Source organism: Abrus precatorius, unplaced genomic scaffold, assembly GCF_003935025.1.
Source record: "Abrus precatorius isolate BTA unplaced genomic scaffold, Abrus_2018 Scaffold8, whole genome shotgun sequence".
NCBI classification, from domain to species: Eukaryota; Viridiplantae; Streptophyta; class Magnoliopsida; order Fabales; family Fabaceae; genus Abrus; species Abrus precatorius.
In genome coordinates, this window is record NW_020874428.1 from 23116623 (window position 1) to 23188711 (window position 72089).

Consider the following 72089-nt stretch of genomic DNA (forward strand, 5'->3'; position numbering starts at 1 on the left):
GTAGCCTACGAAGAAAATGAGAAAGCGGTAGCAGATTGGCACAGAAAACTATAGTAAAAGGAAAATTATGTGCTGCAAGCAAGCTGTTTCCTGTTCTGAACTCACAATTTTATTTTAATGGAGGTATAATACTTAATTTTAAAGCTTTGCATAAAAAAGAAAATTCAAAAGTTTGCCACTGTGCCGTGCTGGAGAATGTGGTTCAGACCCTATTGTTATTAATTAAGCTCATGCCAAATTTACAATAAGGCTTAAGCAAGAAAGTATAATTAAGCTGGCACGTGATACTCTATGGATTTAATGGATATTTAAACAAAGCAACTTCAGAATCTGATACTGTTTTGTTATGTTACCTTTAAAAAATCATTAAACAGTGTTATCCACTGCGTGCATCTAATGAAGACATGAAACAGACACCGACACGACACACGGTTGCACAAGTACCACGATTAAGATAGGAGGAGACTCACAAAGGATAGGGATCCAGCAATCCTATTATATATCAGCTTCAAATATATATTTTAATTTTATTGTTCTTACGAATTAATATTTGTATTTAAAAATATGGTTTATAATTCTTATATAGATAATTTTTTTCACGTTTTAATATCTGTTATTTTAATAAAAAAGTATTATTTATTAAGTTATTCTTGTTAAATTACATCATTTTTTTAATGATGTTACAACTTAAAGAAATTATAAATAAATATCACACACACACGTGTATATATATATATATATAAATATATAATTCACATTTAATTATAATCTTATTACTTAACTTTATGCTGATGCTGCTGGCGTAGTTTTCTTTAGAAGTAAGCTAGTCAACTCTCTCTGCATATACATACATACAGAGAGAGAGAGAAGTATACGAGGCTTGAGGTTCTTCCATTATTATAAATGCAAAGCTTCCTCGAGTTTTGGGTTAATTGTATCATTACGTTGATGTTGATTGCAAAGGGCTACTCTTATCGAAATCCAGTTTATCTGAGGGTTAATTGAGTAAGTATCTTCTTAATTTAAGGGTTCAATGTGTTATTCAAGTAAAATCATATAAATTGTGTTGCATTATACATATATATTTCTATTGATCCTTAATTTTTATAATTTTTTAAATTATAAATAAAACCTTTGTTTTTTATTTAATTCCTTCTCCAACTTAAGTTAGAGTCAAATTATTAATAATAAATAATATATTTTATTTAGCTTGAATATTAGTTATTCATTAATCTTGTAGTTATAATTCATTGTTCTAAATATAAAATTATAATACTTTTTAATTTAATAAAAAACACTAAAAATAATTTTTTGTAAAAGTATATACAATATTTCAGTATTGGTATAGAAACAGTAATAACAACACAATACTAATAATTTTAAGAAAAAAAATTAAGTGAAAGACTAAATAGAAGAAAACTAATCCATTAGTTATATAAAATTTAATTACAATACATTGACTATATAAATATTTTTTTATATTTTCATTTAATTCTATATTATTATATTATATTTCAAACAATTAATAATAATATTCTAGGTTTACAGCGCATCAAATCAAATTCATATATAATACATGTTTATAATGAAATTATTTATTATTGTTTTTTGAATCTTAACAATTTATTATGTTATAATGTTTTGAAAAAATAATAATAACTAAAATAATCAATAAATCAATTAATTTTTTTTATAGTTCCCTTTTTAATTTTCATAAATATTTTTAACCATACGAGAGAAAGCGATAAAAGAGGCAAATTTTAATTAATTGTTTTTTACGGAGGTTAAAAAAATAATAAAATAAGGTTATATTAATAAAAAATTAAAATATATTTGATTGGTAGGTGAAGAATTGTATTTTTTTTAAAAATTAATTTTTATTTTATTTTATCTAGAATATATGTATTTTTAATTTAAGATAATTTTTATTTATATTTTAAGTGATAAAATTATTTTTTTGAGTATTTAATATAGTTATATTTATTAAAATTCTAATATAAAATTATAAATTAAAATAAAATATTTTCATTATATATATATATATATATATATATATATATATAATCTCTTGATGTCGATGTGTATGTAAATTATAGATAGTTTTTATTTAATTAAATTTTTATTAATTTTTATAGAGAATTTTGAAATGTCTTTTATTTAGTTAAATAAAATAATATAAGCATGAGTATATTATTATTAATAATTCTTTTATTATTATAAATATACTTAAAAAATATAACAAAAGATACAATAATTATAAAAGCTTATAATTTTAAATTTTTACTATAACTTAAACCTATTAAGATAATATAAAAAAACAATGTAGTTAATAACTATATAATTGATTTATTATGATTAAGATATTAAAATATAAACGGTAAAAGATACTTTAATTTGAGCTGAAAAAATATTGATTAATTAAAGAAAATCTATATAAATTTATTTATAGAAATTAAAAAAAAACACATATTATAAAATAATGATAGTAATAAATTTATAAATATTATACTAACGCAAATTCTTTTAATAATAAACTCACTTATGTTCGATTTAGGTCAAGTTCAAATTAAACTGAATAAAAAAAAGTTTTAAAATATAATATTTTAATAATTATAATAACAATTTAAAACATTTGATAAAATTAGTAGATAATTGTATTATTGTGATTAAAATAAATAAAATAAAATATAGATTACAACTATATCTTCGATTTGAATAGAAAAAAAAATCCCATACTAGTTTAAAATAAAATATAAAAATATAAATTATAAAAAAAACCATTAAATATAATCAACGGTATAAAAATATTACATTTTCTTAAAATGATAATAAATTTCTTTTAAAGATTTATGCTTAGTCTTTTTTATTTTACGTAAAAAATGTTGGAATTTTTTTTAATAATATTATAAAATTTAAAAATATAAAGAGAAATTGCAAATAATGAATTTCATTTAAAATATAATTTAAATATACAGATAGTGAAAAATTTGTATCCTATCACTTAAATTCAAATTGTTATATTAATAAAAACATTTAATTTTTATAATCGTTAATATGATAATCATATTTATAATATATTTTAATTGGTTCATGAATCGCATTGTTAATATATTCAAATTAAATTCATAAATAATAATATAACACACATTTAAATTTTATTAATTATATAAAAGCGATATCATTATCCACTCGAACAGAATTATTTATCGTAAAGAATATTCATTGATTGAAATGAAATATTGCTAATTAAGGAAGTAAAAACAGTGGAAGATAAAACTAAATCCTTCGTTCTTTTTTCAACCAGAGGAATCCATATCCATGTTAAGCAATGGTTATGGTGGTACTTACTTCTTGTACCTCAGACTCTGAGCTTGAAGCTCAAATGCTGCTGCTAATTCTGCAACAATTGGCGTCGCCCAGAATTCTCCATGTTGTTGTCCCTTTTAAGGTTAAGGCCATGCTTGAATTGTTAATTTAATAACTACAATATGCATGAATAAAAGTAATAACATGATCTTATACAAAAACTTTATAGTATTATTTCAAAGTTTCATGATAAAACAAAAAACAAATTCTATTTGTATTGTTTCAAAATATACAAAACGATGAAATATCTTTATTCAAGTGGTTTTATTAAAACAAAACGACATTTCATTCTATTCCCCAGTTTATTTCTTTTTATTAATCAATCTAAAACAACCTTACCTTCATCAACTTCTGTCTACTTGAAAAAAAGAAACTGTGTTTTTTTTATTCATTTTATTGTCTCATGTTATGAATTGTGATATTTTATTCGTTGGTTTTAAAAATAGTAAATATGTATTTTAAAAACTACATGATCAAAACTATATATAGGAATTGTTTAAATCTCACAATTTTTTTTATTAATACTTGATTTTTACCAGGGACATTAATTAGACAATATAATCTGATTTTCAGGCCCATTTAAGTAAGTAATTCGCAACGAAAAATATTAGACGAGTTTAAATAATTATTAGTAGTAAAAAATTTCTTTTAATGTAAAAATATTTTTTTAATAAAAATTACTGTTTTTAAATGTTTAAAATTAAATTTAAAAAGTTAAAATTGACAAAATTGATAATTAAATTTGACAAAATACAAAAACAATGTATACAAAATATATATAGATATAAAGTGAAATGTATACAAAATATATATAGATATAAAGTGAAGCATCACGCAATTAAATTTTGTAAACATAACCAAAGAAAAATTATTTGAACCTCACAACATCTCCCTTCAAGAAGGAACCAAAGAAAAATCTCCATCCAAATGCACGAACACGGTGCAGCAATTCATTCCAAATAAGGCAAAAACCATGCATTTTTATTTATGGACATTTCATGCCTCCATCCAAAGCAATAACAAAACAACCTTAATCTCTTACACACACACACACACCCCACAAAACAACTTTAGACATGCGACCAGCCCAACAATTATAGCAGAACGCACAAAAGCAAAGTGTCAAAAACCTTTTAACACCGAATATTGAATAAGATTCAATTAGATTTGTTGTTTTTTTATTCTCCCATCCTCCAAGCACAAACGCCAGTGCTTTAATACAAACATAATAAAAACCCTAAGCTGAGTGTAACAACAACAAATCTTGGAACACTCAATCTGCACCGTCAATGCTTGATCCAACGGTCAATAAGAGAGGAAAGCTCGTACTTATCACTCTTCACCATCTTCACACTCGCAGACTCGCCACTGTTTCTGTTTCTCTCCTAACATGGACCAACACATTCTTCATCCTCCACGTTCTTCTACTTCTTAACTATTAACTCCGATCCTCATTTCAATTTCGACCCATCAAACCAATCGCCATACCCATCAATAAAGTTTCAGCTTTTTCTCACTTCAACTTTCAGAACTCGCGTTACTGATTATTCCCGAAACCCCAACAAAAAAATTGAATCTTTTTTGTTTGTTGGTTAAGATTCGAAACTGTTCACAGTGGAATCGCTTTAAACTCGTTCTGTGCTCAAAGTTTCAGTCTTTGTGAGTGTTTGGTTGCGTTGTTGTTTTCGGTTTTGAGTGGGTAGAGTGAAGCTTTTGCGTTTTTATCTAATGGTGAGTGATAGCTACTCGAAGATGATGTCTGATGTGGCGATTCGATCGATGTTGAAGAAGGGTGATTATGGCGAGGATTTGGGGGTTCAGAGAGAGAGAGAACTCGCGAGGTTGCGAAGTGGATCAGCGCCTCCCACCGTGGAGGGGTCGTTAACGGCGGTTGGAGGGTTGTTTGAGGCTTCTCCGGCGGTGGGTGCCGGGGGGTTTGGCGGTGGAAGGGGTTTTGGGAGTGAGGAGGAGCTTCGGGCTGATCCGGCTTATGCGAATTATTACTATTCGAATGTGAATCTGAACCCGCGGTTGCCGCCTCCGACGGGGTCGAAGGAGGATTGGCGGTTTGGCCGGCGGTTGAGGGGTGGTTCTAAGGTGGGTGGAATTGGAGATGGTGATAGCTCTTTGTTTTCTGTGCAGCCTGCTGGGTTTGATGGGAAGGAGGAGGAGAGTGGTGTTAAGCACAGTAAGGGCGGTGCTGCCGCGGAATGGGGTGGTGATGACGGGTTGATCGGCTTGCCGGCATTGGGTCTTGGGAGTAGGCAGAGGAGTATTGCAGAACTGTTTCAGGTGGGAGTTGTGGTAGTTCTTTTAACTTGGTGTTTGTAATTGTAATTCTTTTTGTATGTGTGTTTGTGTAGTTATTTTATTTGTTTTTGTTATTTTGAGCTTCTTTTATGTTTATATGTTTGTTCTTTGCTTTATTTCTGTTCTTTTTGGTGATTAATGGTTTGTTACTTTAATTGAAGAGTCGGTTGTAAGGTATGGCCGTGTGTGAGAGAGTTGTTCTTATAAGATGGAAAGCAATGCACAACACTGTATTTGTGTATATCAATTTTAAATTTTCGTGTTCGTGTATTGTATTGTACCCGAATCTGCGCAAAATAGCATAACTGTATAGTACATTCATCAGCATTGTTTGAACGCCGCGTGCAGGTATTCTTTTTGGATTAAGCTGAGACACAATTGGGCCACAATGAGGGTCTGTAGAATGCAGATTGATTAATTTCGGGATGTTGGTTTCTTTTATTTTCTGTTTTTGACTAGAATCTGTCTCTTAGATGGTGCTGTTGACTTGTCTATGCTGACTAGGCACGAGTTCTAGTGGATTTTTGAGTCACTCAACTTTTCTTGCATATTGTTTGTTTCGCATTTATTATTCGAATTGCCATTTGGCTGACTGGTTTTCACTTTCTAATTGGAGCTCAATTTGAAGAATTTGCAGAATAAATGTGGATAAGGTTTTTTTTGGGTTTTAGGTTTAAAACATCATCTTTACTAATTAATTCTGCAATGAATGTTTGGTGATATTATATTTTTGGTGATCATGAGAAGGAAATTTTGATTTTCAAGAAGTGATGCGTCAAACATTTCTTCTCATTTTATCATTTAGTCAGTGGCATAGTTTCTGATGGTTTGATTGTTGTGTCTCCAAAGCAGGATGAGATAAATGGTGCATCAGCTGCCTCTAAGCACCCTCATAATTTGCCTGGCAGTAATGTATTTGATGATATTGCAGAAAAATCAGAAACACATTTTGCTTATGTGCATCAAGAATTGGATGCCCTGCGGTCTGGCAGAAATAAGCAGGGCATATCTGCTGCCCAGAATTTTGTTGGTTCAGGGCCTCAAACTTATGCTTCAGCTTTGGGAACCTCCCTGTCAAGAAGTAGCACCCCTGACTCTCAACTTCTACCTAGGGCTTCTAGTCCTTGCCTTCCACCCATTGGCGATGGCAGGTCCAGTTCTGCAGATAGACGAAGTTCCAATGGTCAAAACTCACTTAATTCTGTCTCATCTAATTTAAATGAGCCTACAGATCTGGCATCTGCTTTGGCTAGTATGAATCTGTCATCAAATGATAAAATAGACGATGAGAAACATTCCCTGTCACCAAGCCACAATGGATCAGATTATGCTCATAGTGTTAAACAGCACCCCTACTTAAACAAGCCTGAGACCTTGCCTTTTCAGCGTCATTCTGCTGCCCAACCCCATTTGAAAGTGAATAAAAGCAGTGGTTTTGGATTGGATCTGAATAACTCATCAGGATATGCAAACGAACAGCTTGAACCTCATAAAGCTGGTGGAATTTCCGTCAACTCACATTTAAAAGGACCTTCTACACCAACTTTCACTAACAGGGGTAGTTCACCTGCTCGCTATCAGAATGTTGACGATATCTCATACCCTAACTATGGCATGACTGGGTATACTGTTAATCCATCATCACCATCGATGATGGCAAGCCAGCTTGGGAGTGGTAATTTGCCTCCTTTCTTTGAAAATGCTGCTGCTGCATCTGCGCTAGGATTGAATGCTATGGACTCTAGAGCCCTGGGAAGGGGTGCAACCTTAGGACCTTTGTTGGCTGCATCAGAATTACAAAATCCAAGCAGGCTGGGAAATCATGCTGCAGGTGGCACTCATCAGCTGCCCTTGATGGACCCTTTGTATCTTCAGTATTTGAGATCAGGGGAAGTTGCTGCTGCTGCACAGATTGCTGCCCTTAATGAATCGGCAATGAATAGGGAATGCACAAATAATTCATTCACAGATTTACTTGGCCTCCAGAAAGCTTATGTTGAGTCTTTAATTGCCCCCCAAAAATCACACTTAACTTCTCCATACCATGGTAAATCAGCTACCTTGAACCATAATTCTTATGGAAATCCATCATATGGTCTGGGCATATCATATCCAGGCAGCCCCTTGGCTGGTTCCCTTTTCCCAAACTCTATCTATGGACCAGGTAGTCCTATAAGCCAAAGTGAACGGAATATGCATTTGTCTGGGATGAGGAATGGGGTTGGGGGTTTCATGGGAGCTTGGCATTCAGATACTGTTGGTAGCTTGGATGACAATTTTGCATCTACCTTGCTTGACGAATTCAAAAGTAACAAGACCAAATGTTTCGAACTTTCAGAAATTGCTGGCCATGTTGTTGAGTTCAGGTGCATACTGGTGATCACGCTATGTTTTGCTTCTTGACTTCTAATATTTAGCTAACCCATATTTTTGTATTCTTCGCTAAACAGTGCTGACCAGTATGGAAGCCGATTTATCCAACAGAAACTTGAGACGGCCTCGATGGAAGAGAAAAACATGGTTTTCCATGAAATCATGCCACAAGCACTTTCTCTAATGACTGATGTCTTCGGTAATTATGTGATTCAGAAGGTAATTTTGATCATTTCTTAGTATTTATGCTATGAATAAAATCTCATTACATTTTCTCCTTGAACTTGTATAGTATAGTGTTTTTGTTAATTGTTATGTTCAAGTCGGTATCATATTCACTTTATAAAGCAAATTCAATACATGCCTAACTTATTGCGGTTCATGTTTAGTTTTTTGAGCATGGAACAGGAGCCCAAATAAGAGAATTGGCTGATCAGCTTACTGGTCATGTGCTGACCCTAAGTCTTCAAATGTATGGCTGCCGAGTCATTCAGAAGGTCTGCTCATCAATTTATCTACCTTCTGACTGTTTCCTTAATTAAATGCCCTACTGTTTTGTATGTTCTACAAATTCTGCAGTTGATTCTAATGGATTGTGGTTTGTTACGAAGTAGTCAATCACACTTTTGAGGCCTCTAGTGACTACAGCTTAGGCAAGTGTTGCATTTTGCCATTGAAGTGATAGTGACTGTTGCAGCCTCTACAATGAACAGGGGAAAAACCTCCACCCTCTTGTTTGCTCTTGCCTAGAGGGTTTTCCAATCAACCCTACCCTTTTCCCAGCCAAGCCTGCTCTTTTTGTTGCCAAGTCCTGCCATAGGCTTGTGGCTTGGTTTCAACAGCAGCTTCTTGAAGAAGCCTTCTCCCTTTTGTGCTTACTATTCATTTCTGTTTCCTTAATAATTTCAAGTCATTTGTTAGTGATTCCTTTAACTATTTCCCTTTGCGGTAGATCTATTTTAGAAACAAGAAGTCATCACTGTCCTTTTCTTTTGGCTATTGGCATCATTGTCCCACTTTAGCAATAACTGCTATTCCTTTTATTTATTTATTTTGTGCTTCCAAGACTTCTTTTTTTGGTAATCTAAATCGTTCATAACATGAATGGTGATTTTTTTAAAATGAATTGAAACTTCCTTTATTGTTCAATAGTTTATGGTGCAAAATTTTAAAACTATTAGGATTATTAATAGAGTATTATTGATGGATTTCTTAATATTGAGTACTTTTGTTTAGTCATGAACAATTATACTATAATTATTTTTTGTATTGTAACTGCTACCTTTTGTATAGCTGTTGTTTCATGATTTGCTACAATTTTGGGGTTGCTACTTTGGTTTGTATGTCAAAATTTGCTGCATGGTAATGCTTTTCGGTGTTATATTATGTGGAAATGCCAGGAACATGTCATCCCAATGTTACACTAATTGTTACTACTAGAACTGCCATCAAACTGCTCTGTTGTTAATGATATATCATTTTGAATTGTCAAAGCACCCTTGTTGAAATAATCAGAATGGCCTTTTGATCTTATTTGATATAATCATGTATTTTTTTGGATAAACATTTCACATTTTACCAATGGGTGGGGGTGGTTGCTTGGGAGCAATCCAAGTCTTTTATTTAGTGTGTTGCATTTTTCTTGATGTCAGAAAAGATATGGTATCTACTAGTGTTGTTTGACTGATATTTTGACTTTTTATACTGTGAATGTTAAGTGCTGCAGTGTTTTGTATGGGTTGATGGTAAACTCAACAGTTATTCATTTTGTTTTTCTTTTCTTAATTGTCTAGGCTATAGAAGTTGTTGAAATGGATCAGCAGACTAAAATGGTTACCGAGTTGGATGGTCATATAATGCGTTGCGTACGTGATCAAAATGGAAACCATGTCATCCAGAAGTGTATTGAATGTGTACCTGAAGATGCTATCCATTTTATCATTTCAACGTTTTATGACCAAGTTGTGACATTGTCAACTCATCCTTATGGCTGCCGTGTTATACAGGTTACAGATGTATCTTTTGCTTTAGTTTGTGTAAAAATATTGTTCCTGGATTAATAGCTTCAAAGATAGACATTATAGTTCTAAACTGGTTAAGTTTCAATGAGCAGAGAGTCTTGGAGTACTGCCACGATCCCAAAACGCAGCAGATTATGATGGATGAGATTTTGCAGTCTGTCTGTATGTTAGCACAAGACCAATATGGGAATTATGTTGTGCAGGTTTGTTTTAGTTTACTTTGGTTTTTGCATATTATTCAGTTGATTACAACTTGTGATTTTATTTTCTACTTGTTTGCAGCAGTCACATGTTCTTCTGTGTTAATATTATCCGGAACAATATTGACACTTGGTATCAAAAATCAATTTAGTGTAGAAAACATTGAGTGAATTGTGAAATCCTGTTGTTGTAAAAACTCAATGATAGTGTATCCCTTTTCCATGCTGGGATTGTGGAAGTTGTTAATGAAATGCTGGAAGTTTAGTGAGGTTGTCTTTGTGATTTTAATAGCTTAATATTATACAAACTATAGGCAATGCAATTAAGGATTTCCTGGTCAATAATTTATCAATGACATGATTTATTACTCACCCGATGGGAAAGGCCCTGGTGATTGTTCTTGTAATATATAAAATGAAGTGCAAACCTGTGTTTTGATTTTTTTTTTAACTGTTGGCCTTCCAATGTTCTTCTTTATCCTTCATTTTGGCTATCGAGATATTTGTAAGCTAAGGAGATATTCATAATCTTGTTTCCTGCTATGAATTGATGAGTTTTTTTATTGACTCTTTAGATTTAGCTAATTTTCCTTCCATGTCTTTGATTGTTGGTTAAAAATTTCAGCATGTACTGGAGCATGGCAAGCCATATGAACGTTCAGCTATAATCAAAGAATTAACAGGGCAAATTGTGCAGATGAGCCAACAGAAGTTTGCCTCTAATGTTATAGAGAAGTGTCTAACTTTTGGAACACCTACAGAGCGTCAAGTCCTTGTGAATGAGATGCTTGGTTCCACTGATGAAAATGAGCCCCTACAGGTTTGTGCATGAACAATGATCCCCATCAATGAACTGAACCCATTATCTCCTGTCATGTTGCTTTATGCATCATTTAGCCATTTTTTACCAAAAGTAGAGTTTGCAATAGTTTTATGAATATTCTTACCCCTTTTTTCCATTATTTGTCCATGTTATTATTTTATTAAATAATTTTTTCTTAATCAAACTACATGTTACATTTATTTGGATTTCTGAAGCAACACATTTATTTGACGACTTCTGGTTTTTACCGGCTCAGATTGTTCTTATCAACATGCATGTTCTATGAAATTTTTCTTCATGTATATCAGTCAAAAGCAGGCCTTTCTTTATTTTCTACCCTATGAAGGACCCCATTAGTCTCTTAAGCTGAGTTTGAGTTGCTTCATAGCTGCACCCAGTCTAGTCAATGAAAATTTCTTGCTGATTTGAGAGGTCATTTGTACATTTTTCATCCTACACTGAGGGGTATGCAGTGGTGGAGGTTATCTAATTTGCTTATTTTCAAGTGATCCTATGTTTATCTTTTTCCAGTTGGTATTCTATCAGATACTTCATGGTTCTGACCCTAGCATTAGTTTATTTTTATCTTATACTCTGTATGGAGTCTAGTATTACATAATAACTAATGTTGGATGAATGAAAAAAACTAAATATACTATGCGACTGGACAAACAATTAAGAGGATATTTTCTTCTGTTTTGATTATATAACTTTTTTTTGTTAGAAAAAAAATTCAGCTCTTATTTTCAAGAAATTGGTCTGGTTTAAGTTGATATTGTCATTCTTGTTTTAATGTTAATTGACCTTTTGCCATTTTATCACTATTTCAACTTTTCTTATATTTTCTGTATTTTTGTTGGTTTTAGGTTATGATGAAGGATCAATTTGCAAACTATGTTGTACAGAAAGTGCTGGAAACCTGTGATGACCAACAACTTGAGCTAATCCTTAATCGAATAAAGGTTCACCTGAATGCCTTGAAGAAGTATACCTATGGGAAGCACATTGTTGCCCGTGTAGAGAAATTGGTTGCTGCTGGGGGTATTTCCAATCTCATAAACTTTCATTTTTGCTCACATATGACATATATACTATTCTATGTTTGGAAGTTACAAAACTTGCGTGCGTATATAGCAATCTCTCTTTGAAGAAAATGTTTCTTTCCATTCAACTGTGAGGTTTGATGATTTTCTCGAACAATCGTTTTATTCAATAAACCAGGATCATGAAGTAGGGTGATCTATTCATGATATCTGGTAATGTTTTGCGATTCATTAGTTGTTCTCAGTACGGTAATGCCAGATGAATAATTTTCACTTTTTATTCCATGCTAAAAGGATGTCCAAAATAGACTTCCAGGTGCCCCACATGTGTATAAATATTTTGTTGGAAAAGTCATGAATTGACATGAAGTGAATTTGCATGCAGTTTTAATATTTCTTTGGATGTTATTTGATTATGTGTATTTAACTTAGTAAAATATTGTGTTTTGTTTTGTGCAGAGAGGAGGATTAGTGTTCTTACTCTGAATCCTGCACAGATGGTATAGAAAATGTACAGCTAACTGAGGATAATACAAGCACCTGCTCTTTTTTCTTTTAATATCTGGTAATGCTAATGGCCCTGTCTGTATTCAGGTAGACAGAAGCTGATTGGAAGTAATAAATTGTTAGTTGTACTTGAAATTGTACATTTGTTAGTGTGAGGATATACCTAGAATCAGTTTAGCTCAGGCATAGGCTCAGGCTTGGTTGGTAAATGATGCCTGATGCTCATGCGGCAGAGATATATTTATGAGCCATCTAGTTTTAATGTTGTAAAGGGAGTTCTTGACTGTACAAATTTTACTAGGTTATCAGAGTCCTTGTACTCCGGATCCACATATGTTTTTGATGTATGAGGCTTTACTTTCTGCTCTATCTTAAGCTTTCTTTTTTCATCCTAACATTTTTTCCTCTTGCTTGAAAAATACTGATGCTTTTTCCTTCTTGAGCTATAATAATAATTATTGAAACCTTAGTGAAGAGAGTAGATGACATAATTGTGAAAATAGGCAGAGGGAGACTTGGAAAAATTTCAAACAATTTAAAAAATTGACAGATTTAATAATAAGCAATATTTTAAAAAATTTAGTTTTGATCAAGTTCATAAGATAAGACTTGGTTGTTGATTAGGGTGTTAGTTAATATTTGCCTTGTTGCATAATCAATGATCCAGGTATTGTATTCAGTAGTCATACAATGGCTGGCGTGCCCCAGTTGCTACAAATCTTCATTGTTAGCTGAAATTTGCTCAACAACAATAAGATTCTAACGAGAATGTGAATGATTACGGAGGAAAATTCAAAACATGTCTTTTCTATTTTTTTTATTACATCATCTATCACTTTTGTTTCATCCCTTTCATCCCATACTCATTTGACACTTCAAAATAAGGTGCCAAAGTATCATTTTTACTCTTCAAGGACAAAATAGTTTTATCTATAACAATAACCAACCCTTTCTTTTTCATTAGGTATGGTCAACTATACAAGTTAAACGATGCTATTGTATTCTGTTGTGAATCATGACTGTAAACAAGTATTTGACTTGTACGTGTTTGAATTGAATTATTTTAGTTGGTTATTTATTAAAAAGTGTTAAAGATACTATTCAATCTTATTTGGTAACTTCTGAAAAATCAGCTTATAATGTTTGTTTTTCCTTCAAAGGAAACAACTTATTGCAGATAAGCATAATTATGGAGTTTATGATTGAAAGTTGTTGGCTTATTTTCTAGTTAACTTTTATTTTCTCATTTTATCCTTAATAATTAATTATTTTAAACACACAACTATTACATATAATTTCATATATATACATATATATATATACATATATATATATATATATATATATATATATATATATATATATAGTGATTTTAACCCCTCAAAAATTTTTTTTTTATACAATCTAAGCATAATACATCAAAACATAAAACCTTTTTCTTGTATAATCAACTATCACAATATTTGACTATTGAAATAATCTACTTTTCCAACTAATCTAAACTCGCTAAATCATCTTTAATGATTTTGTTTAAGGTTTCAATTATTGGCGCAAGTTTTCATCATTGATATAAATGAGCAGTCTTGACAACTTGTTTATCAAAAAACAAAATATATCAACATGAATTAATTAATCTTAAGCATATAACATTGCTGCTACTTCAAAGCTTCCAAAACTTGCTCCTTTTTTTGAAGGTAACGAATGTTAGCTTTGGGAGAGAAATGCAAGGCAGAAGAGAGAAGTAAATTGGTAAAAGTTTGATGGACATAATGGAATTAGATGGACAAGGAAAGTAGGAGAGTGTTTAGTCTTGCATTTATGTGTTGTTCCGACCGCAAGTGGCTAAAGAGACACGAGTTGGTTCAGCCACTTCAATGCTGATTAAGGTATTTGAGAGGCCTGCGGATCAAGCAACATCCTGTTAAAGAACAAAGCTATAACAAAAAATAACAATGCATTATCCCTGGTTCATTCAAGAGAAAATATATCTATTCACTAGGAATCTAGGATATTTATTTTTCTTCATTTTTAGTTGTATGTTTTCTTAATAATTATAAACATATTATTTTATTTTCGTCACATTTTGTTTTTGTTTTTGCCTTTTCTGTTTAAAAACTTTGAAAATAGTAAATAGTGAAAATATAATATTTTTTTTAATTATTGTTAGCACTAATTCTTCAAGCATAAATATCAAGTGTTCCTATAACAATCTTGAGCATCTCTCTCTCTCTCTCTCTCTCTCTCTCTCTCTATATATATATATATATATATATATATATATCTTTTTTTCTATAATAAAATTTCAATTTTCTCATAATTTAATATAATCCATGATTTGGTGCGCATGACTAAATTACCGAAAAAGATTCCAGAGGGTTCAGAATCAAAATAAATTATTTAGACATTATTTGTCACGATATGATCTCGAAAAGTTAGATATTTTCTTATTTGTTTTTTCATTTTAATATTTTTAAAACGTCCCTTATAAAATGTTATCGTTTTAACCTTTCTTTTATTTTTTTTCATTAATTACTTTACTCTCACCGCAAATCTCAAACTTCTTCTTTTGCTTTTATATCTTGATGATCTAACATTTTATTAAAAAAAAAGTGAAATGTATTTTATGAGGGATTTTTGTGTATGTATATATATATATCATCACTTTAGGAATGTAAGATCATAAAAATTTGAAAACTCCACATTTTTCAACAATTCATGCCGTAATCTTTTAATTGACACTTGCCAAGAGAGTTTCGTATCTATCTTTGAGATGCTCAAGTTTTTTATGTTGCATCTACACTAAAATATAAGTATACGGCATGTCTAATAACTAGCTTTTCTAAAAATTTAACAAGAAATTGATTTTTTTTTCTCCTCTAATCTCTTAGCTGTTAAACGATGGGCTACGTCAATAGCCACCCTTTCATAAAAGCAGAATAACGAACTTGTGACTCCCAAATTAACATGTATAAATAAATCAATGAAAGATCAAAAGGAAAAGGGTCCATAAACCTTGCATGCATGAGGGGGAAAATAAAATAAAATAAAATAAAATAGTAAGAGAAAAGGTAGGTAGAAATTTATTTGTAAAGCGAAATCCATTTGAATATTTACCTCTTTTGTCCATGAATCATTATTATGTGTGGAATTATAGCTGGGAATTGGAACATGTCCAGATTCTATATGCTTAAGGTCCTCCAAAAGGATTTCATAGTGTCTCTTCACTTCTTCAGCTGATTTATCACCAACTACTTTGGCTATGTTTTTCCATCGATCTGGTGTGTCTTTGTCATACAAAGCAAGTGCTCTTTCGAATTGCTTGTTCTGAATGCGTGTCCAAGAAGAAGATTTTTCTTTGTTATTGGTGTGGGAGTTTGAAGCCATGAGTTGGCTGAATCAAGGTGTGCTTGCTTATTGTAGAAATAATAATATTAATGGAAGGTTGTGTTTGCATGCAATTTAGAATTAGAGGGTAAAAAGAGGAGCTGAAAACAGAAAAAGGAATAAGGGAAAATGGGGTTCTATTTTCATGAATAAATGGTTGCTAGAGGGAATGGTATATGCAAGAGATTTAGGAGAGTGATTTGTTTATAAAAGGTGAAAGGGTGGTCATGGTGGATCATGCCTAGATGTGACCCTTAAATGTATAGTGGGACAAGATGCAGCCAGAGTCTTGTGATACACTTACACTTTAAAGACATTATTTCAGAAATAAACCTCCTCAAGCACATAATTTCCCTTCCAAGAGATTATAAATGTGCGTTTTTGTAGTAAAGGCAACTTGTTTATTTGTGAAACATAGCTCGATCTTATAGTATTTATTTAATAAATTTATATTACATTAAATTTTATATTTAAATTTAACTATGTGATTTATTAAAATAAATTTAAAAAATTAATTTATTTTATAAACTCAAATACAATTCTTTAATTTTTTTAATTGCCTCCTAACTTGGTAATAAAAATAATTAAGAATACAAATTTTGATGGTTGCACAATTATAAACTTGAATCGTTCTATAGAGCTATAAGCATTTTCCCTCATTGACTATTTAAAGAAAATAACAGCATAATTTATCGATTTTTTTTCCTGCTTATACAGATGTAGGGTAAAGGATATAAATCACATGCTTTCGATTTTCTTTTGTGGCCTTTTTTGAAAGCTTTTATGTTTTAATTATAACTAATAGTCTATTTTACTTAATTATAGGTTCAAGCAATATAATCTTCTTGCCACAATAATCTTACAGCAAGTGCACGATTACTTGACTGTTGAACATTGAAGAGGCTCATTAAAATAAAGTTAATTTCAACAGCAGGAATCCGATAATACACGCACGATACTGAAAAATGAGTGGGGCCAGATTAGGTGAAGGATAATGATATTTATAATTTTTTTTAATAACGGATTTTATAATTTAGGAGAAAAAAATATAAAAGGAAAAAAATAAAATTGTTGGATAAGATGAATAATATGACAGATAGATACTAAAATATATATGAAAAATAGTGTTAATTATAATTTTTGTGTTTTACAAATACATAAATAGCCGCCATGAAGAGGGTTCCAACCTAACAATTGACGGTGGTCTGCGGGGGCATGAATCACAACAGAGTGTTTCACGATCAGTGTTGTGGAACGTTGTCTTAACGTATAAATCAACATTTCCAATTCCATGTTCAATGCAGTGTTTAGTGAGATGAGGAGTGAAAACAGAGAATATAGGATTGTATTTAGCTGCCATAGGTTATATTCAATGCATGTATAACTTGCATAACAAATTTAAATTCTCATTTTTCAAAATTAAGAAACATTTGTACCCATTTTTATATATGTCATTGTTTTTTATTTTTTGCGTGACATGTTTTAATTTTTATATTAAATTTAAATTATTATTTGTTCATTTAAAAAATTATTTCATTTAATTTTTTAATTTTATTAATAATTGGCCTTTTAGACTATTTAAATAAAATAAAATTATTAAAAACACATTTATTAATATATTATACATAATATTATATAAATTATTAGATATCCAGGGTTTAATATCTTAATTTTTTTCCAAATAATCTAATTTAAAATTTTATTTTAATATCTTATTACCAATGATATAATTTTTGTCAACTAAATTACTTTTAATTTATATTTATAATTTTATCTTTATCTTAAAAATATTTTTGTAATTTAAATATCTGATAATTTATATATATATATATATATATATATATAATCGGATACACATTAAAAATAAATATAAATACGAAAATATATCCCTCAACTTTATTTGAAAATATCTCGTGTAGAAATTCATTATGCTATTTTATGGTGAAACGTTTTTCTCTCAAAACCACACGACTTTGGTATGTGACTTGGCGTGCTTGAGGTTCCTCCATTAAACTCAGTAATTGTTTCGTTTAAAGTTGAATAAAATTAAAATAAATGTACAAATTAATTTAAAATATATATTTTTATTGAAGTATGTGTTGTATAAAATGATATAAGAATTAATTTCTTACCTGAAAAATAAATAAGTCCTTAAAATTATTTAGACTCAAATAAAATTAATTTTAGTATAATTAATGTTAAATTATTAAACTTAATGTATATTTAAAATAATTTTTATTATAAATTTATATTGAAATATGTATTTTTTTTTAAAATGCGAGAAATAGTTTTTTACTATCAAAACAAATATGGACAACAACTTAGAGATTTTTTATATATAAAATTTAAAAATATTATATATCAAAATATAAAATTTTAAAGAAAATTATGAAAATATAAGAAAAATTTTCGTTAATAAAATTAGTTAATTTTAAAAATCATCATTAAATATTTTTAAATTCTTAATTTTATTTAAATAGTCATTTTAAATTTTTATATTTTAATATATATTATTTTAAAATATCATATTGATAAAAATGCCTCAACTTAAAACGTATTTGGTTTTCGATAAACTAGAACCTGACGTGTATCTGATCCCATATAATTGGTTTTTTTTTTCTCTGCTTTTTCCTTGCAGTGTGTACAGTGACTGCAACGCTTACTCCTTCGTAGCTACATGGATCCGGGTTGGGGTGATGGGTCGGATTTTTAGAGCCCTTAAATATTATATACGAGTTCAGTTTAAATTTTTTTTATAAATATTTATAAGAATAAAAATTATATAATAAAATAGATTGATTTTTTTATATATATTAAAATTAAAATTAACTATATTTTTTAAAATTCTTTCATTTGATTTTTAAAAAAAATTTAAAATATAAATTATTTTAAAGAAGTTTGGTCGAATTTGGTGACTGTGAATAAAAACAATGGATGTCCTTCACTATTCTGCTACGGCCCAGAGGAGCAGAAAGAGGTCATATCTATTTCAACATCATTGACACACAACACAATGGGACAAAAGAAACAACAGTAATTTTATTTATGGGTTAATTCACCTAGCGTGGCATACAAAGTTAACAACTACCAAAATACCAAAATATCTTAATATCTTAATTCATTTAAGCCAAAGTCCATTAGCTACTAATACCTTAACGACGGAATTTATATCATACAACAATTATACAACTCTTCTAAACACACACAATAACAGAATTGTTCTGCTAATGAAAAAAAAATATGATTTTTTTACGGCCCTTAATCTTCAATCTCAGAGGATCCTTACTAGTTGCCATTACTGTTAATTGATGTCTACATGACGTTTTCTTTTGCAGAATGATGTGGTGATACTGATCACCTACGTACTTGAGTTGGCTGTGATTGAGGAAATGGGAAGAGGGAAAGGAAGGGAAAGGACCAACTGGGTAATAATGCAATGCAGGTTAATTACTTTATGACTTTAGAGATTTTCATATCTTTGAAATTAATTCTTAAGATCTTGTTTTGAACCACATAATTAGAAATGCTTCTAGCTGCCTACCTGTTTATATGCCTCTGTCTCTTTCCCTTTCTCTGCTCACTTTGTTTGCAGCTCATTGCAGTCTGTCCACTAATTGATGGGCGAACTGAACTATTAAATATTTATAAAAATTAATCTAAACTATATATTTTAGTATTAAAAGTACAAAAACATTCTCTATGTATATTTTAATATAAATTTATAATTAAGATTAATTTAATAAATACTTATTTTAATTATATTTAACCAATTCTGTTTCAATTTCCTATTATAGAAATATGTCCTTTAGTAAGCTTAATTTGACTTGATCTGGTTCCTGTGTAACTTATAGTTTTTTATTTTTTATATGATGCTTCCTTTTAATACATTAGGTTTTTAAATGTCATGCCTTAAATTCTTTTTAATTCACCATATTTTTCGTATCTATGTTATATATGATCCATGTCATATTCTTGCTTTCGGTATTCTTAATTCATATTTTCAGGGAGAAAATGTCTTATGGTGTTGGCACTTTTCTGGGAATAAGTAAAGATTGGTTGTCATTTTATTTGTACATTTGATATGAAAGCTACCAAACAGGGAAGAATGGATATGATGCTGACAAAGAGAGGCAACGTGACCAAGTCTAGACATGCCCTATTTAATTGTTTTGCGGAATAAGCACTTTCATATTAACTAACATATTAATGCTTCTGCATTGTTGGCAAACTGTTCAGAAACGTATCCCAGATTGCGTGTCAAATGCAAATGCCGTGAAACTAAGGTAGCCATATTTCGTTTGCTTCAGTGTTCTCACCGCCCTTCATGACATTTAATGGAAACTTGTAAAAAGACTTGAGCCAAATGTACCAGGATATTGGGTCAGGCTAGAAATTAAGAGTGAAGAGACTGCTCCAATATCCCAACGTTAGCTAAATGTGGGGTTAGTTACAAAACCATGCCAGTATTCTTAATGATAAGAAAAGGAAGTTAGTGGTTATGCAAATGTATAGCCATTAGGAAGTATTATATATATGGACTTCTCATTCATTTTCCCTTTCAGAAAAAGTTTATCGTAGCCCAGTGGTCCTTCCTCATATGTTGGAGTGGCATCATAAAAGTTAAGATGTTGGATAACAATTGTGGGCGTGCAAGGAATTCCAACACACTATGTTGTGCAATTAGGGCCCATGTCCTTGCTGCCTCTGGTTTTCCAAGTGCCCCAGAAATCGACCACACATGGAATTTTTTTGCAATAGCTTCAATATCCAAATACAAGTTGGACATCGATGCTTTAACGTTTTAAGAGAGATAACAAATTATAGGCCTAAAACTAAGCACTAAAAATTTCCATGTGATTTATAAAGTATCTATCTGTGGCTTGAATTAGCCTTGAAGCAATTTCATAGATAAGATGGGTCACTGTGTCACATATATGATAGTGTGTACGTTCATCCCACTTAAAATTCGATCTGTTATATTTGGCACTTTGGATACTAACGATTCATATGACTTGGACTAATACGCTTAGCATTTGAACATGCTGCAGGGACCTTTTGAACGTTTGTTTGTATTACAAGCTTTTCTTAAATGGTGGATTCCAAAATTCAATGAAATATTAATAAGAGGATATATGATAAATTACAATAATGAAGTTCACTTTATATCTTAGCCAATAGCCACATATCATGAGTTACAGGTATTCTCACTTGTATGATCATTATTTAACTCATTTGCCACCAAGACTACATGTCTACGTGTCTCGCACACTTGGTCTTCCAACACATAAAAACAAAAAACAATTCTTCAATATGTATGCACAAAACCGGCATCAGAGTAGGACCACCACATAGAACTTTCGAGCGTTCCACAATTTGCTGAAATCTGAATGGCACAATGGAAGCAAAAGTAGTCAAGGAAAGTGTAAAAGAACTCAACGTGCTTGCATGTGAGTGCTACTAGGTTGTGTGAATTATTAGAATTCCTTTCGGACACTTTTCATACACATTTTCTACATTTTTAGCTTGCTATTTTGCATGAATAGTTCTAATTCGAATTTTTACTAAATTTCAAAACTACCCAATGAAAAAGTTTTTGATTAAAGTAAATGTACTTCTCAGTATCCCTAATTAGAGACTTGATGGGCAGATTTTTATCACTGACGTGGCTAGAAGCTCTTTGACTTGATCAAGAAGTCCCCAGGACCAAAAAAAATAAAAATTAAGTCCTTAGACCATCTCACATGCTCTCTTTTGTTATTCTCGTGTGTTTCCTGTTACTTTATTTAATTAAATTTTGTTTAAAATATTTTTATTATTAATTTGGTTATAATAAAAAATAATATAAATAAAAAAACACTTAAATAAAATTGACAATAAATGCTTAGAGATAGTAATGGATATGTCAAAAATATTAACAATGTATTTTTTTACACTTTTTTCAACTTTTTTTATGAATGCATGAAGCTTTATGTTGGTCATATAATATCAGAAAGGCCAATGTAAAATTTCATTTTATAACTAAATTATATTTAAAATAGCACAGAAAATGTATCACATTTCTCTTGCGTGGATTGTTTGAAATGGGTCTTTTGGGCCTCATATTAATCTCCTGTGTAACCATCATATGCTAAATTGGGCTTAAAACTAACAAGGCAAATAAGAGAAACTAATGATCGACCAAAAACCATTGAGACAGCTAATGACAATACCATCTCCCAGAGTTTTCACACACCACTACAAAAAATCCCATGTGTAACTTTATCAAACCAAGAGAAATTTCTCCTTTTCTCCTTTATCTCTTTTTAAGGAACGTTGTCTCACATTTCGCAATTTAATATTCTACGTTACTACTTTTGCTTTTAGAACATGGTAAACAAACATTAAACATATACACTGTAATACTCCATAATAAATTCAACTTAAGAGGATCAAATATCTATCTATCGAACAATATAATTGTACAATAATATCCATTTCCAGTCATCAAATTGCCAGAACAAAAAGAAAAGAGAATCACAACAATCAAATTAAATAACATAAAATCAATAAAAATACGGGTCTTCATCACACACTCCTTCCCAATTGAACTGCCAACAGTGCCATCAATTAGGGGGGCAAAATGTGATCACATACCGAGGTGCTTTGCAAGTCTTAAGCCCAGCTGAATCATCATAAGCATAGCTATAAGCCTGAGGGCAAATGGTCTTAAAAAGACGAGCAAAAGCACTTGGCTTACAACTTTTTGGGCTTGAAAACTCCCCAGTGCAACAATATCTATCTGATTTTGCAGCCAAACAAGCACTCTTGCACCCCACAACCTTCCCTTGACTCTTCACAACAAGTGCAGAAGGACAACAAACATTCAAGTTAGCCTCACAAGCTGCAACACCACAACCAACTCCACCTCCTACAGGCTTCATGGACAACGGAATGTTAAACCCATCAACCAAACTAACATCATAGAAATGCAAAGATGATTGAGAGGTTCCAAGTGTCATTTCCACAAGGGTAGCTGGAGGAACTCCACCAATGCCCCCACACTTCAAAAGACCACCACAATCACCTGTTTCACATGACCCTTTACCAGTTTTGGGATCAAAGCAACACCCTAGTCTACCCCAGATTCTCCCTGACCATCCCTCAGGGACTTCTAGCACCACCTCTTCTCCACTGCAAAGGTGAAATCCACCATCTTTTGGAGTTGGGTGCCCTGCACTTCCAAGAATTCCCGGCCACACACTCTCTTTGCAGTTGTTCACCAATATGAGTTGAGTCCCATCTTCAACAATAAACCACAACGCAATGTCACAAGTTAACACTTAACTACTGTAAATAATAATAATAATAATAATAATAAGATTAAGTGTGTGTTATAAACAGAAATTGATAGCATTAGACATGCATGCAGAATCAAAATATCCCAATTTTTAACTCCTATCAATTATTTTTTTAAACGACTAAAAATAATATATATTTTTTTCTCTAGCTTCCCTTAAAATAATTTTTTCTATACTCAATTTAAATTCGATTAAAAAAATCAAATATATACATTTGAATTAACTCTAGTTGATTATTAAAAAAATTTAATTAATTTTTATATTTTTAATATAATAAAAGATCTATTTTTTAATAAATTTTTGTTATTTTTTATATTTAAAATCAGTTCTAAAACCAATCTTTAGAACATATCAAACATGGAATAAAAATTGTACGTTATATATTAGAGGTCATTGGCTTTTGTGGTGAGGGAGTGAAATTGAAAGAGTACCTGTGAGGGAGATGGAGATGAGAATGCAGAGTAAAATGAAGGGGTGGATTGAGGTAGACATTGGAGTTTGAAATGCTGAACCGCTTCTTAATGTTCTTCTTCACTATTTGTGGGAGAGCCTCATGCAAAGAAAGTGTAGTGGGAGAGAGTATGTGAAGAGCAGTTTCCTTTATTTTAGCCATTTCAACTTTGCAGAACGGTGTTGTTTTTAAAAACGGTTTGCTAAAGCAAAGACTATGGCTCTTTGAACGGTTCCCTCCTATTCCTCCTACGCTCAGCCTTTAGTGCTTCTTTTCATTCCTTTATTCTATGTTCCTAACTTTAATTTAATTTCACTATGCATATTGTTAAATGGTATCAACCTCTTTCCTTAAAGGACTTACGACAAGGGGGAAAAAATAATTACCACGTTTTTTATGAATAGAATTAAAGAGCATTTGTAAAATCAAAAGTGAATTCAGAGTTTGCTTTTGTGTATGATATGTGGAGTTTCAAATGTCAAACTAAATGAGAAAAATACTCACTTGTTTGCTGGTTTGATAATTAGGCATACACATCTATTTTTTTTATAAAAGAAATAAATTAAAATGTATATATCTAGAGACAGTTAAAATTAAAATAAGAAATGAAGAAGATTTGATACATTCAAATTATATATAATTCGTTACCTTCTACTACTAATAAACATAATAAATAATAAAAATAAAAAATATTTTCTCAAATTAAACACTCTAAGATTGATAAATAATAAAAGACATGCATCATAAGGAAAATATAACCCAAAACAGTTATTGAGATCCCTAACAAATGATATGTAACTAAGAGCAACTGTTATCAGTAGCATTTTAAGTTGTTTTTAAATTCGGCTATTGTAATTTCACAGTTAACAAATGAGTGTGAAGTGGATTGGGAGAAGAGAAAGAAAAAAAGAAAAAAAGATGTTATAAAAAAAAGTATAAAAAAGGAGAAAATAAAAATAAGTGTAAAAATCATAATTAAATTATAAACACCCATTCCTTGTTCAGTATAACCAGCAACAGTCTTACACGAGTCTCCAAGTAAATTAGGTTTAATTATTAATATAAATCATGGTACTTTAAACTTTTTTTTTTTATTCAGAATCAATTCTACAAAATCATTTTAATCAATTTGCCCAAAATCAATATACTCTCAAAATACTCTTTTCTATTTTTTTACTCGTTGTTGCATTAAAATGTAATAAATATTTTTTTGATAAAATAATTTTACTTAATATTAGTTAAAATTAAAATTAAAAACTTTGACAAAACAATAAAAGATAGCACGTAAATGTTGAAGTGCGGCCCCCACAATCAAATGGATATGTAGTTTATTTGTCATAAAATATAATTTTGATTTGAAACTACATATAATTGTGGATAATAATTTAAAAAAAAAAATAATGCAATTATGTCTTTATAGATTTGAATTTAAACTCGTTAATTAAGTTAGAATAATTTCTAGAATTTATGTACATGCGCGCGGTGATAAAAACTGTAAAATAATTAAAATTTGTAAAATTAATGAGTAAAAAATTAGAAATGCTTAAATTTCAGTAACATGGCATAAATTAAAAAAATATATATATCATCTGTATGAGGAGAAATTGTAAATTATTGGAGTGAGCCATGGAGAGGGCTGGCCCACAACCAGAAACTGTAGCCACAGCCCACGCTCGTAACTAAAGAACGTACAGTGAATATAATGTGCCCATTGGGCCCCCAAACTATAACCCAAAGTAAGGATACTTGTTATCAATGAATGTTATGTAATTATTCTAATTACAGACAAATAGCAGAATGCTACAACTCAAACTCAGAAGAAGAAAGAGTTCATGTGGCAAAGTATCCATCATGCTCCCAACCACAAATATAAAACTTTCTTTACTTTTAGATGGAATTTACATTCAAAACCTTGGGATGAATTTTATGCCAAATTCAAACACCCAGGACTTCTACCTCCCCTCCAAATACATCACCACCTGCCTCATACTGGGCCGTTCCATGGGCTCATCATTAGAACACATTAGGCCCAATCTCAGCACCGTCAAGGCCTGCTCTCGATCAAACGCCTCACCCAAATTGGGGTCCATCACTTCCAAAAGAGCCTCCTCCCCCATCTCCCATCGTTCCCTCACCCAATCCACCAATATAAGCTCCTCCGGCAACGCCTTGGGCTCAATGGGCCTTCTCCCACACACCACTTCCAACAACAATGCCCCAAACGCAAATACATCAGAACTCGTCGTGGGCTTCCCCGTCCGTGTTAACTCCGGCGCCAAGTACCCCAACGTGCCCACCACGCGAGTCGTGCGCACGTGCTCACCGTGCTCATACAACTTCGCCAAACCAAAATCGCCCAACCTTCCATTCATTTCGGAATCCAGCAGCACATTCCCTGCTTTTATGTCTCTGTGAATCACCGCTTGTTCCCACTCCTCGTGTAAATACACAAGACCCCGAGCTACTCCCTTTATGATCTTGAACCTCTGTTCCCACCTTAAAATCTCTTTGGGTTTCTCGAATAAGCACTTGTCCAGGCTTCCATTGGGCATGAAATCATACACAAGTAAGAGATTCCAATGCTTCCGACACCAACCTAGTAATTGTACTAGGTTCCTATGTCGGAGCCGACCAATGGTTTCTATCTCCGACATGAATTGTTGTAACCCTTCTTTTGAGTCTTGTGAAATTCTCTTCACTGCCACTTGGGTGTTGGAGTTTCGGAGAACCCCTTTGTAAACTCGACCAAAACCCCCAAACCCAATTAACTGCTTCTCGTTGAAGCCCTTTGTTGCTTGCTTCAGCTCCTCGTATGAGAACCTGTGGGGACCCACTTCAAGTTCCCAAGGTTCAATAGCATCGTCGTTCTCTATCTTTCTGACTACATAGATCGTTAACCCAATTGAAGCTGTTATTGCTAAAATAGCAAAAGAAACCGTAATTCCCGCGATCGTGGCTTTTTTGTGGTGGTTAGAAGTAAGAAGTGATGGTAAACTATTCAAATTCAAAGATTTGACTTCTCCATTGATCTTAAAGCTCCAACCCAAGATATAGTGTGAGCTCGCTAGCGTCCCCGTTGAAGCTGAAAACCCAACATAAATGTCATCTTTGAGAATTGGTGAGAGATCAACTTTGCAAGACAAGATTGGGGAACGAGGTTTCGAGGAGGTTGAGGAAAGTCTAACATCCAATTGTTTGGTGGAGGAATCATAGTCCACCCATGCTTGAATCACCGAACCACACTTCAAATAGAGGTCCTGTTTGGATGACCCATCTGTGAATTGAGCAGCGGGAACAGACTTTTTGGACACCATGCTGTTCAAGTTGATGCCCACGTGGTTGCCATTGATATCATAAAATTCATAGTCTTGGACAGTGTCGAACTCAACAGCAAAAAGGTGGTTTGAGAAGTTCCCAACATCGTGTGGGTTGAGAAGGCCAAGGTACTGACTGGGATAAGCACCAGGAAGCACTTTTGAGGGGGATATGGCGAAGGCGAAGCCATGCCCACCTTGTTTTGGGTCGCTGCTTGTTATTGCAAAAGCGAAAGCGGTGGAAAAGGAGAAAACTTTGGCGTTGGTGGAGTTCTTTAAGCGAATTGGGGTTGAGTAAAACGCGTGGCCAAGCATGTGAGTGTCGTTTGTGAGGCGAAGTATTCCACAGTTTTCGATTACTGCACCTCCGTCTATGCTTATGTTGTTGCCTGAAATGGCATCTTTGAACCCTTCAAAGAAGAGTTCTTGCTGTTGAGAGTTTATGAGGATTGAGGCCAGAAGGAGAATGCAGAGTGTGAGTATTTTTGCCATAATGGAGTTGAACATGAAGTAAGAAGCAGAAAAGGAAAGAGTTAAGAACTGTGTGCGATCATGATTGAAGAGGTTAGAATGTATGTTACTGGAGAAGGAAACGAAGTATTTTTAGAAGAAATTAAAGATTAAATCACTTAAAAAATCAATTAAGTCGTTATATTATTTTAAATATAAATTTTATTTTAAAAATATTCATAATGTTAAATGATACAGTGAGTAATTTATATATTTAATAATATTAATAAAAGAAAAATATAATTTTTTTTAATAATTAATATATCTTAAATTTATTATTTATTTTTTATAATAAAGATTAAAAAAATATTTCATCTTATTTCTTTAAAAATTAACAGATATGAGAACAGTAACACTCTCGATGTCATGCTACCTAAAACAGGGAAACGTGGTTCTTTGCTTTCACGTGTGCATATGCCCTGCGTTAGGTTGATGGCACTTAATGATACTATGTTTGGATTCATTGTACGTTCCTGATTTTGGAAAAAAAAAAAAAAAAACTCTGGTTGTATTTTATCAAAAATTAAGTATATTTATAAAATTGTACTAATTCAAATATACAATAATCAAGCCTTTTTTATTGTTAAGAAAAGGAGGGAAAATAATTCGTACTTTCGTTGAAAAATAAGTTAGGCAAAAAAATTAATTGTAAGTTAAGGTACAGTGTCTTACATACTATAAGTGGGGAGAGCTACTAAAAGAAAATGATTATTATCTGATTAATGTCATAGAATAAAGATGATCATAAACGTCGACTCTTATAAACTATGTAACAATATTATAAATCTCACTTTGAATAGAATAAAATGATTAGTATAACAACCTTATTTTTAAGCTCACAAGGTCAAAACTTACACTTCAACTTGTGGCATTCTTAACTCTAGCATTTAAACTACACTACTAGAATGAGAAATATAATTATGACTTTTTTGTGCCTACAGACACTGTAATATCTGATATTATTAGAAAAAAAAAATAGTCTTAATTAGCAAGATATTCTAAATTTTATAAGTACATAATATTAAAAATACTTAAAATAGTGTGTACTTAACTTGGTAAGAGAAAAAAAAACACCGAAAAATGCTTGGATTAGATTAAATTTTAAGGGAAAGAAATGTAAATTTAAAGTCTCTTAGGATCACATATCCTAAGATTATGAAGTTATCTTATAGCATATGCTAAGAGAAGGAAATGTAGTTGTTAATGGTTTAGTAAAAGGGAGGAGCAAATAGAGATCAATTATACATTTGAAAGAATTGTCGTGCTTGGTTGAATATTCAATGTTCGCAAATGTTATAGGTACAAATTACTCATAACTAATTCTCTTATTACTATGTATTTATTATCTGTAAAATAAAATAAGATCAAACAATCATTTGAAATCGTAGTTACGTTTTTTTTCCCATAATTAACTTAATAAAAACTAGTTATTTTTATATTATAAATTTTAGTTCTTCCTTTTGAATCTGAAAACATCTATTTTAATTTTTTTTTAAATTATAATTGATTTGTTTGGTATTTTTATTAATTTAACATTTACAGTTTAAAGTTATTGTTGAACATTTTTAAAAGTATACCAATCCCAGTGTGTTCTTAGTTTCCCGCTGAAATTTTAATGTGTAATCCAAGTTCTTTATTAAAAAAATTAAACTTGATTTAATTATTACAATATCGATTTGGGTCTAATCAGTGACATCCACTAATTGTCGATAAGGCCAAGGTATTGACGAATATAAGCTACTTGCTAACTGGTGCACATATATGGCATATGCATGATGTAAAAAAGTTATCGAGAGAATAATATATTAAGTTTTTATAATTTTTAATCAATAATTATTCTATATTAATTTTTTAAAACTAATATGGTTAATTAAATTACTATTTAAGAATATCCTTGCTTAAAAGATATTAGTGATTGGTAGTAGCTCCGACTCATATTTTCAATTTTGTTATTATGATATTAAACTATAATTTTTCAAGAGTTATATCTATTTTTATAGTAAAAATTTATTCTTTTCCACCCCATCACCTCCTGATTAATCACTCTATTCTCTCTCTCATTATATATATAAACAAATTTATCGAAAAAATAACATTTTCCATTCCTAAAATGTTAGCTTCTGTACTTATGTACTCTGAATTTCGAAGAAAGTTCATTTACACGTGTTTAACTTTATGACATTAATTTGAAACAAATTATTTTTAAAATATCTAAATATTAACATTATATCAGATATTATATATTTTATATTTTTACATACATATATTTTAAAAAAATATAAATAAAAATATAAAAGATATCCTCTCTTAAATATACACACAACATTTTTGAATTTAGAATACTAAATAATGAAAAGTTGGCGCAGCTTCTTTTTTTTTTTTTTTTTCAAATAAAAAGTATAGCTATCAACCGGGTTGAAAGAGTAGAAGACATTTTTTTGGCACTCAAGTAAAATACAAAATTTAACATATTTTTATCATAATAAGTTGTTGTATTAATTCTTGATTTTATTTTTTTAATTTTAGTTCTTTAACTTACAAAAACATTTAAAATAATTATTTTTATAAAAAAATATTGACTCTACTGAAAAACTAATATTGTTTTTTTTATCAACTTCAACAAAAATAGTATTTTTTTAATCAATTTTTACTTATTTTCATATGTTCTTTCTTTTATTTTCTTCTTATTATTATGTTCACCTCTACACAATTTGTTTTCTTTTCCCTTTGAACTTTAATAAAAAAATTATTTTTCCTTTTAGCTCTTTTACATGTTTCTGCTATCCATTTCTTTTGTCCTTTTAAATTCTGACAAAAATCTTCTTTTTTTTTTCTTTTCCTTCTCTTTTTCTCAAAATTTCTTGATTAAAAATTATACTAAAATATATTAAAAATTATAAAAAGTTAATATATTATTTTTTTAATTTAAATTAATGTTGTTAACGGGATAAAAGGATTAAATTGATTGTTTTCTATGCTAATTTAATACACAAAGAGAACATATTTAATTTCTCACTTATTTGAGAAGTTATTTTCATGTATTAACTAAATTATAACTTGTGAAAGTATACTTGCTTCTCATTCTTATAAGCGTACGTTTGATTTTATGTTCTTCAAGAGTGGAGGTGTGTTAGTTTTTCAATACTATAAATAGCTTATAATTCTAAGATGCACTTGTACGTTATATTCTACGCAAATCTAAATATGTGCTAAGATGTTTTTATACTTAGTTTTTTAACACTGTTATTGGAAACCAAACTAAAGAATAAGAGCAAGCCGAGAAAGAGGAAGACACGACAACTCAAAAGAGAAATAAAATATATTTAAAAGTATAAGAAGAGATGTCTAATCAAGGAAAAGTTGATTCAGATAAATAAACAAAACACTTAGCGAATCAAGACAGAATGATTAGTTTTCATTCATTGTAACTCCTTTTCTCCCATATTGAAAATTGGTTCAAGAACACCTGTTAGTAGCAGTGTGTTTTACAAGTTTGTTGCCAATATGTATGCTAAAAAATAACCAAGAAAATATAATTCACATTTTCATTCTCCTCTTTATTTCTTCCACTAATAAGATTAGCATATCTTGAATTTTAAGAAAAACTGAGAATACGGCAATTCATGCATGTGAAGAAACTGCTTTGCTAAGAAATTAAATCGAAATTTGTGAGGATTCCATATTGATCGATATCTTCAGTGTGATGTATGCAAGCCTAAATGACCAGGTACGATAATATATAACAACATGTCAAACAAAGAAAATAAAGAGAGAAACAAATTAATGCACAAGTAGGAATAGAAAGGCGCCAACATTTAACATTGCACAACATACTCAATAATGTAACTCAAAATTATAAAGGATAACAATCCAATATGAACAAGATACATTTTTCGATTATCTCAAGTCTCAGCTTCTCCTCAGGTTGAGAATGCTTAGGTTCTTAAGATGTGTATAAGCAGGTTCCATCGTCACTTCTAGCAGTTGGGTCAAAGTTGGAAGCATTTCGATCAGTGCACCCTTCAGGAACGGGAATATTTACTTGCTGAGCTGCTTTGCCTGCAAAGAAAATGAAACAACCAAAAGGTTTATTCTAAGTTTTATTCGGTCTCTATTATCACTCTCATATGTCTATTATTATTAATAATTTAATTAATCAATAAAAAATAAAAATTTTACAGAAAAAATATTTAAAAAGAAGTGGTAATAATCATTTTGGAATGATAATAAACCCATTCAGTTTTATTTGATTGAATTATACATTCCAACGAGTTTCATTCTGATTTAGTGTAACCGTTCAATTATATTCTGCCAAATAATTAAGAGAGTTTAAAGTGGACAATACATTATTAGATATTTTAAAACATTTTTTACTAGATCAAAATTAAATGTGCAAGTGTGTGTAAGTTTGACTAAAAAATTAGCTATATGCAAACACATCCAATATCAAGGCCTCAAGATAAAAGATCTCTAACCATAGAAAGTTCCTCTGTTAATGGCATCTTCGTTAGCATCACCAAGAGCAGCCTCGCTCAAGTACTTGTCTGCCAATTGGACCCTCTTCACATTCTCTTGCTCTTGCACAAGCATGTTACCATACCCCAAGAGCTTATCCAAACTCATCCAGGGTTGGTCAAAGGTTGGAGGTCCTTCCTTTGAGTTCACAAGCTTCTTCCCAACCATTGCAACACCAACACCAGAAATCCACTTCCTCACTTCATCATCATATACTCTAGCCCGGAGTGCACCAAAGAAATCTGCAACGATAAATGCCATACCATTAGTCCTATTCTGTTTCTATTTCATTACAATTTCCAATTATATCTTAGAGTAAAACCTCAAATCAGTCCTTTAGTTCATGACTTTCCAAACCCTCGTCTAATCCTTCACTTTATAAAATATCATTCACATATTGTCCTTTATGTTAGAAAAAATGAGGTGAAAAAAGAAAAAAACTAAATGTATGACATTTTGTAAAGTCGTGGACTTGGTCTTTTTTCAAAAAACTTATGAAAATCATTTTTATAAATTCTTTCTAGCTTATTATAAAAAGCTATTCAATATATTTTATCAAAATAATTTTTTCAGCTTATTTTTTTAAAAAATATGATAATATATAATATAATTTTTAATTAAGAGTTTATTGAACTTAATTAAACTACCCATTCTAAAATAAGATTTTACCATATATCTAGATGTGAAACATATAGTACGCAAAAAGCAGAAAGTTTAAGAGTTTATGAGGAATTTACCAATGGATTGGCCAGGGAAGGTGTCAACAAGCTTGACAATGTCATCATCAGGTACATTGTCAGTGCGGAAAATTCCCTTGCAGACACCAATGCGGTCTTCCCTTGTAGGTGCCCAGTAGAACTTCTCCATACGTCCATCACGGATAAGAGGAGCATATAGTGTTGAGAAATCATTACCAGTGACAATGATGGGCACACGAGGGTTCTCTTCCTTGTTGTACATACCAGGGAGCTGAACATTTGTGGGGTTATCAGCAATATTCATGAGGGTGGCATTCACCATTTGGTTGTTGACAGTGTATTGGGTGGTTCCACCAAGACGACCAGCACCAGCATCAAGATCATTGATGAAGAGACAACACATCTTTCCCTTCTTAATTATATCAGCAGCTTCACGGTACCTTTGCCTGATCAATTTTGCTGGCTCTCCAGCATTTCCACTTTCAAGCTCTCCAGCACTCATCATTATGGGGCTGTACTTACAACATCACAATGACTACAAGTTAGCAGCAAATAATATTTTGATTCAGAGATGCCATTGGAATTGGAACACTCGTCAACAACTAATGAGTGCTAGGCACTCAGTACGGCATTTACTCACCTGATTCCCATCTTGGCAAAGACAAGCTCACATTGGAAAGATTTTCCTTGACCTTTGCCTCCCCAAATACCAAGAATGAGAGGAACCTATAAAAATAACGAAAAAAATTGAATATATGTCCCAAATTTTTTATTAAATTATTCAGGCAGTATCTGCATGAATATCATAAATTTAATAAAATGCCTTGATGTTTGGCAGGGTCATGAAGTTCTTGGTGATGTGAACAACAAGCTTGTCCATAAAAGCAGGAGCAATGTAAAGACCGTCCATGTTGTTGTCCAAGTTGTACCTAAAATAACATCATCATGGCCAGCTTTAGATCAAAATGAAATTGACTTCACTTTTCAATTCATGACAACAAAAGTGATAAACAAACACTATTTGGCTTAGAATTCCCAGTATTTGTGTCACTCACTGTTTAAGTCCAGCGCTAAGGTACTCATAAGAGTTCATGATTGCATAGTGAGTTCCACTATCCATTGAAGCTTGGAAAAGTGAATCAACCATACCCTTTCCCCTTGTGATGTCTTGTTGATCATCTGAAACATCATAGGCAAGACCCTTCCACCTGTCCTGATCAGTTTGCTGGGTCTCTTCAATCTCTTTCTCTGCAGCAACAATTTTGAAACTTCCAGAGGAAATCTTTGTGTTTGGGAACCTTGAGGCAATAACCTTCTTCAAGCTGCTTCCAAAGAAGGCTGAACTGGGAATTGAAGCTCCAGCTCCAGAGCTGTTCAACCTCAACTGCAATATCACAGTAGCTACTCTTTCACACTATTCAAACTAAATTTTAAAAGTTCACTCACTTCTTTTTTTATCATGACTTAAGTAGGAAATAGCACAATTCTATTCTAATTTAGTATCATACATATTGATATAACTAACTTATAATGAGTTCAGTATCAAAACAAACAAGGAGTAAAAAAATCACAGTAGTTTGTTTTTATATATATCTTATTCTTGAAACTTAATTTACTCATAGTTTTAGAAGTGCATCAAACTCATAGTGATCCTTACTAGCACGAAAAGAAAAAGTTGTTATAAGATATAATTCTTAACTAGGATAACTCATTATTTGACATGTATAGATATGTATATTTCTAACATAATTCATAACCTTACACGTATAAAATAATGATTTGAGCTTTTATAACAAAATTTCCTGAAGAATTTGTTGAGAATATAAGGTCAAGAATAATGAATTAAAGAGTAAAGAGTAGAAAAAGCATCGTACTGGGGCTCCGTTGACAGCTCCAACAGTGGAGACTGAGGCAGCCATGGTTGTGTTGTGTACTCTGAGGTGCAGAGAAGGAGAGGTAGTGCAAGCAAGCCTTTTGCGGCTAACAGAAATGATAATAGGAAGGACTTATAGTAAGTGTGCAATTGAGTGTACCGAAATTCATATCCTTTTGATTAGTTGTAGAATCCTTAATATCCACACAATGAAGATTGATTTCTGCCACGTGGCAACCATATAGCCCCTGCAAGGTTGCTACTTAGAGGCATGGATTTTGAGGTTGGTATTGAAGCCTTTTCTGCTCCATCAGTTTTAAGGAGAGTTTATTACCACAAATAGCTTGTAGCAGCATTCATCTCTTCAACTTCAAGCATTGGCTAGTGTTTCTTTGACTAGAAAACAAGAAGTGTTCACCAACAGTGTGAAGATTTCTATTCATTTTTCTAAAAAATTATACATATTTTTTGATTAAAATTAATGTGATATCATGTGTAATGCATTGATAATATTAATTATTATAATTTTTCATGTTTAATTACACTTTTAGTTCTCCTATAGGTTATAGGTAATTTTAATTTTTATAATTTTAATTGTTTATATTTAGTATTTTTAGTTTTGTAATTGTCCAAATTAAGTTTTTCATTTAAAAATTTTATTTAATAATTTATATAAATTAATAATATACCACATATCTATTATATTTTTATTCATTTTTAGATAAAATTGATGGTATATGGCTTAATTTCAACAATTAAAATTTTAAAAATATTGTATATAAATTAAAATATTTTATTGTGTACGTTAGGAAGAGGTTAGAAAACATAAAAATCTGGGCCGGCAACCAATTGAGATTTAAAGGCTACGTTAGCAGTGACCCACAAAAGCAAGAAGTGATGTTAAAAATGGGCATATGGAAAGATCAGTTTTTAAGAAATATAGTTAGAAATGGAGAATCATTGAGTGTGAATTAATAGAGGGGTTTTGCTTTGTGATTGAGATTATCAACAAAAGGGAAATGACCCCCTCCACTCACTCACCTCACCACGCACTCATGCATGGCTTCAAAAGGGGACCAATAACGATGCACACAAAATGCTTTTCCCTATCCAATTGGTAAAGTGCTACACATCGTGTCTTTATGACCTCCAAACATTCCATTCCGTGCTACAATTCAAGGAAGGTGCCTTTTACCCTCCATCATTCTCCAAACCTTCCTCAGCTACTCCTTCCAAATTTCTTCCTGTCTTCATGATACTATTTTATAATCAAGCTTTTTTATTTATTTACTTGCCTTTTTCATATATTTTAATTCATTTCAATAATTTTTTTTGAATTTTTCTTAATTTTAACAAATTTGCCTCTTTTTTAGTTCATACAATAAATATCGGTCAGACAAGACTATTATAAACAGTGAAATTTTGTCTTCAAGACTATTATGAAAAAATTTTCAGAAGTTAAAAAAATTATTTATAAAATCTGTGTAAATATCTAATGCATTATTTTTTCTAAAAAAATAATTCAGTTTTACATGTTGAACACGGCATTTGAACAAGTGAAAGAAAAAAGACAACAAAGTTGTAGCCAAAAAGAAGGGAGGAAAACACAAAACAAGTTGATTGTCTTTGGGAGCAGCGATAGATGAAGTGTTTAACTGTAAAATGACAAAAATTTATCAACAGCATAAACTTTACCTTGCCGACAATCTTACAGTAATTGATAAAATTTAGGGGTAATTATTTTTTATTTTGAATATAAGATTTTTAAATTATTATTCTATAAAAAATATATGATTAATTTTATTAATAATTTATCTATTTTAATGTGTGATTAAGGCACACAATAAAGAAGTAAGAAATTTAAAAAAATAAAAAAATTACACCATTTAATGTTATCAATATATTTTACTATGTGAAATTTTGTGATTGTAAATAAAAATTTATTATACTTAAATATTTATTATGCATCATTAAAACGTATTAAAAAAATTTAATAATTTTTTTAGAAAAATAGCATTATAATTATTGAAACTCATTATGTTTTTATCTAATCAATTATTTTATCTTTGTTTAGGACATTGTTGAAAGAAAATAATTAATGTAAAAAGTAATTTATAAGGAATCTTATGAAAAGGATCATAACAAATTTTTTAAGAGATATTAATTTTAATTTATTTTTTTAATAATTTACATAAATATTAAATATAATTTTTTATTAATATAAGATTTTAATTTAAAAATACATCTAAGTTTATTCTTGCCTTAAATATATTTTTAATCTCTACATTTTGGTAATTTTTTTATTTTAGTTCCTCCAAATAAAATGTTTAAGTTTTAGTTTATATATTTTAGCACATTATTAATTTTAGTCTCTCTTACTAATATGATTCAATCAAAAACTAACATTTGATAATTTTTTTAAAAATTAAATAAACAGAAGGGGCTATAAATATATATATATATATATATATATATATATATAAAGCTAAAACAAAAAAAAATATTTTAAAAAAACTAGAATGTGAAAATAAAAAAACATATTTAAGCATTTATTCTTTTATGAACAGCCATGTTTAATTACAGTGTAGCAATTAATAGGCTTTGTGATTATACCCCAAAATCACGGTCACGAAAATTAAGGAACACAGAAACATGCATATGGCACTCATGTTTTCTTGAAACCATTTTTTTTTTTAATTCTTAAATTAAATGATTATTTAGTCAATTTTATTTAAAAATTTAATTTTTTATTGTTTGCTCCAAATCTTTATAAATTAAATATATTAAATTATTTTTTGCTAAAAAAATTACTAACTAAATATCAAATTGCACTTAGAATAAAAAGATCGAACTTTTCTGTCTTCAAATTCAAACTTCATGTCTCATATATAAATTCACATATAATAAAAATTGTTAAGAGACACTAAAATGAAATTTATTAAAAACTAATAGTTTAGGAATTATTTCTACAGAGTGTATTTCATTGTAAAAGAATCAATCTAAGTACTTACACTTGAAAGGTTATCGATCCAAACCCAAACTCTAACCCTTAATTTCGTTTTGTATAATGAAAAAAAAAAAGTAAGAAAAAATTTGAAATTTAAATTGAAGAAAAAAGAAAAAGTGTATTTCGTTTTGCATTATTATCAGTATTTTATTTCCTTTGCATTCCTTTCTCTTCATTCCAAACAAAGCATAAACGAAAATCCATCTCAAATGGCAATGCTGCTTCACTTCAGGGATATGTTTGGCAAAGTATAGAGTGACTCCAAGTGAAAAATACTTAAAAGCTCAAGTTAAGTAATGTTTTAACAAAATAACAGCAAAGGAAAGAAAAGTTTACCTATTTTGGGGCATTTATATTTTTTAAGTGTAGATGAGTTACAGTTGTGTGATCCAACTCAATCTAAACATCTTTTATAACTGCCTGAGGAATGCAGGATAGAATATTCTAGAAATTGAGCATGAATAGTTTCTATGGAAGGATTTTAAAGTTTGGATTAGATTGACAACACTCACTTCTAATATTCTAAACTTTAAGGTTAAAATAACAAAACTTTTACATTTCAAAGCTGATATAAAATAACATTTTTATTCATTTTATCTAATTGGTATATGATCACATTCATACCTTACCAACACTAAAACCTATATATCCAATAAAATGGTCTCAGCTCAAAACATCATTATGAATTGATATCTACAAGGCTATTAAGAGATGAACAGAATGGAACTAGCAAGCTAGAGAGCACTGCTTCAAGTGATAAAGATGATGATTGACGCATGATAGAGAAAGACAAATTCATCGTTAAACTCGAAAGCCCAAAGTTGTTCATCCACCAAGTCACAGCTCTAACTTCTCACGCACGTCCATCAATGAAAGACAAAAAAGTTCACAGCTTTGAAGTGACAGAAACCAGAAAGTCATGCCACCTGATGGAAGTGTGAATTGCCTTGTCTCCCAACTCATTCTTGCACCTTTCTTGATTTCTTCCTTGTAACATCAACTATCAACCTTCCCTTTCATTACACCAACCACCAAAAGAACTGAGAGAAATTTAAGCAAACCACAACTGTTGTTGATACGTGGGAGAAAGAGCTTGTATTATTAGTCTATTTTCTGAACGAGTCAGAAATGAACACCGAAGGAAGAACAGTGGATTACTCTAAGACATTTTATACATCTCAAACCATAGTCTAAGTGGCCAACAGCTAAACCTGAATTATGGTGCGGGATTAAAATAAGTAGACTTAAAACAAGTGGCAGATAAATGACACAATAAATTAGACGGATTAAAGGACCATTAACAATATCAAGACAAAAGGCCGCAATAAGTCATGAACTCTATGCTAGAAACTAGATTAGGTAAATCATGCATTATAACTCAAACTCATAAACCGATTGAAAGTAATTACTTTTTTTTTCCAAACCCCAACAAATGATGATCATTGGGTATTCAATAACACACACATTAGGGAAGGAACTTTATGAACAAAAGCCCTTTTGAGGCATAAAAGAGGAAAGTTTTGCCCTAACTGACAAAGACAATGTAGGCCACAAAAGAGACCCAAAAAAACATACCTTAAGATATACTAAAGTGAGAATGCCTTTTGTACACTGCAATAGGAAATGACACTCCCAGGTGATGGCTATAAAGGTTCGAATCTTAGACAAAATTATTGCAAGCCTTGTACTACTGAAATCATTAACAGAAACTAGTAAAAATTTGGGACAATGACAGGGTTCAGCTCATCATGTGGAGCATGCAAGTTCCTAAGGAGAAAATGCACGCGTGATTGTGTATTTGCTCCTTACTTTTCCTACGACGAGGCTCCAACCCATTTTGCAGCGGTGCATAAAATTTATGGTGCTAGTAACGTCTCAAAGCTATTGTCTCATCTTCCAATCCATAATAGAAGTGATGCTGCCATCACCATATCTTATGAAGCCTTGGCTCGCATGCAGGATCCTATATATGGTTGTGTTGCTCATATCTATGCATTGCAGCAACAGGTTTCCCATGCTGTGACCTTGGATATATCCTGTTATATCGCATAGTCCTGGCAAAACGGCTATCTGGCTCATTGCAGCCGGCAGACTTTAGTGAACCAAGACAAGAAAGTTCATATTCAAATTGAAATTGAAAAAATGATCCTCAAGTCTGACAAAAGCTCAATATTTTTGGGCTCTTGTAGGCTAAGCTCACATCAGACTTAATCGAATCAGGCTAAAATTTAAAGCTCAAGTCTAATTTGTCGGATAAGTTCAGGCCGACCTAGTTAGACTGAACCGTTTTGCCAGCTCTAATATCGCACCATGATTAAGATGAGTTTTGTATTTCATATGTAACTTTTAAAACTTCTTTTGTGCAGGTTGCCAGCTTGCAAGAGGAGATAGATACTCTTGGAAGTCTAATGGCAAATTCCAAGGTTAGTGTTGTCAATTGTGGCAGTGTCCAACCACCAATGAACTCAAACAACGGAATACATAGTATTTTGCAGCATGATGATACAAGGACACAATATTATCAAAATCAAATGGCTAATTTTCTTTCACAAGAAGGAAGTGCCACGGTTTACCAAAGTTTGGACAAACAGATGGATATAGAGCTTCCTAATGTACACGGATTTGAAGAATCTTCATTTGGCGATTGCAATCCCAATCCGTTAGAACAGTTCCTATCTGGAATTGACCAAGAGGTCTTCATGAATCATCCATGGTTCAAGCATAATGCAAACATAAAGAACTAGGAATTAATATTGAAGTTGTAACTAATGCGCACCATATATTGTGCAAGATGATTGCATGAAAATCAACTTTTGTTTGACGTATATTTTACAATATAATCATATAGGTAAGAGTGTCAGATTAATGCTACTTCCACAATAATTTCGATTAAAACACATCACAATTAAACGTTTAACAAATCAACGGACTGTAAAGTGTAAATCCAATCGCAAAATTTTGTTAGCTAAAATGATTGGGAGAAAAATTTTTCTACAACTAATTAAAGCAAGCAACTTTTCTTCCATATTTTTTTTCTTGTGCAGTGAGGCTTGTTGTACTAACTATTGTATTGTCGCATAACATCTATCAGAACCTAGTGAGAGTTGGTTCTCTACCTAGATCAAATGAAATTTTTGGGTTCTATCTAAAACTAAATTTTAATAGATATATTAAAAGCATAGGGTTTTCTTTATAATGATTTCTCTTTGTTTTTGTTAGTCTCCTCTGCTTCTTCTTTTTTTTTTTTTCAAAAGACGGGCCATGTAAATTTTGAAAATGAGAATGACATGGGTAGAGCTAATTCAAGGTCAGGTATATTAGATAAATATTTTATTCATTTTCAGATTGAATTAGCAAAACTTGATAGCATAAATCACATTTACAAAATTGTGTAACACACTTAGTTGAAACAAAAATGATGAAATTTGAAAGTTGTGAAACTTTCTACTTGAAAACGAAATATGTTACAAATGAGTTCTATATTAAGTCAAATATCTAAAGCACCCACGTAGGCCCTTTATTTGTCCACATCGATCATTTTGCTTTGGATACCGTTGGAACTATACATGCCACATTAAGAAGCAAATGGATGGGGCATCATGGCAAGATGCCATCCATCCATGAGGAGAACAAATCGCTGCAATCCCAAATGGAGAGTCATAATTAACATTGAAGATTGCCACTATATCATCACAATATCTTAGAGGAGCCCACTAAGAACAAACTATACTATATATGGTATATACAATCCAACACGCAATATGGTAAATATGCTCTTCCCTCGTTATCAAACCAACCTTTTGTAGGAAAAAAATTTTAGGTACGTACTTATTTTTCTTAAAAAAATTATTATTCGCTTTTATATAGTTATTTTTCGATTAAGTTGTTTTTCCACACAAAAAAAGTTACCAAATAAAAAAAAGTAACTGCAAGAAAATGAGTAGCAGATAAATATTGAAAAGCTACTCCTTTTATAAAAGCAAGCACCACATCCCAAAGGATTGTTGCAAAGATATCCATCCATGCATGAAGGTCTGACATGATAACATCTTAGGGTTCAAATGAAAAAGCCATTTCTCTGTCACTATTGTTTGGTTCTTCTCTAATCACGGCAACTTTTACATATCCGGATCAGATGAAAAGCCACGATCTTCGAGAACCTTAAGCAAGATCAATGAAATTTATTTATCTCCCTTTTCCCTCTCTGGCCGAGCGAAGGACCAATTTGTGTATTTGTATTTGATTTAAAAGTTATATTAGTAATACATTTTCTAATATACTCTCTATTTATGACATACTTTCTATGATTAATTAAAATTTATTAAAAATTACAAAAAATATATAGGTTTTATTTTTTTATTTTTAAATTAATATTTTTTATTGTACTTTTTTTTTTTTGCTTGATAATTTTTATTGTACTTTTTAAATTTCAATAAATTTTATTTAATAATAAAAAGTGTATTGCTAGTGTTCTCTTTAATTTAATGCATCCATAAGTATTAAGATCATAAGATGAAATTAACTTGATTTAAAATTTAATTTTTAGCAAAGTTATTTAATTTATTAGTTTGGACCATTACGAAGTTACCGTCTGGACTAGTGCAAATTTGCTGATATTAGAATGTATTTGCACGAATTTATTTATAAAAAGAAAAGAAAATATCAATATTTTAAAAACAAATTACCAGATTATTAAAACAGTTGATGTAATGATTTGCAATTAATTTAGTCTCACCATAGTTGATCTATGATCAAATACATAGTTAAATATTTTTTAAAAAATTATATTATAGATTAAATAATAAATTAAGTTACTTAAAATTTTCAATTAGTGTGTTTATCCTGTAAGATAATAATAATAATTCGTAAATTAATTTTTATAACTTGATATAAAATTTCTATATGATCAATTTTTTTAGTTGAATTAAATATACAACAATTCCTACTATGAACAACTTATTTAGATGAATTAAATAAATTTTCAATTTGATTTTATGATCAACTTCTTTTTAGTTGAATAAATTAGACTCTCAACGAATTATCTGGTCGAGTTAGTTGATTTGGCCTGTTTTTTTAATGTCTCATATTTATTGGCATATTGAAGATGTTTTTCTAATGAGACTTAGATAATCTTCTTTCTTAACATTAGTTTTTTAAGTATGGGTTAAGTTCAATCTATTTTTAATACAATATTAAAATTTGTTCAATCGTAATGTGTAGTAAATCAAGATGTTATTTAGTAACTAAAATAATACTTATAGGACTTAAACAATTATTTATTCTTAAACTGATTTTTAGTGTAAATTAAGTCTTGTTTTAAATATTTTCTAACGAAAGGAAATGATAAATTAAAACTCAAACTTAATTTTAAAAACACGATATGATAATATAAATTCTACATTAATAATGAATTTAACATAAATTATTTTAATTACCAATTTTCCTCACATCAATTAAAATAATGTTAGATAAAATAAACCTATCTAGAATAAAATTGCACACGCATTAAACTCCTTTGCTTAGGCCCTCTCTTCGAGTATGATCTTCCCGTATTACCACGTTCGTATTCTAATTAATGATCGCCCTTCACAAGCGATCCATAAAATTTAGGCGATATGTTCATACTGATATCAAGATTTAGATAAGTTATACGTGTTTTAACATATGATTTTATAATTAATATTTATTTATATTTTAAACATATATATATATATATATATATATGTTATGTTAAAATAAAAATATTTTTAGATTTAGAGTAAGTTATCTAAGGAGATGAGATCATGAACACAGCTAGCCCAAGAAGAGAAAGAAGCAAAAGAAGATTGAGCAGAGTCAGAAAAGGAGATCCCCAGTTCAAGAGTTGTACTTGAAAGATCATAAAGTATCTTTCTGGTTCACGTTCGCGTAAAACTAGTCCAAAGTGGCAATGGCAGAAATTCAAATTATAGCAGCAGGACCTCGCAGCTATTGCATTACTGAAAAGGTTCTTTGACTAATTGCACCGTTTACAATACCAGATGCAGCTTTGACTCAGATACTGAATTACTTATCAAGACTCTGGGCTCAGTTTCTTAAAGTTATAAAATGATTTTTCATACTTTTAAATAAAAATATTTAATTTAATTTATAGATTTTAATTATACTTAAGAACTTATAATTAATTTATTTAACTTTAAATTCAAGAATTACTTTTTTATTAATAATCACATGAAATACACTTGGGTTTTTCTAGACTTTATATGGTACCTTTGAAATGGAGGTGATGAAAATGAAAAAAGATATAAAAGTATAATATTTTACTGCATTTTAATTATTTTTTATGTCATGAATAGTAGCTGAAATTTAACAATTTATGCAGAGTCTACTAAATTACATTTTCATTCATTTGAAAGATGAAACAAAGCAAAACATAGATGAAGGACGAGAGACGCCGGAAAATAATTTTATTTGTTTTTCAATAAAATTTATGAAATATAAAAGTAAAAATTACTAGTAAAAATATTATAATGATATTATTATAATTTTGTAATATAAATTACTTATTTTTTCTTTATTATTTATTCAAACAAATATACATTTTTTTATTTATTCAAAGAATACATATTTTATTTTTTACTTTATTTTTTATGCTTCACTATTTTATTTTTAAAAAATATATTATTAGTACTGAATTTAAGAGTTTATTTACTGTTATATATATATATATATATATATATATATCGATTATTACACTTTCTTAAACAATTTTTTAAGAAATATGTTTTCTTTAATAATTATATCAGTAATAAAAAATAATAATAATGAAGGTACAATAGACATTTCCTGAATTTAATTAGTGTAATAACTTAACATGATCCGCCTCCTTATAGACCCGAAGATTTGTATTTCATTGATAAATGGTCAGATAAGTTTAATGTCATTAAATGAATGACGTGACCAGTGGCTTATCCCAAATATGTCAATTTAATTATTCTTTATGCAATTCTATTATAAATATTATTACATATTTTCTAAATTTTTATTTAATTTTTTTAGAATCATTATTAACAAGACGGTTACTTTTACCTCTTATTTGGATGATAGGATGAAAAGAAAAAAATAAAAAAAATGTTTCTAGAAAATATTTTTTAATAAAAAAAAAGTACACCCTCTTCGTTTATTTTCCCCTCGTTGAAACAAAGCAAATGTTTTGTGTGCTGAGGAGTTGTAACAGGACATCTGCGGATGGTTAGGCTGCTCTGTTCAGATTCATAACCTTCAAATTCTGTCATACGTAGCAATACAGTATATTATTTTTTACGTGTCTTAAAAAAACCTTTCAGATATCACTTCTAATAATTCACAAAATATTTTTCGAGTAACGATTCTCTTTCTCTTCTCAAGTCTCAACCACCCATTATCAAAGTCAATATTTCGCTCTAAATTCAAAGTAGCAATATCACTTTTATGATGAGCACAATATAAAGGAGTGCTCACCTAAATGTGCATTTGCTAAATGGAGTGCAAACCAAACAAAAGATTTTGACCTATTGACCCCGAAAAATATTATAGAAAAATAAATGGATTATCAAGGAAGAAAATAGGGAACGAAAAGTGTGTGTGTATATATATCATTACATTTTGAGTTATATTATTTACACATTATTTTTTATCTATCTACATCACATCACATTTTATCGTTTATCTTTTCTCTAATTTAATAAGGAATCGGAATCCACAGCAATACTAAAAATGGCGTTAAAACAACGAATCCTGTAAAAAAGATTTCTTCTGTGGGTTGAGAATGAGGTGGATTTTGGAAAGGCGAATAAGTATAGATTGAGGGCATTTTTTCTATTTAAATATATATATATATATATATATATATATATATATACGTGTTTCAAAAATATTTTTTAATTTAATAATAAAAATTAATCTAAGTGACAAATAGTCAGACCGTTTAAATAAATTCTTCTATATTCAAAAAATCTTCAACTACATACTCATTTACTATATCGACCTGAGTCGTATCCAAATTAAACTAGATAAAAAAAATTAATTTGACACTAAAAATTTCCATTATTAGAGTTTAGATTTAAAAAAAACATGTTTTTAACCATGAACCATCCTTGAAAATTTGAAATAAAAAAACAGCAATTAGAATCATTCCCGACAGTCACTATTGGCAAACAAGTAACTGCAACTGGTTTTCATCCTTTGCACTTTATCGTAACTAGTTATTTGACAATTGACATCAAGGTTTGTACGCAAGTTAACCTCTTTATTTCTGACCCTCATAGTGTATATAAATCAGACAAAACAGCACGAGAGAGAGAATCACACACCATCGGATGTAGAGAAAGAAAATGAGAAATGTACTTTTAATTTTAAAAATCATTGTTATTCAGTTAAATAAAAAGAAATTTTTAAAAAAGATCTCTCCAATTCAAATTTTGATGTGCTCCCTATTTTGTTTCTTCTCATCCAAACAAAGAGTAAAAGACATAATTAAAACATTACGCATCACAATAGGCAGTAGTACGAGAAAGAGACGCAATTAGGAATACAAATTTGAGCCAAGTCCATAGCTCATGTGCTTGCACAGAACACACAGAAGACAACCAATATAGACTATATTGAACCACAATAACTCGCTAACAACAAAGGCATTTTTTCACCAGGAAAGCAAGAAAAGCCTGCATGGTCTAAGGTGAAAATATTGAACACAGCCACATCCCTAACAACAACTTAAGTTCGCAATTTTAGAAATCGATTAGTCATATCGCTATCGTTAAACTCCTCGTAGATCCTATACGGGTAAAAGTAACGTTATTCACAGAACAATAAAGCCCCTACAGTGACCAAGTTTACTTTTGGCTAAAACGCTCATCTCCATAATAACCCAAAATAAAAAGGTTGATCTCCTATGTCCTACTCTAAAATAGTTTATCTTCATTAAGTTTTTATCAGATAGTGATCCCACATATTAATTTCTTGCGTTCTACTGGAGAACACAGGAAAATGCTTTTTGTAGTCAATGTTAGGTGGAGATAAAATGCTCCGACTGCGGAGAGGAAAATAATAAACGCCTTCATGCGTTAAAAAATTCTTACATCGTCCTAACGTAAGAATTTTTCTTACATTAATTTGTTTCTTACTCCTCTTCACATTGATAAACAAGACTGTACAACACCTAGGACCCTTATGCTGCACGAATATTCATAACAAATAACCAAATGAGAAATGACTTCAAAATTTGATGAAGAACATGAAATGTTGACCATTTAATGCTCATGAAAAAAAATCATTTATTCTCAAAATGCAAAGGTTTTTAAGACAGTATAAAGTAAGACAAAATTTAGGTGAGGTTCTTTTAAGTTTTGTTCCATAAAGTAAAATCTGATGGAATAGTACAAATCTTAATGACAATCAGACACAACGCATGTCTATAAATACATCGACGTTGAATAGTTTTATCGGAGCGAAAGAAAAAATGGAGCCAAAATAGTTCCCTCATGTTTCCTCTCATACTATCTCTTGGTATTCTTTAACAGAAATGCACAAAGATCCTTAGAAGACAGAATAAAGAAGCCAACGAATATTTCATGTCTTCAACCATATACTAAGCCATACTAAAATCTAAGAGTTTCAACGTTATCTAAAACATAGGAATAGTGGTTTAGTTAATTAGTGTGTTAAGATAATGTCTGAATTAAATTAAGTTTTTAGCGCTCTATTTATTTATCAATATTTTTATTGGATCAACTGATTCCAACTTGCTCCTTAAGGAGATGAAAATGAACTACAGTAATGAAAAGAAGGGGAAAACCTTGGAAGCCATTTCTGTTGACTTAATATAATACCAAACAAATTAAAGATATATAGCGGACACAATTATGCCGCTCCCCCTCCATCGTTCATGAATATCAAAACCTAATTATCTCCTCAACAAAAGAAAAAGAAAATGAAATTATCTCACGCTAGAAAATGATAAAAAGACGCTGGCTAGATTAGTCTTTTTCCTTTTTTGTCGATAGCTAGATTAGACTTTAAGCATTAGTGATGACACAAACTAAAAGCCGAAAGCATGTGTAACCGTAAATAGTATCTAGTATATGGGTCGGATCCAGACATGCACCTAGACAACTTTTTCTAGTACCATCTTGATGGCGTGTAAAATAATGGTAACTTCGCTCAACAAGCTAGGTCCTATTTCAGTGAGATGATGAAACTACATACTACCCTTCCCCTCAAATCTATGGTGATTCATTTAAGAATCTCACAGTCGGTTCAAAGGGTATTTCGCTGTTTCACCACCTTTCCATCTAAAAACCTAAACTTTGACTTCCATGCTTCAAGCAACAAGTTACATGCATATTCCACATTTTCATTAAGTGTAAAATGCACAAGTACAACCAAGCAGAAGTACAATAGCTAAGTACCATTACCATTATACCAGAAAAAAAAGATAAGGGAACATCGTGCCTGCTGTATTATTATTTCATTTAATTTTTAGTGCATATATTGTTTGCTCATACATTATTATCACGCGTATTTTTTTCCTTGAAATGCGGTTTCACCACCGATCTGTAAGTTTCATTTAATAGTACACGGTGCATTACTATTCCCCTCCACCCACAACCCCATATGAAACTATTGTTTTAAAAAAATGTTTACCACTGAATAAAATCGTTCTTGCCCACACAACACAAGCAGAAATGAACTCTTCCAATGTAAATTAGGCAAACAAAGAGAACAAATGACACAAACAAAGCAAAGTAACACAATAAAGTTTACCAAGAAAATAACATATAACAAATTATCAAAAAAATTCTAACCTGGCTTGCTACGATTACAAAGAAACTGTCAGATCACACTGCACAAGTACAAGTCAGCAAGATCAAAGATGAAGAAGGGGTAACAAATAACAATAACAAGCCTTATAGTTATGTTTTCAATAAGGGGGAGGAAGAGGGCGAGGTGAAGAGCCCCAAAAACCTTCACCATTTGGCATCAAATTGGGATTCAAATTATACACAGGCATTGAAACCTGTTGTTGTTCACCCTGAGAAGGAGGAGTTGAAGCACCACCACTTTCATTTACCTCTTGCATATCTTCCTCACCATGTTCATCTTCCAACGGTAACCTCTCATAAGTAGCATTAGCAAAAGTTGCAGCAATTACCATAACAGGCCCAGAAGCCACCAATGGCCCCGCCACCGTGCCGCCGACTACCTGCCCCTGACCGCCGGCCAAATACACGGTCAGTCCGGTGGCCTCCGGTGGTGACGGAGCCGGCAAAAACGCTCCAGAGAGCGACAAAATCTCGAACCTCCCCTGAAGCGTGACCACCCCGCCGGGGGTCGCCGGCTGCCGGAGCGTGACGTTGGTGACAACGCCGCTACCGCTCAGCACGGAGACGCCGCGGTGGCGTCGGTTGGCGAAGGCAGCAATGCACTCCGCCACGTCGCTTCCGCCGCTGATCTCCAAGATGTGGCTGCGAAGCGCGTTGGGACTCTCCTTCGTTATCACTACCGGCGGCTTCGGCTTGTTCTTCGACCCACGTGGCCTCCCACGTGGCCTCCGACCGCTTCCGAGGTTCTGGTCCTCACCCTCACGCTCGTTGTGGTGGTTGTTCTCTTCCTCCTCCACAGCGTTAACGTTGGTGTTGTTGCTGTTTCCACTGTTGGTCGGCGTAGCAACAACGTTGTTGTTGTCGCTGTCTTGGTCTCTTGCATCCCTAAGCTGAAGCGACGGAGGAGGAGAAGAAGAGTTGGGCCCGTGGGGCCTCACGGCCACGTTCCCGGCCCACCAACGATTCGCCATGGTTGGATAACAGAAACAGAGAAATTTCTGACCAGAATCTAGAAGCTTCTACCTTTCTCTCCCTTTTGGCTAAGATCAAGTTCAATGGTACAACTCAAAAAATGGGTTTTGCATGTGAATCTTGACCATATATATTAACTGCCTCTGAATTGGACAAGTCAGATCCATGTATTGAGACTATGAGAAAACACCCACTTGTATATGGAACCAATAAAAGGAACCGTTTTGCATACAATCTGTTGGTGTAAGCGTTTTGCTTTGGGAGTGGGTTCAAAGGGTTAAGAGATTGAAGAGAGAAGAAAGATAGAAACGGGTGAGATTGGAAGCATTTGAATTCCTTGAATCGCTCTCTGGGTTTTGGTGATTGGTTTAGCGGTTATCTGAAAATGGGGTTGGGTTTAGTGCAGTTTTCTTTTCAAGTTCCCAAAGTGTTGTGACTGCCACCTACTCATTTGGCTTCGATCACAACAAAAGGATTAGATTTAGAGCAAGTTGCGCAAAGAGATCATTACGATGCAAGAAAAAAAGGGGGAAAGGATGAATGGGTTCAACAGTGAGCTAGTGAACTAGTTGGGGGAAGTAAGGGCTTAGTTTAGTTTGTATTTAGTATTGTTCATACATGATGAATGCTGAGTCAGTGTGGCTCGGACACCTCGTGGGAAAGGAGTTAAAGACTGAATGCATGGCGTCACCTTTACCTTGTTCTCCAAATTTAAGTTTATAATTAAAAGTCCCAAAATAAATTAAAATGTATGTTTTAATTGTTTATAAATGTTTCAGAGACTAGGTTATTCTTTTTACTTAAATAAATCTTTTTTTATAAGAGTTACTATAAGGTTTTCAATGAACTAAAAATAATTATTTAAAATCCTTTAAACAAAACTTAATTAATTTAAAGACTTTTTTTTATAAGACTTAATTAATGTCAATTATTTAGTTAAAGTTATGATTTATTTGTTGTCTTTTTCTAGTTTAATTTAATCCTAAGCTATGTTTTAGTTTTGTGTTAATCCTTTTTGTAAGTTCTATTTAGGAGAAGTGATATTAGGACTACCATTAATCAACCCTGTTTTAAATGGTGGCATTTTAGTTTAGAATAAAAATTAAGTATGATTATTTAAGGGCATTAATGTAATTTACATATTCTTGAATTTTAACTTTCTATCGAAATAAAATGTTAATTTTAATCAAAATTAATATTAAAAATACTTTTAAAAAGTGACTGATTTAAGGTTCCCTCACATTCACTTATTACTTCCATTTCCATGGTTACACAACTCACCTCCTTCTCTCCCATGTCAAGTGAAGTCTACCAAATGGTTTTGTAACGGAGATTGCTTCCCCCAATAAAAAAATTTAAAATTATTTTTGTCTTTATTACTTTAAATTTCATCATTCATACGTATTATTAACATTATTACTCTTTATATATTAATTATTTTGAACGCACATACAAAATAAATTTATCATAAAAAATATTTTTATTGACCTCTGTATCAACACTAGTACTCTTTCAAAAACTAGCTTTTAAAATTAAGATTTTACACTTTTAAAAATTAATTTTAAAAATTAAATTTTGATACTTCTGAAAATTATTTTCTATAATTACTAATAATTTTCAAAATAAGTTTCAAAATTAGGATTCTAACACTTTTAAAATTTAATTTTTGAAATTAAGTTTGAACACTTAAAAAAATAATTATTTCCAAAAAATTAAAATTAAAATTCTGCACTTCTGAAAAATAATTTTCAAAATTATATGTTTACACATCTAAAAATTAATTTTTAGAATCATTAACCATCTTCTAAAATAAATTTTTAAAAATAAAATTATTTGATGAAAATTGCTTGAAGATCCATTGGTAGAAAAAACAAGAAAGAAGATCATTTATTTCATGAACAGTTATTTAAAATTTTATTTATTGTTCTTTTGAAAACTAAAAACACAGCACAGATTTTCTTCTCCTGAGTCTATGGTATTCTCTTTCTTTCTCTTTACTAAATTTATGCTTCTAAGGTGAGCCCTTCATTGCACTTTGTCAACAAAGTGTTGTATTATAATTCAAAACTCTATTGTGACAGTTAGTGGTTGGTCATTTTTCTGTTACAGCAGGTGGTTAACCATGTGATTAATACTGTAATACAAATTTTTCTGTAGATTGTGTATAAATTCAGTTTCAATGATCAATAAAGTGTTGATCCATTTTTTGTAATTCTCGAAACTCTCTTATTCTCTTTTATCGTAAGTGTGTGTGAGATTATATTCTCTCCAACAATTTGGTATCTAGAGCTTGGAGTTTTTGGGACCAGTTGAAAATCAAGAAAGTGGTGTTGTAAGGGTGAAGAGATATCTTGTAGTGTAGTGGTGAATCATAACAGGTTCAAATGAGAATCTTCTCAACAACTTGCCAATTCTTGATGGTAAAAACTATGACAAATGGTGCATTCAAATGAAGGTCATTTTTTTATTTCAATAAGTGTTGGAATTAGTTGAACAAGGCTTTCAAGAATTGGATGCAAATCCCACGGATGCACAAAGGGTTGTTCACAAAGAAGTTAAGAAGAAGGATTGTAAAGCAATGTTTTTGCTCCATCAATGTGTTGATTCAGCAAACTTTGAGAAGATTGCTAGTGCTAAAACTTCAAAGGAGGCTTGGGAAATTCTCCAAAAGTATTATTCAGGTGTTGATAAATTGAAGAAAGTGAAATTGCAGACCTTGAGAAGGCAATATGAGCTGCTTCAGATGAAGAATCAAGAAATTGTTGGAATCTATCTTACCCAAATGTTGACTCTTATGAATTCAATGAAGAGCATGGGAGAAAAGATTGATGATGTGATGATCATTGAAAAAGTACTTCGAACTCTCACCCCTAAGTTTGACCATATTGTAGTTGCAATTGAGGAATCCCAAGTGAGGAATCCCAAGATTTGGATACAATGGAAGCTGATTTTTTTTAATATTTTTTTAATATGTATAATATTATATATACATATATATGTTAAGAAATTATGTATAATATTGTTTTATTAAAAATATATATCGTAGTATATTAATTTTGTTAAATATTATAACTTTTAATAAAATTTTATTTTAGCCCATTCTAGTTAATTAATGATGTGTTAAACAAATATTTTAGAATATTTTTAAATATTAATTTCCATCTTCATACATATATATTGCACAGAAGTATTGAAATTTGATAGGAAATTAATAACTTTATATAAATTCTATATCATTTCAATTATTGCATGCGATTTAATTAAAAAACGTTTTTAATTAAGTTTTGACATCTTAGAATTATTATTTTCAACACATTTTTTATTATTAGATAAGAACAGTATTAATTTGTTTCAAAAAATTAGTAAGCATTGAATAAAAATATAATTTTATAAAAAAAATTTACCATACAACGAGCTAAAAGTTTAAGAGACACAAAAATTTAAAGGTAGGTCATGCTAGTCTAGCTATCACTAACATCAAAACATAGAAAAAGTATATATTAAAAAATAATAAATAATAATATTTAATTAAAAATATACTAAATTTTATAATAATAAAAAATATTATATATAAATTTTGGCTTTGTGTTCTTAAACTTACAATGAGCTTGATGTAGAGCAGAAAGAAGTCTAGAAGATTAAAATTAGTTGGGTGGAACGACAATTATGCTGCTTTACATTTATGGTTCGCCCGAAACCTGTGTTTGGTTGGGTGTTTCTGTGTGAGTGTGAGGCATTGATCGATAAAGACAATGGCTCGCGCTGCTCGTGGCTGCTTCTGGATATTCATTTTTCATTCAATCAATAAATAGCTCTATTAGTTGCCAACTCTCAAATATATTTGTCTTTTATATATAAATTTAATTAGAATATACTACGTCATAGCTTTTTTGAAAATTACTCTCGTTTTGTTTCTTTAGTTTCGTTAATCTCAATCTTTTAAATTTAATTTAATAATTTTAAATAAAATATTTATTGTTAAATATATGATAATTTTTTTAATAAAATCATATAATTATTAAATATTTAAATTCAATTCAAAATATTATTCTATATTTAAAGTGTTGTACCGAAGAGATGAGGATGCATCTGTATATTTAATAAAAAAATTTCAATAATAACTTGTATTATAAATTTAATAATAAAGAATATTAAAATAAGTTAAAATAATTATTTTAATAAATTATATTGTAAAATTTATTAAAATAAGTTAAAAATATTTATAATAATCCTGAGCACTTTTAATAAATTGTACTGAATTATTTTAAACATGACATGAATATTTTTTTAACACTTCCATTTTAATAATTTTTTATTTTATTTAATTCCAACTCTTTTTTATTTTATTTTTTTTACAAAATTATGTTTTTAGTCCATTTTACTGACTTACTGTAATTAAATATCTATATTTCTTTTATCATGCCACATTGCCTATAAATGGTAAAAATGTAATAAAATTTTTCAAAAGGATTAAAACTAAAAATTTATTAGAATGTATAAATTAAAAATTTTATTGAAGCTTAAAATAATTAACATTTTAAAATTCTTAAAAAAATACTACGCTGGTTCTTATTGCAATATTAATTAACATTTCACTTATTTATTATCTTTTACCGAATAAATATTAGTTATTAAGGATATAATTGTATAAAAAACACTAATTGTTTGTTGATTTTGTAAAAAAAAATAAACATGATAAATAATAGGATAAAATTACTTAAGTGTAAAAGGAAATAAAATGGAGAGAACACCCTCAGTTATAAACCATCGTACAATTTGTAATAATTATTTATTGTAATAAACATTAATTAAATCATTAATTATATAAAAAATGTTTATTATTATCTAATAGTGAAATATCATATAACTAATTGGCGATTTTTGTATGCGTTATACAGTAATTATTAAATTTAAGTGTAAATTTTAAATAATTAATTAAAATATATTGTATAACTAATTCAAATTTAAAAATAAACTTTGTAATTAAAAATGAAACACCGCAATTGTTGATAATAGATTTTCTGTTTTATTAAATAAAACTAATCAATATAATTCTAAAAAACAAATACTAAAAATAACTAAATATGATAAACAAAAATTCAACTTTTGAAAGTGCATTTGCTTTTTTGAAAAATTAAAAAATTATTTATGATTTTATTTGGAGATTGTATATAAATATTGATTAATATCTGATACAATGCACAATGTTTTTATTTCAAGTAAAATTTATGCTTACGGGTTATTATTAAAACAGTAAACTTTTTAATGTGTAAACATTGTAATACAACATGAAGTGTAGCTTACATGTTATCGTTTCACAGGCAGTGAGTTGCCTGTGTTTTACACTGATATCTTTAAATTTAAGTACACGTTTGAATGGACATTCAAAGCTCTAAAACTATATTTTAAAGATATAAAGATTCATTGAAATACTATGTTTTTTTTTATTAAAATGTTGTATTTTTATAACGTTTAAAAAATTAGAAGTAACCCTAAAATTATATAAAAGACTTGGAATTTAAATAATAAAAAGGATATAGAAAAATAAATGAAGTCTTAAATTTTAAAATAAAATATGCTATGTAACATTTTAGTGGAAGAGTAAGAATTTGTTCCCTTTACGGTAAATTTTTTCAGTTTGTTAACATCCAACAACCTTTTTATCATTCCTTTCACATAATTTGCAAAATTTTGACCACACAATATAAGGTTTATACTCCTACGTGTTAATTTACATTATGCTAATAGCATAGTTTCATGAAAGATCATTTTTAAAAATAAGTTCCATTTTGAACCGTGTTAATCATGAGATGTTTTCGTATTTTTTAGGGTCCAAATTTTGTTAAAGACGATATTTAATGCTATATAAAGAATAATTTGAAAGAAATATTAGTGAAAGCATTGCAAAGTTAAAAAAATTGGAGGCTCCAACATTAAAAATAGGGATGCACAATTGAAAAGTACAGTATGGAGAAGAGGCAGTGGCGGCTCAAAAGTTTGTAAGGTCTAAAATAAATTTTTATTAATAAAATAATTTATTATTATTGATTGAGAATTATAGTTAATTAAATATTATTTATAATATCAATAAAAATTTAATAATTAAATTAAATATTTGAATAAAAAAAAAATTTAATTTAATTTTTAAAATTTTTAAAAGTATATTAAAACTAAAAAAAAAAATTTAAGGAGCTTAAAACACTTGCCTTACCTGCCTAGGCCTTAAACCACCCTTAGAAGGAAGAAGAAGCAGTGAACGAGTAGAAAAGTGTTTTAAGTTTTTTTTCTTAAAGGTAGAAAAAAGTTAGCGAGTTTAAAAATAGTAAAAAAATGAAAAAATAATAATAAGTTTAAATTAGTGTTTTGATTGTATATTTTAATTAAAAGAAAAGAAGAGAAAAAAATAGTTTATTATTTTCCCTTAGATTTTGAAAAGTTTGTTTTTTGAAAAATTTGCTATTACAATGTAAGTCATTGTATCATTTAATTTTTTTATATAATTATTTTTTGTATAAAGTGTCTGTAAATTATGTCTTCAAATTAAAACTAAATTTGAATTTGTATGTTTTATTTTAATTTTGGTAATTAAAGTTCAAAGTATTGGTTATATATTTAGATTTACAGAAAAACTACACTTAATAATGTTTAATAAAATTAATTAGAACATTTATTAACATTTTCTCTTTTATTTTATATAAAACTTGTTTAACATTATGCATACTTATTTTTGTTTTAAAATATTATTAATATATTATAAATTTATATCAATAATAAAATTATATTGATAGATAATTTTATTGATACAATAGCACTATTAATATTGTTTATGTATTTAATATATATTTTTATAATACAATTTATTTGACAACTATATAAAAATAGTGTTACTGATGGTTCACATTGTAATTAAAGTGACATATAATTAATCATGTAATATTTTTTGGTATTGGTAACAAACTTATTTGAAGAAAATTTTAAAAATGTCAATGATAATTTTTTTAAAATTACTTTTATAACTTAAATTTCCCTTTAGTGAGTTTTAATCGACTCCCTCGCGTAATTTCATTTTTCTCTTCAATTCACACAATGCACTCCGAAAGTCTTAAAAGAGAGTGATGAGGTTATGTGATATTAATAACAATTTATTTAATACAGAAGAAATAAATTAATAAAAACATATCGTTAATTTATTTCTTAAAAAAATACTCAAAGAAATAAAAGTTGATGGAGGGGTGAATACGGGCATGGGTGTGAATACGGGCATGGGTCGGATAACGTGCAAAAGAGTTAGTGGGAAGAGATGAGTGTCCCATCGGAGAGTACTTCTGACAAAGTAGTGAATGCGAATGCCAATGTCTGTCTCGAAGCATCCCCATAGCAAGCCAGAACGCTGCCCCAACAAATCTAAATTAAAATAAAATAAACAAATTCAACTGTTTTTTTAAAACTTGTTGTGAAATATAAGGCTCATACTTTTGAAAATATACCCATTCTTATATTTTAAAATTATCATTCAAATTACTTTTTAAATGTAAATTCTCAATGATTGGTTATTTAGGATGGAGATTCCTTGAGTTTCCTTACTTGCATTATATGTCATGTCAACAAATATTAAAATACTTTGCGACAATATTCTTTAGTATTATCGCTATATTCTAACATAATTTTATTAAAAAAATGATTTAATGTTAGCAGTATTTTAAATTTATAGTTTTTTCATGAAAAGTATTATATATAGTTGTTTATTATATATTCTACATTTTATTCAATAAAATTATTAAAAACATATATTTTGTAGTTAAAATTTTATATTTTTTAATTGATTAAATTAGAGTTATTTATAAAACTATTGTATAATTAGTCAAAATGTGTTAAGAATTAAACAGATATTTTTTCAAGTTATCTTTTAAAAATTATACATTTTTAATCTTGTATTTACCAAACAAGTTTATTAATTTTAAAAATTAAACTATAAAGGTGTGATACTAAGTATATTCTTAGGCACACGTTAAAAATAATGAATTTTTACTAATTTTTATTATATTTTACATTACTAGTATAATAAATTTTAATTTAAAAAATAATACTTTTAATTGCTAAAAAATTGATTTTAAAGATAAAAAATTATTTATTTTTTATATTGTTAACTTGAAATTTTATAAATGATTTTAAGTATCTAAGAACATAAATTATTCATTAAAAATCATATTTCTTAAATTTTTATATTTTTAACATAATAAATATATTTTTGAATTCTTATCCCCGGAGTCATGAAATTAACACATTTGCATATCGTTAATGCTTATATTTAATATTTTTTTAATAGAAAGTGATCAATTCAAACATTTAGTTCTAACCCGTTAATTCAATACAGTATTATCTTTGGTTTTATATATTTATAAAATTTAAATAACTAACTTATAATAAAATGATTAAATTTAGAATGAAGAAATATTTGATTGATATAAATAAATCTCAAAATAATACAAAATGGTTTAAAAATTAATATATTTAATTATATTAATATTCCTTGTAATTAAGGTAAATTTTTAATAAAACAACAAAAAATTAATTTAATAAAATATTGACGATTAAATTTTTATCATATACGCATAAATACAAATGAAAAAGAAAACGTTAAAAAATGTTGGTATGGTAGGACCTGTGTGTTGCGTGTTACATCCTGTGTGGTCGTCCGTGACTCTGTCTGTGCAATCTCACAGTCACAGGTAACATCTCATCACATGGAAAATGGGATTATCAGTATTCAGTGCATTCTCTAATGCAATGTTGCTGTCGCTCTGTCACCCTACTTTTATATTATTATGATCATATTTTTTTTAAGATAATGATAGAAATTAGTTTTAACTGTGGATGAATTTGAAATATTGTAATTATTTTAAAAATTAATAAATTAATTCCTTCCAAAAAATTCTCTTGATCCATGTGATTTAATTGAAATATTCTTATAAAAAAAATTATTATGCCGGTAAAATGGAACGAGAATTAAGAGCATGTAATGTTTGGATATGACGAGAAAGTGATAATTTTATATTATATATAACATTCATGGCTAATGTGGTCGTGAAGTTATTACCTTTTGTTTTTGGTAAGTTGGCTGGTGGCCCTTGCCTGCTGGCTAGTTTACCTGCAAAAGTTAGGTTAAGTCAACAAATTATAAGAGTCCACAATTTTAGCAGCTTAGCCTAACTCAATTAAAAAAACACACAACAATAATGTAGTGAGTGGATCCATCTAAATTGTCAGTTCTACAAAAGCAAATTAAATTCAAAGGCTAGTTGAATTTAATATATTTAATAATAAAAAATTATTGAAATGCTACTTTAACGTATCTAGTTTAAAACAATGAAATCATGATTTCATTATTTTAGTGTATGTTTGATTGACAAGGCAATGTGATTTTAATTACGTTATTTATAATGTTAATAAATCTGTCAAAGTAGTTAGACTCATATTAGTCTACCGTTTTGTGATGTGACATGGTTATCTTATTTTTCACTATCTTCTGAGTTTTCAATCGTGCAAGTCATATGGTCTGTCTCTGATATTGTGTAGAATTCTGAACTTTATTTTAGATTCAAGGAGGATGGAACAAATTCTGGTAGTTGAGATTGATTTTGGGAGAAATAATGGTTTTTAACTTTCGTATAATCAATTATGTATGAAACTCGGAAAGTATATCTTATTTATATTTGAAGCAGAGTATTTTACAATTAAAAAATTATTTTATCTTAACTCACTTTTTAAAAAATAATTTTAATTCATTATTAGTATAAAATTTTATTCACCGTTAATCATTTTGAATACTTAATCATCATGACTTTAAATTAAATAATTATTTTAATCTATGTCCATTCAATGACATATACTAAATTTTTTTAGTATTTTTTATAGTGTTTTATAAATTAATAGAGTATTTTATATTTTCTATACATAAAATAATATTAATATATAATGAAATTAATAATTTATTTAAAAAATATAAATATATTTTAATTTTTAACATATTAAAAAACTATAATAATTAATTTAAATAGAATATATAATATCTTCTTAAGTTTATGAGTAATATAGTAAATATTATAATTTTGTAAAATAAAATATATTACATTATACTAGTTATTTGTTTATTATTAAATAAAAATTAACATTACATATTAAAATAGTTTTATCAATATAATATGTTTTTAACAAAAAAATCTGTCAGTAATGGTTATTAAAAATTATAATAATAAACAATATATTATACTAATGTTGGTAATATATATAATAATTTTATTAATAAAATTAATTGTCAGTAAAACATATATCGTTATTAGTAATATTTATACTAAATATATATATATATATATATATATATATATATATATATATATATATATAATGTCGAATCTAACATTAAATTATTAACAAATATTTTTTAAGTGCCGTATAGGTGATGAGTGGTAGAATAATTTTTTAAACTTTTTAAATTTTGCACATGTGTGACGTTTTCTTTTTAAGCAGTCTACTTTTAAAGTTTTCTCAAAATATGATTTTAAAAAATAATTATTTTGAAAAAACAACTAAAAGAAACATGTATTTAATTTTATGCTTAATAAAATTAATTTGAACACAAATAAAAATGTTTAAATATATATTTAATGTTTATATTCGCACAAAATTTTGATTTTAGTTTCTAATTTTTATATTTAAACTTTTTGAAATTTATTAATGATATTACTGATTAAAAAGTTGACACATGTCTGGTTTTTTTTATTAGTATCAAGTTTTTATTAAATTTGGTGGAACAAATAATAATATTTTTAAATAAGGTTAAAATAAAATAAAAATTTTCAAATAAAATATTTTTTATAAATTTTAATTTTTAAATTAACGTTTTGATATTCTTTAATAAAATTTAGTTAATAATTAGGAGTGTATTATAAAAAGTATATTGCGAATGTTTTTTTTTTTTTGTAAAATAACACACTTTTTCAAATAAAAAACAAAAGAGAAAAAGAAAAGTAGGAAAATGTTACCTGCTGTTTATTAAATAAAGAAACGACGAAAATGTTGAGACATGATTGAGAAATAATAAACGCGAAAAAAAATAATGTGCTTTTAATGGAAACATTGAAAATGAGAGAAATATTCCACTCTCCCCATCATCCATTAAAAATGTTTCGAACAATTATTTTAAAAACTTGTTAACCACTATTCCAAAAACACTGTTTAAATAATTAATAAATAATAATTTTTGAAAATTATATTAGAATCCATTTAACCACAGGAATAAACATATTTTTACATTTAAGTAATTTTTTATTTTAAATTTACAAATCAACACCTTAATTAATATATATATATATATATATTTATTTATTTATTTATATTTAAGTTACTTGTTCTTGAAATGTAGGTGATTCTTTCAAGTTGTTCACATTTGGTTAAGTGAATTACCTCAATTGTGTCTAGATCACTTGACATCTGTAATATATGGTCCATAAGTAAAATGCTTCTGAATCACAGACGTTGACGTGATTCTTATCTAAGAGTGTAAATGCAACCCGGTCCACGCATAGCTGCAAAAAGCCAATTTATGCCAAAATGGGCATGTTGAGTTGACTTGAACTTCGTCATGTTTTCCTTCGTTCACACCTACAAACATTATAATATAAATAAAATAAGAGAAATTGCTAAAATCTTGCTCAATTAATGTAAAATCTTGCCCTCTTACGTTAACACGTTTTCCATTAGTGTAAAAAAAACTTTCTTCAAATTTGGCTGCTGATCTTGACTTTTCACAACACTCAATTATTTATTCATCATCTTACTTCACTTTTCGGGGTTAATAAATTCATTTTCATATTTTATTTTTAATTATGATTTCTCATTACTTCACTTTCCAAAATTTCTCTCACAAGCACACTTTTAATGAGTGTTTTTTTGAACTCTCATTAACTTAAAATTGTTATAATTTCTAAAAAATAATTATATATTAAAACTATGTTTGACTACTGTTTTAAAAATAAATTTATATTAAAATTTATCTTTAAAATAATAATTAAATATGCTCCAAATTTTTAATTTATTTAATTTCTATCTTCTTAAACTTGATATTGAGTTTCGAGCATTGATTTGCAGTGAGATCTGAGGAAGGAGGGACCCTAATGAACGATGGAACAAGCTTGTGGCTATGGAAGACATTGGGCCCATTTCCAAGCCCATTTCAAATGGACTCAAGGTCGTAAATCTACCACCAAGTTAATCCAAACTCCAAACTCTATTCATTTCTATTACATAGACAAAAATTAGACCAAAAAATAAAAAATTGGCGCTTTTGTTTATGAGTTCAAGTAGGGAAGAAGATCTGTTAACCAAAAATATACTAAGCTCAAAGCTCAAAATTATTAGAGGAGTTGTTTTTTCAATTTTTTTTCACACTTCTATTAATAAAATTTGTAAAATATTGTTCTAAAAGTACCTATTATGAGCATTAAAAAAAACTTTTAAAATAAAATTTCGATACTAATTTACATGAAGTTGAGAATTTTGCTTTTAGAATGTTCTTCAGTGATTTTAAAAATTTTCAAGAAATTAGATGTATTTTGGAAATTTATTTTTAGAATGTCCTTAAATAATTTTTAGAAACAATGTTTCAGAAGTATGCCAATACGCAAGCGTCCCTTGGACGACCACGGGTTTTTTTTTTTTTTTTTTAAAGAAAAATGTCAACTTTCTAATAAATTATTTTTTAATATATTAACAATTACTAGTTAAATTTTATTAAAAATACAAAAATTATGTATGTAACATTATTTTTCATTCTTAATTTAGTATTTATCTTTTATTTTATAATTTTTAGTAAATTTTAAATAATAACTTAAAGTATATTAAATAAAATGTGCTGTTAGCAGTTTTTTTTTATCTAAAACAAAATTTAAGTATAAATTAAAATAAAGATTATTGATAGAATCACACGCAATAGAAAGATCAACTCGAAGAAGAGTTTTGAATTGATTTTTAAAATTTAAAAGTTGCCACACGATATTTTACAATGTAAGGTGCGTAATAGTGATTAAATTTTATTTTTCAGAATAAAAGTTTGCTAAACGTTTAAACGCTGAGGCCTCAGGTTACCCTATGGGCTAATTTATATATAACAGTTTTAATTTCCTTCTCGAAGAATTGTAATTTTGTCTTTTTTCTCACAAAAACTATCTCAAAATGTACATTAACTAAGTTTGGACTATTGTGTAAGGTTAAAATATATTTTACTTTTTATAATAATAATAATTAGGTGATATAATAAAAAATATATATACGATATAAAAATTACCACATAATAATCTATTAGTCAAATCAAGATATATTTTTTTAAATATGACTATTTTTTTATTAATACTAATAATAAATTTTGTAAGTAAGCTTAACTTATTTTTATTATTATTTTTTTATAGGCAAAACATATATTATTAGAGAGAGTTCAAGAAAAACTCAAAACTCATATACATATAAAAAAGAACTAACACTTATTCAGAAAAATAAAAAGATAAAAACATACTTATGCAAAGCTAAGATCAGTGTAATTTTGTAGGTTCAGATACCAATCAACTAATACAATAACTTCTCCCTTACTAACAAGTGATAGTCATTTTCAGAATCTCATAGTAATAAAATTTATGACTTTCTTCTCATCCAAAATACCATTGAAAAATACTATTTTATTTCTATGTAACCATAAAGACCACACTGTACTTATCCAAACAATTAATAAACATATCCCTTCTCTTTTACTATAACTAACATCAACCCAAGTAAGCAAGTAAGTTAATAAATTTGAAGGTAAGACCAACGAGAATCCAAGTCAATGCGCAATAAAGTACCATATTTAAGATAAAACTTAGCATGTTAAAAACAAATGACTTAAAAGTTCTTCAAAACCATGACAAAATCAATAAGTTATATTATTTATTTGAACACCACGATCAATCGACAGATATTTATAATAAAGTACATTTAACAACAATTGTCAAGAAAATATTAGACACTTAAGAGGAAACTTCCTTTTCCATAGTCTTTACAAGGCATACGCCATACATTGATCTATAATATTAAGACCACCAAAAAGTTTAAATAACCATGAACACGCAAATTGCATTGAATAATAATTTGAATAATCTGTTTTTCATACTCATTTATCTTCTTGTAACATCTTAATATAAACTCTATTCACAAACTTTAACAATAGATTAAAACTTGAGATCTCATGTTGAAAGAGTTTTATTTGCAAACTAATATCCCAAATCCACCTTTTACCATTATAAAAATCATTTTTCAATGCACAAGATTCAACATTCCTTGTCATCACAAACAATCGCAAAAATTCTTCATACAATCGCACCCCACATACCCACTTCTCTCTCCAAAAAATAGTGTTCAAACTTGCACTCATACTCCTATCTAATTTCTCATTCAGTTATGAATTTTCTTGATAAATAACATCCAACAAATCACGCCACCATAAAAAATATCTATTGTAAACTAATAGACGCTGAATAGAAGAAGCTAATATGGCATACCTAACTTCTAATGCCCGCACCCACAATGAACTAAAACAATTAACATCTCGTCACAATCATTTATTAAGAAATGTCTACTTAAATCACTGCACCCACAATGAACTAAAATTTATTTTATTATTACTGAACATATGTTTAAGAATGAATTGTTTTATTTATTTTTTAAATCCTTGATCTTAAAGTTGTAAACAAAATAATATATGTTTGGATCACACTTATTTTGATTTGAATAAAGTATTTCTAAACTCATATTTGTAGTTACGAACGTCTTAGCATCTTGATATTATAATTAATGTAAACTACTCTGCATTTGTTTATTATTAGTATATTTTCATCTAGTTTTTAGAAAAATAAATAAATAATAGTTTTTTAAAAATATAATTAAAGGTGGACTTTGCTAATTAACGTACATTAATTTTTTTAAACTAAGGGTTATATTAATATTTTCGTTTGATGACGAAATTATACATCGGTAGCAGTATACTTTCATTTTTTTATAAAAATAATTCAATAGATTGTAGGACAAATTATATTAATCTCTTTGATAAAAGTTTATTATATATCATAAATAAAAAATGTAATTAATATCAATATTTATAAAAAATTATAAAACATTTAAAAAAACTAGTTGAATTATATGAACGAACAATGCATTTTTTAAAATTTTCAAATAATTTATCTACTCAATAGGTAAAATATTTTTTTTTTCTGATACAGTTAGTTAGAGACTGAAAATTAAACCCATTCCAGCAATACTTTTTCACATGCATAATTCTCATAAACAACTCAAAATTTACTCATAAAGATTTCAATTTCTTTTTACTGGAACAAACACATATCGTCATATCCATAATAAAACGAAGACGTGATAAAAAGTTACTCGACTAAACAGAAAAAAAAAAGAGAAAAAAAGTTAATTTTGTAAGAAGTTAAACATGATTTAATTTATAATAGGCGAAAAATCTGATTCTTATACGAGTACTGACAACTTAAATTAAAAAGGCAAAAAAAAAATCCGCACCAAAAAAATAAATAGCGATTTTTTCCCCGAAAATTAATTACAGTATGTAGAAAATAAACTGCTCAGTTGTTGCAGTGAGAATAGTATGCTAAATTAAATGAAATTAGTGACTCTTGTCATAATTTGTCGTAATATAAAGAGAGAGAGAGGAACCTGTGAGGAAGATTTCAATTTGAAGGCATGAATGATTTGAATGTAACACATCAGCATCGCTTCATGCCCTAACACTCACGATCTCGGTGAGCTTCTCTATTTTTCTTCGTTATCTTCATATGCTTCCATTTTCATTCCCATTCTTTTTTTTAATTTGTTAATTTCGATGTCAATTTTGGTTTTCTTCATGTCATTGTCGGAATCAAAGGCTTAACGTACTGTTCGAAACTCCTTTGTATTAATTTTTGGGCTCAGCTCCAAATGGGTCGTGTCGTACTGGATTAGATCATTGTTACTTGTTAGTGTGTAATTGAATTGATTCAATCAAAAGGGTCATGTTTTATTGCAGATCTAAGATTCTCTTTTGTGAAAATTAATGGTTGAGCTGAATTCGATATTTTCTATCTGAGATAAAATTTTGGCGAGGAATCAGTGAATGATAGTTGAGGGTGAGAGTAGGTTGTTCGAATTTTGGGCAGGTGGCATATGACACTTTAGCTATTGAGCAGGTGGATGCAGTGTTGTTTGATTTTGGCATGTTTATGTGTAGTTTATCTTGGATTTATTGGATCACTTTCAAGGGGATCAATGATAGAGTTGGATTTATTCTGTGCATGTGAACATTTTGAACAGCCTTGTCTTTCTAATTATATGTTCCTACGTGTGTCTGTTGTTTATTTGGTCTGCTTATGTGTTATTAACCGTTTATATGTGGCCTTGATGGATTTTTGGGGTTCTAGTAGACTCTGTTTTATATGTTTGTACTGTAACTGTGTTGATGTTGGAATGTTTGTGTTACTTGGGCTTCAATTTGTCATGTGGACACCCTAATCACTTTGCATTGGTTGTCTGTTTCAATGTTGATTATTTTTTTGCAGGGCTGTATTTCATCTTGCAGATTCTGTTGGTAAATGTCAGGCAGATCTGCTTGACAAAATGGGAAATGTGAAGTTGCAAATGCAAACCAGTGTCAATGCAGTAGAAGAGGAGCCTGGGCAGTGTGATGCTGGATTCCCTAACAAAACTACTGTGGCATGCATGATCAATGCAGAAATTGGTGCAGTTTTGGCTGTCATGCGAAGAAATGTTAGATGGGGAGTTCATTATATGTCAGATGATGATCAGTTGGAGCACTCCCTTGTTCAGTCTTTGAAGGCATTAAGGAGGCAAATTTTTTCATGGCAGAATCAGTGGAATGTCATAAACCCTGCCTTGTATCTGCAGCCCTTTCTGGATGTGATTCAATCAGATGAAACTGGTGCACCGATTACTGGTGTTGCTTTGTCATCTGTTTACAAGATCTTAACTTTGGATGTAATTGATCAAAACACTGTTAATGTTGGGAATGCCATGCACTTGGTAGTTGATGCTGTCACAAGTTGCAGATTTGAGGTGACTGATCCTGGATCAGAAGAAGTGGTATTAATGAAAATATTACAAGTTCTTCTAGCATGTGTGAAAAGTAAAGCATCTGTAATGTTGAGTAACCAACATATTTGCACCATAGTGAACACTTGTTTCCGTATAGTTCATCAAGCAGGAACCAAAAGTGAGTTGTTGCAGCGAATAGCACGTTACACAATGCATGAACTTGTTCGCTGTATCTTCTCTCACCTTCAAGATATTGGCAATCCAGAATGTGTATTGGTAAATGGGAGCACTGCTTTAAAACAAGAGGTATAGCATTTGTGTTACCTTTGTCTTTTTGGTTGGAATTTCATTTTTCTTTTCCTGTGATTTTTTTGTCAGTTGCTCAGGAGGTAAATGGTTGTAAGGAAAAATAGGGACCATGGGGTGATGTTACAATATAATTATATGCTAGAGTTTTTATTTGGCTATTGTTTGTTATTCACTTTTTCTCAGCTGACAGAATCTGAAATAATCATAATGGAACTGATTTCCATGAATTTATTATTTCCAAAAAATTGTATGTCAACCATCTTGGAGTTTTAGATACCATAAGATGTTTGAACAGCTGATTAAACCTGGCTTTTAAGTTTAGTTTGACCTAAAATAACTCAGACCTGCTTTCTTCCTTTTGCTCCAAATATATATAAAAAAGACTGGGGCCAAAGCCTCCCTCACCTGTAGGGTAGTGCCACCCCTGCATCAAGTACCCCTAACAGGACTTTACTTTATCAGAGTTTCCCTAAAGCTACCTAAAGTTATCAATATAATCCCTAAATATATTCACTAGGAAAATCACATGAGAATGATTAAAGACCAATATATATTTATAATTTTATAAACAGCCCCCTGTTGCCTTACATAAAAGGGTAAAAAATAAAAAACAGAATGATTGTTGAAGTTTATGTATTGTTACTGGTCAGGGTTAAAGAGAGATTGTTGTTATGTATCATCATCACAAATACAGATAGTTTTTCAGTTATTGCTGCAAAAATATTTTAAATGCGGTACTGAAATAAACAATTTTGCTGATGCAAAATTTGAGAGTGAGGACATGCATAAACTTGTAAATGTAATTGCTGATAGTGTTTTATTATTTTTGGGACAGACTTTTGGGCTAAATAATGAGCATAATTCTGCAAACAGACAGTTGGAGAATGGGAGCTTGAATTCTGCAAGTGATGGTCAACTCTTATCCACAGGCTTTGCTTCCAGCACTGTGACTAATGTGACAACAACTGTAGTGGATGAAGGCACAGCTATTCCTAGCAGTGGCAAGGACACTGAACTGAATGAATTGCAGCTCATGAATGAACCATATGGGATTCGCTGCATGGTGGAAATATTTCACTTTTTGTGTTCTTTGTTGAATGTTGTTGAGCATATGGGAATGAGTCCTCGATCAAACACAATAGCATTTGATGAAGATGTCCCTCTCTTTGCCTTAACTTTGATTAATTCAGCTATAGAGTTGGGAGGGCCTTCCTTTTGCCGACACCCTACATTGCTGAGCTTAATTCAGGATGAGTTATTCCGCAATCTTATGCAATTTGGTTTGTCAATGAGTCCGCTTGTACTTTCAATGGTATGTAGCATTGTTCTAAATTTGTATCACCATCTTTGTACAGAAGTCAAATTACAGCTAGAAGCATTTTTTTCTTGTGTAATTTTGAGGCTTGCACAAAGCAAATATGGGGCTTCATATCAGCAACAGGAAGTTGCCATGGAGGCCCTTGTTGACTTCTGTAGGCAAAAAACATTCATGGTGGAGATGTATGCTAACTTTGATTGTGACATAACTTGCAGTAATGTCTTTGAAGACATTGCTAATTTGTTGTCCAAAAGTGCATTTCCTGTGAACAGTCCATTGTCTTCCATGCATATTCTTGCTTTGGATGGTCTTATTGCTGTCATGCAAGGAATGGCTGAAAGGATAGGCAATGGATCTTTAAGTTCAGAACAATCTCCTGTGAATCTTGGAGAGTATACTCCATTCTGGCTGGAAAATTGTGACAATTTCAGTGATCCAAATAATTGGGTTCCCTTCGTTTGCCGGAGAAAGTACTTCAAGAAAAGATTGATGATTGGAGCTGATCATTTTAATCGTGATATTAAGAAAGGTCTTGAGTTTCTTCAAGGAGCGCATCTTTTGCCTGACAAACTTGATCCCCAAAGTGTTGCTTTCTTTTTCAGATACACTGCTGGGTTGGATAAGAATCTCATTGGTGATTTCCTAGGAAACCATGATGAATTTTGTGTTCAGGTTCTTCATGAATTTGCTAGAACATTTGATTTCAAAGACATGACATTAGACACTGCCCTGCGTATATTTTTGGAGACTTTCAGACTGCCCGGAGAATCACAGAAGATACAGAGGGTGCTTGAAGCTTTTTCTGAGAGATATTATGAACAATCGCCACATATCCTAGCCAATAAGGATGCTGCTCTGTTGTTATCGTACTCAATTATAATGCTTAATACAGATCAGCACAATATGCAGGTCAAAAAGAAGATGACAGAAGAGGATTTTATCCGAAATAATCGGCGAATAAATGGTGGCAATGATCTACCTCGAGAGTTCCTGTCAGAACTTTACCATTCAATTTGTAAGAATGAGATCCGAACAACTCCTGAGCAAGGTTCCGGTTTTCCTGAAATGACTGCAAGTCGGTGGATTTATCTCATGCACAAATCAAAAAAGTCTGCACCATTTATTGTTTCTGATTGCAGATCATACCTTGATTATGATATGTTTTCTATATTGTCTGGTCCAACGATTGCTGCCATATCTGTGGTATTTGATAATGCTGAGAATGCAGAGGTATACCAAACTTGCATGGATGGATTCTTGGCTGTTGCAAAGATATCAGCTTACTATCATCTTGAAAATATATTGGATGACTTGGTTGTGTCACTTTGTAAGTTTGTTACCATTTTTGATCCGTTATCTGTTGAGGAGTCAATCCTAGCCTTTGCGGATGACATGAAAGCAAGAATGGCGACTGAGACAGTTTTCACTATTGCAAATAGGTATGGTGATTACATTCGTACAGGGTGGAGGAACATTCTTGATTGCATCTTAAAATTTCACAAGTTAGGACTTCTTCCTGCTCGTATGGCCAGTGATGCGGCTGAAGAATCAGAGCTTTCTACAGAAACTGAGCATGGGGGGAAGAGTAATGCTAATTCTCTATCTTTATCTCAGCTTCCATCTGTTAGTCCTCCAAAGAGATCCTCAGGACTGATGAGCAGGTTTAGTCAACTCTTATATCTTGGCACTGAAGAGCCAAGATTGGTACCTACTGAAGAACAACTTGCTGCTCAGCAGTGTACCCTTCAAACAATTCAGAAGTGTCACATTGACAGCATATTCACTGAAAGTAAATTTTTGCAGGCTGAATCTCTAATGCAGCTTGCAAAAGCACTCACTAGTGCAGGAGTGCGACCTAAGAAAGGGAGCAGTGCATCTGAGGATGAAGATACTTTGGTTTTCTGCCTGGAGTTACTGGTAGCAGTCACTCTGAATAACAGGGATAGAATTGAACTTCTTTGGCTGTGTGTTTATGAGCATATATCCAATATTGTTCAGTCAACTGTCATGCCATGTGCATTGGTAGAGAAGGCTGTTTTTGGACTCCTAAGGATTTGCCATCGTTTACTTCCCTACAAAGAGAACATTGCTGATGAACTTCTGAGGTCTCTGCAACTTGTTTTGAAGCTTGATGCACGTGTTGCTGATGCATATTATGAGCAGATTACACAGGAAGTTAATCACCTTGTGAAGGCAAATGCTTCTCATATTAGATCTCAGTTAGGATGGCGGACGATTACATCATTGCTTTCCATCACTGCTAGACACCTGGAAGCATCTGAGGCTGGGTTTGATGCATTGCTATTCATTATGTCAGATGGAGCTCACTTGCTTCCAGCTAATTATGTTCTCTGTGTAGATGCTGCTAGGCAGTTTGCTGAATCTCGTGTTGGACAGGTGGAACGGTCTGTAGTGGCACTTGATCTTATGTCAGGGTCCATCAATTGTTTACTGAAGTGGACTAATGATGCTAAGCAAGCAACAAAAGAAGAGGAAGTGGCAAAGATGTTGCAGGATATTGGGGACATGTGGTTGAGGCTCGTACAGGGACTGAAAAAACTATGTCTGGACCAGAGAGAGGAGATTAGAAACCGTGCATTCGTATCTTTGCAAAATTGCTTGACAGGATCAGTTGGGATTCATCTCCCACATGGCTTGTGGTTACAATGTTTTGATCAGGTGATCTTTCCCGTGCTTGATGACCTAATTGAAGTTTCTCAGACGCACTCTCAGAAGGACTACCGGAACATGGAGGGAACACTTATTCTTGCCCTGAAGCTCTTGTGTAAAGTTTTCCTCCAATTAATCCAAGACCTATCACAGTTGACTGGCTTCAGCAAATTATGGTTGGGTGTACTAAGTCGGTTGGAAGTATATATGAAGGTGAAAGTTAGGGGAAGGAGAAGTGAGAAGCTTCAGGAGCTTGTGCCTGAGCTTCTTAAGAACATTTTGCTTGTTATGAAAGCAGGCCGTGTACTAGTGTGGAGCAGTAGTGTAGATGGAAATAGTTTATGGGAATTGACATGGCTGCATATAAATAATATTGCTCCATCATTGCAGGCTGAGGTGTTCCCTGAGCAAGATTCAGAGCTTTTGCAGCACGATCAGACCGAAAAAGATGGAGGTTTGGGACAGGATGGAAATGTTACTGTGCCTTCAAATGAAACACTGGGTCAAGCTGGTCCTGGTATTGGTTAATCATAGTTGCAGCCTTTGGCTACCTGAATTGGTTTTGTTGTGTCCCTGTGAACCCATGATCTCAGTCCATTGGTTTTCTTTTGTACTGAGGTTGTTTGGGGTTCACCTAACTGATTATGCAGAATATGACACATCTCATTCACATTTTCATTGCCATTGGGACACTTGATACTGGTAAGTTTTTTGGTTGAAGATATTTTATAGCTTGAGAAACCTTAGAATGAGCCCCTTTGTAGTCTTGTCCTTATAGAGACCATCTCCTCTCTCTATGGGCCCACGCCTGAGCCAGTTAGCTGCAAATTTGTTCGGAAGAAGTATTGTTTTTCTTACTAAATTGTACAGAACTCGATTTTCTCATCACTTAGATGCGAGATGTAATTTACTCAGTATGATGCAAACAACACAAGTTTTGAAATTATCATAAATATATATATTTGAACGTCCAAGGATATACCTTTCATTGATTTATCAATTTATCCTATTGTTTGAGTCCAGTTATAGTTGATAATTTCACCGCCCCAATTTCAATTATACGCCAATCATTAGTGGTTATTCAATTCGTCTACTTTATACATTTCATCCTTTGGGG

The 72089-nt window shown here is 30.2% G+C and overlaps 8 protein-coding genes across 11 annotated transcripts; 3 read left to right on the plus strand and 5 right to left on the minus strand.

Annotated features, from left to right (window-relative positions):
* The first annotated feature begins 4504 nt into the window (after positions 1–4504).
* LOC113846171 (pumilio homolog 2-like) lies at positions 4505–13034 on the plus strand. Of its 3 annotated transcripts, XM_027474140.1 has the most exons (10): positions 4724–5658; positions 6526–8042; positions 8127–8268; positions 8439–8546; positions 9843–10055; positions 10163–10273; positions 10896–11090; positions 11960–12134; positions 12315–12349; positions 12596–12964. In XM_027474140.1, the coding sequence occupies exons 1-9, from the start codon at positions 5095–5097 to the stop codon at positions 12320–12322; spliced, it is 3033 nt and encodes a 1010-aa protein (XP_027329941.1). In that variant the 5' UTR covers positions 4724–5094; the 3' UTR covers positions 12323–12349; positions 12596–12964. The 3 variants fall into 3 exon arrangements, with proteins under 3 accessions (XP_027329940.1, XP_027329941.1, XP_027329939.1); XM_027474139.1 differs by lacking the exon at positions 12315–12349 and having other exon boundaries at positions 4505–5658; positions 6529–8042; positions 12596–13034; XM_027474138.1 differs by lacking the exon at positions 12315–12349 and having other exon boundaries at positions 12596–13009.
* Positions 13035–14177: 1143 nt separating this feature from the next.
* On the minus strand, positions 14178–16207 carry LOC113848041 (protein RADIALIS-like 3). Of its 2 annotated transcripts, XM_027477402.1 has the most exons (3): positions 16084–16194; positions 15758–16049; positions 14443–14542 (listed from the first exon to the last, which is right to left on the minus strand). In XM_027477402.1, the coding sequence occupies exons 2-3, from the start codon at positions 16025–16027 to the stop codon at positions 14525–14527; spliced, it is 288 nt and encodes a 95-aa protein (XP_027333203.1). In that variant the 5' UTR covers positions 16028–16049; positions 16084–16194; the 3' UTR covers positions 14443–14524. The 2 variants fall into 2 exon arrangements, with proteins under 2 accessions (XP_027333202.1, XP_027333203.1); XM_027477401.1 differs by having other exon boundaries at positions 14178–14542; positions 15758–16207.
* Positions 16208–22629: 6422 nt separating this feature from the next.
* Positions 22630–23856, minus strand: LOC113874470 (thaumatin-like protein). Its single transcript, XM_027512694.1, has 2 exons — positions 23796–23856; positions 22630–23306 (listed from the first exon to the last, which is right to left on the minus strand). The coding sequence occupies exons 1-2, from the start codon at positions 23854–23856 to the stop codon at positions 22630–22632; spliced, it is 738 nt and encodes a 245-aa protein (XP_027368495.1).
* A 1911-nt stretch (positions 23857–25767) lies between these two features.
* On the minus strand, positions 25768–27724 carry LOC113874471 (L-type lectin-domain containing receptor kinase S.4-like). The gene has a single exon (XM_027512695.1). It carries the CDS (start codon positions 27634–27636, stop codon positions 25768–25770), a length of 1869 nt encoding a protein of 622 aa, XP_027368496.1. The 5' UTR covers positions 27637–27724.
* Positions 27725–31423: 3699 nt separating this feature from the next.
* Positions 31424–35011, minus strand: LOC113846929 (ribulose bisphosphate carboxylase/oxygenase activase, chloroplastic-like). The gene is made up of 7 exons (XM_027475695.1): positions 34727–35011; positions 33908–34236; positions 33676–33781; positions 33493–33578; positions 32892–33364; positions 32115–32396; positions 31424–31698 (listed from the first exon to the last, which is right to left on the minus strand). Exons 1-7 carry the CDS (start codon positions 34769–34771, stop codon positions 31583–31585), a joined length of 1437 nt encoding a protein of 478 aa, XP_027331496.1. The 5' UTR covers positions 34772–35011; the 3' UTR covers positions 31424–31582.
* Positions 35012–39460: 4449 nt separating this feature from the next.
* On the plus strand, positions 39461–40476 carry LOC113874472 (LOB domain-containing protein 33-like). Its single transcript, XM_027512696.1, has 2 exons — positions 39461–39739; positions 40099–40476. The coding sequence occupies exons 1-2, from the start codon at positions 39461–39463 to the stop codon at positions 40474–40476; spliced, it is 657 nt and encodes a 218-aa protein (XP_027368497.1).
* Positions 40477–48671: 8195 nt separating this feature from the next.
* Positions 48672–49544, minus strand: LOC113874473 (AT-hook motif nuclear-localized protein 15-like). Its single transcript, XM_027512697.1, has one exon. The coding sequence runs from the start codon at positions 49542–49544 to the stop codon at positions 48672–48674; it is 873 nt and encodes a 290-aa protein (XP_027368498.1).
* Positions 49545–65288: 15744 nt separating this feature from the next.
* Positions 65289–71963, plus strand: LOC113846103 (ARF guanine-nucleotide exchange factor GNOM-like). Its single transcript, XM_027474005.1, has 3 exons — positions 65289–65390; positions 66183–66981; positions 67820–71963. Exons 2-3 carry the CDS (start codon positions 66241–66243, stop codon positions 71498–71500), a joined length of 4422 nt encoding a protein of 1473 aa, XP_027329806.1. The 5' UTR covers positions 65289–65390; positions 66183–66240; the 3' UTR covers positions 71501–71963.
* Positions 71964–72089: the final 126 nt, after the last annotated feature.

Bases quoted from the DNA above. Each gene is read 5' to 3' on its own strand.
- LOC113874470 (XM_027512694.1), bottom strand. From the start codon at position 23,856: ATGTCTACCTCAATCCACCCCTTCATTTTACTCTGCATTCTCATCTCC. The intron at 23,307-23,795 runs GTACTCTTTCAA...TTATTGTTGAAG, and splicing joins CATCTCCATCTCCCTCACAG to ATGGGACTCAACTCATATTG.
- LOC113874471 (XM_027512695.1), bottom strand. From the start codon at position 27,636: ATGTTCAACTCCATTATGGCAAAAATACTCACACTCTGCATTCTCCTT.
- LOC113848041 (XM_027477401.1), bottom strand. From the start codon at position 16,027: ATGGCTTCAAACTCCCACACCAATAACAAAGAAAAATCTTCTTCTTGG.
- LOC113846171 (XM_027474138.1), top strand. From the start codon at position 5,095: ATGGTGAGTGATAGCTACTCGAAGATGATGTCTGATGTGGCGATTCGA. The intron at 5,659-6,525 runs GTGGGAGTTGTG...GTGTCTCCAAAG, and splicing joins GTATTGCAGAACTGTTTCAG to CAGGATGAGATAAATGGTGC. The intron at 8,547-9,842 runs GTCTGCTCATCA...TTAATTGTCTAG, and splicing joins GCTGCCGAGTCATTCAGAAG to GCTATAGAAGTTGTTGAAAT.
- LOC113874473 (XM_027512697.1), bottom strand. From the start codon at position 49,544: ATGGCGAATCGTTGGTGGGCCGGGAACGTGGCCGTGAGGCCCCACGGG.
- LOC113846929 (XM_027475695.1), bottom strand. From the start codon at position 34,771: ATGGCTGCCTCAGTCTCCACTGTTGGAGCTGTCAACGGAGCCCCA. The intron at 32,397-32,891 runs GTAAATTCCTCA...TTATCGTTGCAG, and splicing joins CTTCCCTGGCCAATCCATTG to ATTTCTTTGGTGCACTCCGG. The intron at 31,699-32,114 runs GTTAGAGATCTT...TTTTCTTTGCAG, and splicing joins TAACAGAGGAACTTTCTATG to GCAAAGCAGCTCAGCAAGTA.
- LOC113846103 (XM_027474005.1), top strand. From the start codon at position 66,241: ATGGGAAATGTGAAGTTGCAAATGCAAACCAGTGTCAATGCAGTAGAA. The intron at 66,982-67,819 runs GTATAGCATTTG...TTTTTGGGACAG, and splicing joins GCACTGCTTTAAAACAAGAG to ACTTTTGGGCTAAATAATGA.
- LOC113874472 (XM_027512696.1), top strand. From the start codon at position 39,461: ATGACAGGGTTCAGCTCATCATGTGGAGCATGCAAGTTCCTAAGGAGA. The intron at 39,740-40,098 runs GTTTCCCATGCT...TCTTTTGTGCAG, and splicing joins TCTATGCATTGCAGCAACAG to GTTGCCAGCTTGCAAGAGGA.